This window comes from Notamacropus eugenii, chromosome 1, assembly GCF_028372415.1.
Source record: "Notamacropus eugenii isolate mMacEug1 chromosome 1, mMacEug1.pri_v2, whole genome shotgun sequence".
Lineage (NCBI taxonomy): Eukaryota > Metazoa > Chordata > Mammalia > Diprotodontia > Macropodidae > Notamacropus > Notamacropus eugenii.
This window is the reverse complement of record NC_092872.1, coordinates 123,665,747-123,726,694: the sequence shown is the minus strand read 5'-3', so window position 1 is coordinate 123,726,694 and position 60,948 is coordinate 123,665,747. Positions and strand designations below refer to the sequence as shown.

Here is a 60,948-nt window from a genome sequence, read left to right as displayed (position 1 = left end):
TTTTAAGCTTGGTTGAGAGTTCACATCCACTGAAACTTATTCTAATGAATACCCAAGTCCTTTGAATTTCTTCCTCAAAAGATTAAGCCATATTTATTATTTAATAATATGTGTAAAGGATTTTGAAAATTCCAAAGTTACATATAAATATAACTTAATTCAGCCCGAGTGGGGTAAGAAAGGGACAGTATGAGAGTTACTTGTTATAATTAATTGTATAAAATTACACTGTAGAGGTGAAAATGGTTAATTTATTTAAAATAGAAAAACAGGGTGTAAATAAAATAACACTAAAGCAGGTTTCAATGCCCATGAGTCAACCAGGTTAGGGCACCAGAACTTCCCTCACATCCCCCTCACAATCTACCCTATCCCTTTTAACTTTCCCCCTACTCTCATCACCAACCCAGCCGCCTATAGCCCCGCCCCTCCCACTCCCCCACCCCAGGGACTGAAAGTTTTTTGAGTCTAGCTGAGATCTAGGCCCCAGCTCTAGGGGAGGTCATGGTGGGGTCAATAACTCACCCATCTGATGAACACCAAGGGTGTCTCCTGTTGAAGTCTGGCGCATCTCAGATACACTGAGAGGGTAGAGGCGACTGTCACAACCACTCCAACCTGGGATGACTAAGGTCTTCCTGGACAAAAGGAAAGCTGTCCCAAGCAGGGTTGGGAAACATCCAGAAACCAAATCAGTCCTGCTGCTTGACTGCTAAACTCCTGGTCCCAACAGGAGGGGAGGGGGACTCTCAAAGGCTACAAAACACCTCCCCTTGCTGGGAGATGCCTGGCCATGCCTTCTTCTTCCCTTGCAGATGGTGTGGTTGTCCTCCTCCTCCTCTTCCTTCTCATCCTCTCTTCCTGCTTTTACTCCTCGCCGTCCTCCCCCTCATCTTTGTCTCATCGCCATATTCCTCTTCCTCTGCTCCCTTTTCTCCAACACTTTTGCATCCTTGCCTCCTCTCTCTCCAGTTCCTACTATCTCCTTCCTTTTCATTATCTTTTGCCTTCTTTTCCTTATCTTTTTCTTCTTTCTTGACCTTTTTGTGCCTCTTCCTTTTTTCTTTTCTGTTTTCTCTTCCTCATCAGTCTTTCCTTATAGCACGGATCCTAGCACAGGTAAACAAGAACTTAGTGTTTCATCCATCTCTCTATTGAGATGTTTCCATTCCCCATCAATAACACTCAACTGCCCCCACCTAGCCACATGGATAAAAAATGCTTCTCTGAATAGCCCTGTGCTGCTGAATGGATGATAACGGCTATGAACAAAGTTCAGAGTAAGTGATATATGCCCCCAATCCCCAGTGTAAGAGATTAGCCTCTAACCAACAGCCTCTGGTCACTTGTGAACCTGTTCACAAAATGTCAAAACACAATTGGAGGGAGGGGGTCAGAGTAATCCAAACTGGAACACTCAGGGCTCTACATTAAGAAACTCACCTGCGCAGGACATTGGGCAGCAGGACCCCTATTCATATACTCTGAGGCTAATTAGCAAACAACTAATTCTTTGTTCTCTACTTTCTTCCAAGACTTTGAAACCTAGAGATAGGACTCAGCATAAGCAAAGTGATTAAGCCTGATGAAAGCCACACAACATGGACCCATTCTTCCTTCACCTGCCTAGTCTACAATTGGCTGCATCTGAGATCAGTTTTGATTTAGTAGGGATGGCCTTCAGGTACCAGTCTCTGTTGACAGCAGCAAAGGACTGGAGAGCACAGTGACTCAATGTTCACTCACCATTTTCCTATCAAAGACCACCGAAAGATTCCTGTAAACTCTAAAGGAAACTAGGACTTATCAAACCAGTCATTTAGTGGGAATTTCATCCTTTCTAAAAGAACCAGTGCAGGGCTTCATTAGACTGGTGGCTTCCCTAGTACACCCGCGTTTGCTCTCAAAGATGTTAATTTAGAACGCTTCACGAACAGGAAGCAAGGACAAAGTATTTCCTAATAATATTAATAAGACAAATAAGAAAAGAGTATTTTCTTTATGAAAATTCCTTTTTTTGTACAGAAAATAAGAAGTTACCATTAATAAAGGACTTAAAGGATTGTAGAGGTTATCTCATTTGATGTTCATAAGAGCCCTGGGAGGTAGGTGCAATTATTGTCCCAGTTTTACATACAAGGAAACTGAAGGTAAGTGATTTATCCATTGTAAACCAGCTAGCAAATGTCTGTGATAGGATCTGAACTCAGCAGCACAAGGGTCATAGACCACCATGCACACCTAGACCCTGGACAGATAGCCATTTCTATGGTGAACCCACAAGTTCTGCCCCAAATTGCTATAAGTAGCATTCTGTTTATTCACTTCAGACCAATGAGATGACAGTTGGTTCCTCCCAAAATCAAAAGATGCCCCTGTACTTAAAATCTTCAGGTTTGGGGGTGATAATGGGGAGGGAGAAAGAGCCTAGGTCATCTGCCCTCTCACCTCCAGTGCCACACTCACGATCCTCTCCTTGGTGTAATTCATCTCCAAGATGACCAAGGAGGAGTTTTACAAGGATGCTGGGGATTCTTGGAGGAGGAGGTTAAAGCAGGGGAAGACAATGGCATGGCCTTTGGCATCCCAGCAGAAGCCTCTTGGATTTTAGGACCTTATGGTCTATGGAAATCCTCCTCCTTTCTTGCTGAGGCCAGGAGAATAACACCCAGGCAGCGGAACTGACTCAGTTCCCAGAGGTCCCCAATTCCTGATGCCCATGGCTTGAGACGTGGTTGTCCCACCTTCCTTCTGTCCAAGAACACCGCGCCATCCTAGTTGGGAGTATTGGTGACACAAGCCCCAATCCCTTGGTGTATCTGAGGTGATCAATAAAGGTGAGCCAGAGAGCAAGGTGAGCCCCTTTCAGTGGTCAGCAGAGGAGCAAGTTATTAACCTTTCATGTTCCCCTGAGGCTGAGGCCTGGGACAGGGCTAGACTCATAATCGTCAGTACCTAAAGACTGAGAGAAGGTTTGATGTTTTCCCTTGGGACATGGGCATTGAAAGGATTTGGTGTTAATGTGTTTTCCTTAATTTAACTTATTACCCAGCTCTTTCAATTCCAAGGTTATTTTTACAACTATATATACATACATATATCTGTATATATACATATATACGGATATATGTATATATACATATACATGTCTATATCTAACCTGTATCTTTATCTCTATCTATCTCTATATCAGTGTATCTATATTCATATACTTATCTTTATCGGTTTCTGCATCCTTGTATAATCTGCTTATGTTTCTATTTCTATATCTATCCAATCTGTGTCTGTAGCTATATCTATCTCTATCTACCTACCTACCTACCTATCTACCTATCTATATTCATGTCCAGATCTATATCTGAACTGTATCTGTATGTATCTTCACTTCTATATCAGTATATCTATATTCATATATGTATATATATAGATATCTGTGTCCCTATCTATATCCCTGTCTAATATGTATATGGTCCTATTTCCACATATATATCCAATCTGTATCTGTACCTGTACCTGTATTTATCTATATCTATATTCATGTCCATATCTATATCTCATCTGTATCTATGTCCATATTGGTATATATGGTACACATTTCTGTATGTGTATCTATATCCATGTCCTTATATTCCCATCCTTATGCATATGTAATCAGTATCTGAAATCTATATCTATATTTATGTTCATGTCTGTATCCAATCTGTATCTATATCTGTATGTACCTATATCAACACATAAACATATAGACATACACAAAAATGCATGTCTGTTGCATATATGTGTTCATACGTATTTTCTCTGCATGGAATTCAATTTTCAACCCCAATTCAAGGATAAGACAAGAGATGCCGAAGTAATGACAAACGTTTCCGTACATAATGTGTTATTCTTCAATTAAATATTGGATCAAAATGTCCCCTTCCCCTCACCCTGTAGGCCCACCTAGTCTTTTTAAAAGCAGTAGTGAAAATAATATGTTATATCCTATTTCTTTTCTCTCATTCACATAAATTTTCAGTGCCTCAACTCAGCTCACTCTGTTGGTGTGTGTGTGTGTGTGTGTGTGTGTGGAGGGGTTCTGGCAGGAGAGATAATCAGCAATGATCTCCTCTATTTCCTAAGAAAACTCCTAAAATCACATGGGAGGAGAATGTTTTCATTTAAAAATCTGAGTTCTCTTTTCAGTAAGAACCAAGAAGGGATATTTATTAAAACACATAATTTTATCCCACAAATTTGTATAAAGCAGTCTTTGTGCTCCTGTGTATGCATCTTATTTAAAGAGATTTCCTCATTAATGACTTTTTTTTTTCATTTCCCATATTTATTGATGAATAAAAGAGTGAAATACTTCTCCACACCCATTTCTGGTAAAAGGAAGGGAAATCAACAACCAAAATCACTGTGCTTCTTGAATTTGCTTTGTAAAAGATAGCTTTCCTTCTTTTCTGTTCAAACTACCTTTCTATGAAATGAGGGCAACTAGGTGGCAGCTGGTCTGGAGTCAAGACTGTCTAAGTACAAACCTGTCCTCAGGTCCTTTACTGCTGTGTCCTGGGCAAGACACAGTAAAATGAAAATAAAACTACCCATCTACTACAGTTGTGAGGATCAAAGGAAATATTAGTAAAGAGATTAACACAGTGTCTAGCACATAGTAGTGCTTAATCCAAAGTGTGGGGAAATAAAATTGGTGATTTCTCATACACATAAACACAAACATATTTAGTAGACGTAATTAGAGGTAGATGTGTATTCCTCCTTCATTGCCAAAGAAGACCATGCCATCAGAGAAATAATGACATGACTTGCATTTGACTTTGTTTTGAGTGACAGAGCACTGTGCATGTCAACAGCCTCACTTTTCCTCTAGAGCCATCTGAATCCAGTCATCAGATATTCATCAGGATAACTGGAGATGACCCAGGATGAGGCAATTGGCGTTAAGTAACTTGCCCAAGGTAACACAGCTATTGAGTGTCAAGTGTCTGAAGTGAGATTTCAACTCAGGTCCTCCTCATGCCTGCACTGGTACTCTATACACTGCACCATCTAGCTGCCCCAATTAGAGGTAGATAAATTCATTGTCAAGTACTGAATCAAAGAATTTCGTGTGTGTGTATGTGTGTGTGTGTGTGTGTGTGTGTGTGTATGTGTGTGTGTGTGTACGCATACACAGGTATCAAATGTCTTATTATTTGTATTATTTTAGTCAGAAAAATCTCATATTAGAATAAGTTATATGCATATGAATACAGAAAAATAAAGATATGTTACTCATTATTTCAGTATTTAGTATTTGAGTTCTCAGAGTTATGAGGCTGTATTTTGTTTGAGTCTGGATTTCCTTCATGGCAGTTAATTAGGGAACTCTCAGAGACAAAACTTCTACCATTCAGTGGATCAGCAATTGTCTTCCAAATTATGATCATAGAATATTGCCCAGAGGATTCAAAGGTGAAGTTAAATGACTAGTGTGTTTTACTGCCAGAATCTGAACGTAGACTTTCTTGCTGCAGAGATCAGTCTGTTATACTACTGCCCCTGAAACTTACTGAGGGAATGCAAAATTGTAACATGAATATTATTCATGAATTGACCATTAATTATAAAATTAAATGCCACCATTCCCACTTAAGATTAACACTTTTACAAGGCCTTTTATTTTGTTTTTGTCTGACCTGGTGACCCTGGACAAATAATTTTTCCTTTGTTACTTTAAGTTTAAAATGGGGATGATAATAGCAGCTACTTCCCACAGCTGTGAGAATCAAAGGAAGTAATTGTAAACTGCTCCTGAAGTGCTTAGCATTGTACCTGGCACATAGCTAATTGCTACATAAATGTGAGTTATTATTATCATCATCAGTGTTGTCATTACTTCTACATACAGGAAAAGAACCAAGCCCCATCATTAGACTCTTCCAAGCCTCAGGGATTTTCCTGTGTGTCATTAACACTTATAGCACTAGGCATCAGTAGCGGGTCTAATGCCAGACACACCCTCAGACCTAGAGCCACATTCCCTGAACTCAAAACACTTTGAGAGCCCCGTTCCTATCTGTGGGAGACCAAGGGCTAATCCTCACATTTCATCCCACTAAAGTTTGCTTGAAATGTGTCTCATTTGTGTATGGTTTGTTTTGCCATTTCTTTGCAGTCCCATCTGACTTACCAAAAGAGGCATCTAATTAGCATTTGCTGCTAATAAGTTGGGAAGACTACCTGAATGCCAATTGAATTGTTTTTCTATTTTAAGCAAACTAGTGCTTTTCACCATTACCATGTGATGGCATTCACTGATAATAAAATGGCAACTATTTGGAGCAACAGATTTATCTCCTACACAGTCACTCATCCTTGACTACCAATTCCTGAAGCAGCCTTTTCACATCTAACAGTCAGAACCACCTTCTCCCTCATACACTAAAGCACGATGAACTAAGCACATATTACTGAGTATTCTCAAAAAAAAAAACAAAAACAAAAACAAAAAAATAAAACAACCCTCACATTGTCCATCTAACTCTTGAAAGGATTCCAAGAACACAATTTTGGAATGCTCCTTTTTCAGGAATTATACAAGATCAAAACCTAGTCACCTGAGCATTTACAAAAACCTCCCATGTTTCTCCACCTCAGTTCTCTCCCAATGTGGTTTTACTTCAATGACATATCCTAACAGGCTCAAAGGTTCCTTGGGTAAAGAAGGTTGACCCTGAACCTCAGCAACACGTCCCTTAATGAACTTCTCAAAATATTGTGTTGACAGGTTCATTGTCATGAGCACTTAGTGTCAAGGGAGAATCAGAGAATTTCAGAGTTGAAAGGAAACAAAGTGACCACTTAATTCAAACTGCATACTTGAAAAAGGAGAATCACTGCAATTTCACTGTCAACCTCTGCTTCAAGACCTCCAATAAGAACTTGCATTAGTCACAATGACAGCCACTCCACTTTTGGATAGCTCTAAGTGCTGGAGCATTTTTCTTTAGAACAAATTCAAATTTAGGTTTAATGAATACACTGTTTGGAGGTCTGCTCTTGGGAGTCAAACAGAATACATCAAATTTCTCTTCCATATTTTAGGCCTTTCAAGTACTTAAAGAGAGTTATTCTGTTATTCCTTGGTGTTCTCTTCACAGGAGAAACAATTCAACCAATTGTTTAACCAGTCTCAAGGAGGCATGTGCTCCAAGCTATTTATTATGGAAATTGCCCCTGTTGGATACTGTCCTGCCCATCCATGTTCATCTGAAAATGTGGGGTTCAGAAAGGAAAACTAAACTATACTTGGTCCTTGAACAGAGGACCATCACATCCTTATTACAGAAGCTGTACCTCTCTTTACATTACAAGTTCACTAAAACCCTCAGATCTTTTTCCAGGCAAACTGCTAATTATGTAGTACCTCAGAACTTTATTTCTCAAACACAAAGCTAAGCCTGACCATACTGAAATTAATCCTGTAAGACTCAGCACAATATTCAAAGCCAATCAAGATCTTTTCCATTCCTGTTTTTTCCTTTTTAAAAACAAATCAGGACAGTATCTTTTCTTCTCAAGGACTTTTCTATGCTAAACAGTCTTACAACTATCACCGTCAGTGGTTCAGCAGTCTCACCTAGCAATTCTATCAGTTCCCAGGGATGTAATTTTCTTAGGCTACATGATTTGAATTCATCAAGCATCTCTTTGATCTCCTTAATTTGCCAATGAAATGAATTTCTAAGCATTTATGAATATATTATATATTTTCTAATTTCTATCAATTTGCTAATTAACCATTTTCATTCTGTCCTTCTTCAAAGGTTTCTCAAGCAGACAAAAAAGTAAGGTAGTAATAATTACGCAGCTCTGTCTTTTTTCTGCCTTTGGTTAATTTTGTCCCATCTACCCTGGGTAATGGGCAACAATACTTAGTTTATCTTCATCTGAGACTCTTTCTTCTGGCTCTGACCATTTCTCTGCACCTGATGAGGGGTTCTCTTGTTTTCAGGCCTCTCTTGGTCCACTCTCCATCCCTGCTTTGATTCTGTTCACAAGGAATTCTGCTATATCCTCAACAGACAATATGTGGTTCCAGGGCTTTGTGGGGATGTGCCTGTGATCCTGGGCAATATTATAAACTCTCAAGCTGCACATATTTCCAATGTCTTGGTCTTGGATGGCTTCCTATAGGTCTGTTATCATGTGTGGTCCTGTCACTCCAGGATTTCTTGACACAAATCCATCATGGGTGAAGACCTCAACAAGGATTTGTTGTTTACGACAAGTTTGCCGTTTAGGTGCAATCCCTTCCCATACCTCTTCTTCCCATTCATGCTGTGTCTCTATGAGAGAGTATGCTCTGGTTTTATGGGACACTGTTGTTTCTTTCTATCAGAGCTTCTCTGAGCCATAATTATCGAATAGGCTTTTTCTTTCTTTTATTTTTTTTCCTTTTTTGGAACACCATTCACCAAACTTTATCAGTCACACAGCTGATATCCCACTTCTACATCCACGCATTTGTCAACTTTTGGCAAAATCAGATCCTAGTCCTTCCAGGTCACTAGCAAGAAAGACAAAAGTGAATTTTGCACCAAGTAATTGATAACTGGTTTGAGTCTTGATCTCCAGATGCCAGGCAGAACATTTCTGGGGAGATCATCTTTATTCCATAACTGAAGGGTTATTTCCTTAGGACACTGACTCCCTGATGAGCCCCCCAGGCAGGATAGTAAATGTGAATGTGCTATCTAAAGACAGAAGTGAGTTTAAGTCCCTCATGTGACTCTATTCACCAGTCAGTGCCTGTAGAGCCTCCACTAGTGGGGACGTAGCCCTGGTCATTCCAGATTCCATTCTGTGTCATTACTACACAAGGTCACCTGTCTGAAAAGCAAGGCGGCCACACACTCGAGAGCCAGCAGCGGCACCACCATGCATTCGGGACTCTGAGGAGAAAAAGGGATGAGCAGCTGCTTCAAGGGGACTCAGAGAAGACTCAAAGAGGGTGTGGTGGGGACAAGGGGGCAGAGAAAGAGGCCTGGGAGGAAGGGCGTGAGAAGGAGAAGTAAAGAGAAAGGGACCCCTGCATGTTTGGTAGTATAGGTCTGTAATGTACAGGTCATGTGCCTTCCCTGGGGACACAGCTATTTCAAGGGAAAGAAATTAAATCACATGGTAAGAAAAGTCATAATAGACCCCCACCCCAATAAAACCAAGGCATATTTTCTAATACATATACACAGCTTGATTGGGAAGAGGAGGGATACATAAGGATCCGACCTGAAGTGCAATCTGCCAGGGAAAGTGTGAGGCTGGGTTCCCTGTGGAGTGGCAGCTCACAATTATGATGTTCTGGAATAACTGATGTCTTCTCATTGGGCCTGTTTTCTGCTTGGTATGGGGTCTGTTGGATACATTGTTGCACAGGGTCTCCATTGGTCTTATGCTGGGTGCTAGTCCCATGCTCTCAGATGGGTATTGATCTGATGGTTACATGCATATCCATATGTACATATACACACATATGTATGTATACACATATACATATACACACACCACACAGATACACACACATAAATACATATGTATGTATATGTATATATGTAATATTCCCTCCAATTATCCTAATACTAATAAAACTCTCAAGGGTTAGAAAATACCTTTCCTTGTAGGCATGACAACATTTCAACTTTAGTAAGTCCCCTGTGATTTCTCTTCCTTGTTTACCTTTTCATGCTTCTCTTGATTCTTGTATATGGAAGTCAAATTTTCTATTCAGTGCATTTAGGGATTGTAACCCTAAAATGTCTTTTCATTAAGAAGCCTTGAAAGACCTCTATTTCATTGAATGTACATTTTCCCCCCTGAATATTATACTCAGTTTTGCTGAGTAGGTGATTCTTGGTGTGAATCCCAGAGTTCCTTTGATCTCTGGATTACCTGTTCTAATATTGTTGGAAATACAATCAGGATAACACAGGATCTACTCACTTGTACATATAACATCTCTGCTTGACCTTGTGTTATTCTGATTGTATTTCCACAATATTTGAATTGCTTCTCTCTGGCTACTTGCAATATTTTTTCCTTGATCTGGCAACTCTGGAATTTGACTGTAAAATTCCTAAGAATTTCCTTTTGGGATCTCTTTCACAAGGTGGTTGGTAGATTCTTTAAATATCAGTTTTACCCTGTGGTTCTAGAATATCAGGGCAGTTGCCCTTGAAAATTTCTTGAAAGATGATGTCTATGCTATTTTGTTTTTGATAATGGTTTTCAGGTTGTCAACTAAATTTTAAATTTTCCCTTTTGGATCAGTTTTATAGGTTGCTTGTTTTTCCAGTGAGATATTACACATTGTTTTCTATTTTTTCATTCTTTTCCTTTTGTTTGATAATTTCTTGATTTTTCCTAAAGGTGTTAGCTTCCATCTGCTCCACTCTAATTTTTAAGGAATTATTATCATCAGGAAGCTTTTGGACTCCTTTTCCATTTGGTCAGTTATTGTTTTTCAGGCAGTCTTCTCCTCATTTGCTTTTTGAACCCCTTTTGCCATTTGGGTGTTTTAAGGTGTTATTTTCTTCAGTATTCTTTTGGGGCAGGGTCTCCTTCAGCAAGCTGCTGACTTATTTTACATGATTTTCTTGCATCATTCTCATTTCTTTTCCCAATTTTTCCTCTACTTCTCTTACTTGATTTTCAAGAATCTTTTTGAGGTCTTCCAGGGTTTGTGAGAAATTCATATTTTTCTTGCAGGCTTTGAATGTAAGAGTTTTGACTTTGTGCTCCTCTTCTGGATGTATGTTTCGATCTTCCTTGTTTGAAAAGTAAGATTCTGTGCTTTGTGATTTTATTACTACTTTACTCTGTGTATAACGTTTACTTTTTTCTTGCTTGTAGGTATATTGGTTTTACATGTTTATTCTTTTATTACTAGTACTAGTAGTGGCAGTAGTAGTAGTAACCTTACTACTACTACTACTACTCCTTCTCTTACTGTTACTCCTACTACTCCTACTCCTCCTCCTGCTCCTCCTCCTGCTAGTACTACTGCTACTGCAGCTAGCATTTATAGAAACCATTTAGATTTGTAAAAACTTTATACAGGTTAAATCATTTGATCTTTACAACATTTCTGGAAGGTGGGATATATTATTCAGGTTTTACAGATGAGGAAACTGCGATTAAGAAAGTTTAAGTAACTTGATCATGGTCACATTGCTAATCATTATCTGGAGCAGAATTTTTACTCATATCATAGTGACTCCAAATCTAGTACCCTATCCATGGCATCACCTCATTCCATCTTTTATAAGTTACTTTCCTTACAGATTTACTCCTTTAACAAGTCTTCCCTCCATGTTCTCTATTTCTTCTAGAGGTTGATTCACTTTACTTTTTCACCTCTTAAAAACTGACAGTCACACCTAACTGTTTTCTCTGAGATCTCTAAGCAGCAGATAGGCAGACTCATCCGAATTTTCTATTCCTTCTATCCTCACCAATGTGTTTCGTTTTCCTTTTATTATTTGCTATATCTTCTGCATTTCCTTGAGTTATCTTCCTCTCCTTTGAGAGTTTTTCCTTCAACTTTCTCAATCTGGAGGTCTCATTAAATGGAGTCCACCTCTTCTTCCATCAGCTCAAGTCAATGTTCAATTTTTCCTCTAATTCTCCTAAACTCTTCCTCCCCAAATTCAGTCTCTGGCCTTTTGCACTCTTCCATCTAAAGTCTTTTCTGTCTTCCTTTTCTTCATTTTATCTCTCTCATTTTCCACTCTTTTCTGACATGCTCCTTTGAAAGCTGGGTTCCTAGGGATTTTGTGGTCAACCTATTAGAGATTGTTGGGTGGAAAATTTGTTTGCAAACACCACTTGCTGCACCTGAGTAACTCTTGAGTCGTGCTGTCTAAAGAATGTTACTGCTCCTAAATCAAAAACTGTCAAGGTTAGGTTGATTCAATTAGCCCACCTCTTAGGTGATCTGAGATTTTTTCTTCTCTCAAATGGATGACATCGTATTTTCTTGCCATCTTATGATTGCAGTAAAGGGTAGAATAGTGGCCAAATATTCTCATTAGTAACAATTACTGTAGATGATGGAATGCATACTTTCCCAAATGTTTAAGAACTTTAACTGGCACTGTTTTTATTTACTCACATGCCTCATCTTGCATTTGGCATACTTCCCAAAATGTCTACAGCATGATTTGCTCATACATATCTTCCTGCTACACAAACCAGCTGTCCAAACCCAGTACTGGGCCTTTTCACAGGCATCAGGACCTATACTGCACAGGGAGCCCAATGTTTAAATGAAATGAACAATACTATCTGAGCAATTTGTCTTTTGAAAGCAGAGCAACTGGTATAATCAAAAAGAATATTAGTGTGGGAAAAAGTATTCAAAAGTTTTTGACTGGACTAGAGCTTTCCACACATGACCATCAATTGAAAAATAAAATCCCTGAGACAAAAGCACACCATGATGTGGTTCCTTAGCAGCTCACAATCTTTTAAGCTTGGTTGAGGGTTCACATCTACCAAAACTCATTCTAATGAATACCCAAGTCCTTTGAATGTCTTCCTCAAAAGATTAAGCCATATTTATTATTTAATGTGTAAAGGATTTTGAAAAATTGAAAGTTACATATAAAAGTAACTTCATTTAACCCAAGTGGGTTATGAGAGGGACAGTATGTGAGTAACTTTTTATATTCAATTGTATAAAATTACACTGTAGAGGTGAAAATGAATCATTTAATTAAAATAGAAAAAACAGGGTATAAATACAATAACAGCAAAACAGATTTCAATGCCCATGAGTCACCCAAGCTAGGGCACCAGAACTTCCCTCACATCTCCTTCACAATCTACCCTATCCCTCTTAACTTTCCCCCTACTCTCATCACCAACTCAGACCCCATAGCCCCTCCCCCCCACTCCCCGACCCCAGGTACTGAAAGGTGATTTTGAATCTAGCTGAGACCTAGTCCCCAGCTGTAGGGGAGGTCATGGTGGGGTCAATAACTCACCCATCTGGTGACCACCAAGGGTGTCCCACGCTGATGTCTGGCACACCTCAGATACACTGAGAGGGTAGAGGCGACTGTCACAGCCTCTCCCACCTGGGATGACTAAGGCCTTCCTGAACAAAAGGAAGGCTGTCCCAAGCCAGGTTGGGAAACCTCCAGAAACCAAATCAACCCTGCTGCTTGAGTGCTAAATTCCTGGTCCCAACGGGAGGGGAGGGGGACTCTCAAAGGCCAGAAAACCCCACTCCCTGCTGGGAAGTGACTGGCCATGCCTCGTTCTTCCCCTGTAGATCTGTAGATGTGTTGTTGTCCTCCTCCTCTTCCTCTTCCTCCTCCTCCCGTCTTCCTGCTTTTTCTCCTTTTCGTCCACCTCTCCCTCATCTTTCTCTCCTCACTATATTCCTGTTGCTCTGTCACCCCTTTCTTTTCCACTTTTGCATCCTTTCCTACTGTCTTTCCAGTTTGTGCTTTCTCCTTCCCTTTCTGTGTCTTTTGCCTTCCTTTCTTTATCTTTTTCTTCCTCCTTGACCTTTCTGTCACTCTTCCCTTTCCTTTTCTGCCTCCTCTTGTTTCCTTTTCTGCTGTCTCTTCCCCATCAGTCTTTAGTTATAGCATGGAGTCTAGCACAGGTAAAGAACTTTGTAAGTGTTTCATTCATCTCTCTATTGAGTTGTCCCCCTTCCCCATCAATGACCCTCAACTCCCCCCCAACCCTGGCCCCATCCATCATACCCACACTCATGAGTAGCACAGAGTTAAAAAATGCTTACCTGAATAGACTTATTTCCGTGCAGCTGAATGGATGATAATGGCAATGAACAAAGTTATGACTAAGTGATATATATCCCCTACCCCCAGTATAAGCCATTGGCCTCTAGCCAACAGCCTCTGCTCATTTGTGAACCTGTTCAAAAAATGTCAAAACAGAATTGGAGTGAAGGGACAGATTAATCCAGACTGGAACAGTAAGGGCTCTGTATTAAGAAGCTCACCCACACAGGACATTTACCAGCAGGACCCCCGTTCAGATACCATGAGGCTAATTAGAAAATGATTCTTTCTCCTCTACCTTATTTCAAGGTTTTGAACCCTAGACATAGGACACAGGTTAAGCAAAAGGCAGCTCAGTAATTAAAACCTGATGAAAGCCTCACAACATGGCCCCCTTCTTCCCTCATCTGCCTAGTCCACAGCTGCCTGCATCTGATATCAGCTGTTATTTAGTAGAGATCGCCTTCAGGTAGCAGTCTGTGCTGATAGCAGCAAAAGCCTGGTGAGAAGGGCGATTGGATGTTCAGTCACCATTTTCCTACCAAAGATCACTGAAAGATTCTTGTAAACTCTCAAGGAAACTAGGACTTGTCAAACCAGCCATTTAGTGGGAATTTCATCCTTTCTAAGGGAACCAACGTAGGATTTCTTTAAGTAGGTGGCTCCCCTGGTGCACTTGTGTTTGCTCACAAATATATTAATTTACAATTCTTCATGGACTGCAGGCAAGAACAAAGTATTTCTGAATTATGTTAAGAAGTCAAAAGAGCAAATAAGCACAGGGGGTATAATTTATGAAAAGTCATTTTATGTACAGAAAATAACAAACTACAACTTAAACAGGGCTTACAGTTTTGCGAAGCCCACTGTACATGTTAACTCATTTGATGTTCATAAGGAGCATGTGAGGTAGCTGCAATTATTGTTTCTATTTTACATACAAGCCAACTGAGGTTAAGTAATTTCTCCAGGGTAACCCAGTTAGTAAGTGTCTGAGGCAACATTTGAATTCAGGGCTTTCTGACTCTAGGCTCAGCACCCTTACCCACTGGGCCACCTAAACCACCATGCATTCATTTCCCAAAGAGCAGCTCTAGATTTTCACAATATCCTCAGATGTTATTTATCAGATTTCCTCCCTTTTTCTTCCCCTTCTTCCTGTCTCTGACCTAGCTTTATGACATCAAAATTTACTAGTTCTATGTCCCCCTAAGCTACAACGAGACAGCAGAGAAACTCAACTAAGCTACAAGTGTTAATATACTCAGCCCTTCCCCAGACATGCTTGTCTGCATGAAAGAAAATCCACTTACCTTAAGGAATAAATTGTAGACAGTTTTCACCTCCATGCAAAGAAAAAGCTTTCTATTAGTGAGAGCTGTCCAAAATGCAATGGGTTCCTCAGGTAATCATGGGTGATCTTCATCATTGTGGTGATCTTCAAAGTTTTGAGACAACCACTGATAAGGGGTATTGTTGAATAGTCTCTTTGCTGATGAATTATTTCAGCTGGTTGGGAGGAACTTTGGGCTTTTCTGCCAATATTGATTCTGTGACTCTGGAAAGATAAAAAAGTTTGAAATCTTTGAGCTGGCTGACAGGAGTATGAATTTTGAGTTGAGAAGTCTTTCAGCATCTCTTAAAAATCAGAGGATATTGGCAGCCATGTATTCTGCCATTGGTCAGTTCTTGGTTTTAAAGCTTTAGCAAAAGCTTATATTCTTTGTATGGTTAAATGTAACTGCTAGATAAAACTTACTCCTTAGGAAAATACATAAAAATTCATTTGTTAGACTATTAGCACTATAGCTCGCCATGTAACATTTCACTGTTGAAGTCAATATGAAAGAACTTACATGAATAAGTTATTTATTTGCCTGGATTTAAATTCTCCACCCGAATTCAAGCACAAGACAGATTCTGAAGTACTGAGACACTTTCCCTTCTTAATGTGTTACTTTACAATTAGATATTTGATCATAATGTCCCATTCCCCTCACATCATAGACCCAACTAGCCCTTTAAAAAGCAGCAGTGCAAAGCATAGGTCATATCCTGCTTTCCTTTCTCTCATTAACATAAATATTCAGTTGCTAAACGCAACTCACTCTGGGGGGGAGGGGCTTCTGGCAGCAGGGATAATCTCCAATGATTCCTTCTCTTTCCTAAAAAAAACTACTAGAAGGGCCTGGGGTGGTTGCATTCATTAAAAAATCTGAATTCACTTGCCAGTAAGATCCAACAGGGGATATTTACTAAAACAAATACTTTTATCATCCTAACTGTTGAAATGCAGTATTTCTGCTCCTGTGTATGCATCTTTAGTCAAAGAGGTTTCCTTATACAAGATCTTTTTTCCTTTTCCCACATTTATTGATGAATATAAGAGGGAAATACTTCTCTCCATCCATTTCTAGCAAAAGGGGGAGAAAAAACCATCAAAATCACTCTTCTCTTTTAGTTTGCTTTGTAAAAGAGATCTTTTCTTCTTTTCTGTTAAAACTACTTTTCTATTAAATGAAGGCAACTAGGTGGCTGCTGGTCTGGAGTCAAGACTATCTAAATTCAAACCTGGCCTCTGGGTGTGTCCTGGGTAAGACATAGTAAAATGAAAATAATAATATTTATCTAATACAGTTGTTGTGTGGATCAAAGGAAATCTTGATTAAGAGATTAGTATATTATCTAGTACATAGTGGTGCTTAATCCGAAGTGTGGGGAAATAAAATCGATGATTTCTCATACACACACACACACATATGTACTAGAATTAATTAGAGATAGATAAATACATTCCCAAGTACTGATCCAAAGAATTTCATATCTGTGTGTATTTATGCATACATATATTTAAATGCTTTTTACTCAGAAAAAAACCTTGTTTTAGAATAAGGAGTATGTATATGAACACAGAAAAATAAAGATATGTTACTTATTATTTGAGTATTTCTTATTTGAGTCCTCAAATTTATGAGGCTCCATTTTGTTTGAGTCTCCATTTGTTTCATGGTAGCTGATTAGGGAATGCACAGTAAGAAACCATCTGCCACTCCCAAGATCAGCAATTATCTTACCATTTATGGTCATAGAATATTGCCTAGAGTATTGAAAGGTGAAGGAAACTATCTAGTGCGTTTTACTGGCACATCTGAGCTCAGATTTTCTCGCTCCGGAGACTAGTCTGTTTTACTGCCTGACCTGGAAGTTACTGAGGGAAACCAAAATTGAAACATGAATATATACTCATGAGTACACAATTAGTTGCCACCATTCTTAATTAACACTAACATGTTTCAAAGGCCATCCTATTTTGCCTTTCTCTGGTCCTTTTCCTCCTAATTGTCAGTAGGTATTCCAGAAGAGAATGATATGAACACAAGTGAGTCTTGGGGAAAGTGATGAACCAATCATTTTTTTTTTTTGGTAACATTTTTTTGTTCATTCTCAGAATTAGTTCAGGATTGCAATTACTGCCAGCATTGGGTTAAATATAAAATAAAATAAATTTATTTCATACTATTTGTTTGCACTTTTTGGGACCGTAACAACAGAGTTGGAAGAGACCTTAAAATTTCATTTGGTCTCCCCATAAATTTAGTCATTTATTCCTCATTTTAAGGTGAGGAAATGGAAGGTTAAGGAGGTTAATTAAGGCCTAAAGTCACCTAAGTAGCAAATGTCAGTGGTCTGATTTGAACTGAGATGATCTGACTCCAGAACCAGTGTTCTAATATAATAATAATTTATAATAGACTGTCCCAATAAAACTTTTCCTACTATTTCAATGAAATGTACTGTCCTCCATTGTCTGTTGATTTGCTTTAAGTGGCCTTCTCTGAGGACCAATCGTGTTCAGATGGGAAGACCTCCTATATATATGTGTGCGTGTGTGTGTATTATACCTATCATATATATGTATCATATATATATATACATATATATATATCGTTCTAGTAACAAATATATTTCTTCATACAATGGTCTTTGTTAAATTAATTAGTAGTTTATATATCATTATCTTTGAATTTCTAAGTTTGATTCAGTCTCATATGAGCTGAAAGATAAAGTGCTGATCTGAAAAGTCCTCCTTTACCCTCCTTGGTCTGCGGGAAAATAAAAAAGTTTTCTGGGTCCATAGAATTAAACTTTAATTTGGCCTGATGACCCTGTTGAGCCTGGTAATGTCTTCTGGTCTACAGTTAATACTGAAAGTAGAGAAAGCTAATAGAAAGCTCATTGCTTAAATGAGGAAGGAATAATTATGTTGCAGAGACTAGGTGATGCAATGGATAGGGTACCAGAGAGACCCAAGTTCAAATCAGGTCCCAGAATCTTATGAGCTGTGTGACCCCGGACAAGTATTCTTTGCCTTAATTACCTTAAATGTAAAATGGGGATAACAAAAGCACCTATCCGCCCTAGTTGTGAGAATCAAATGATGTCATTGCAAAGTGCATGTGAAGTGCTTAGCATAGTGCCTGGCACATAGTTAATTGCTACATAAATGTGAGTTATTATTATCATCACTATTATAATTTTTGTTACATATAGGAAAAGAACTAAACTCCACCATTAGACTGTTACTAGATTCAGGGAGTTTTCTATGTGCTATTAGCACTTATAGCAATAGGGATCAGTAGTGTGTCTCAGACCTATAACCACAGACCTATAGCCACACACCCTGAACTGAAAGCACTTTGAGAGGCGCATTTCTATCTGTAGGAGACCATGGGTTAACGCTCAAATTAAACCCCACTAAAGTTTGCTTGTAATGTGTCCAAATTGCGTATGGTTGGTCATTTTTTGCAGTCCCCTCTGACTTATGAAAAGAAGCATCCATTTAGCATTTTCTGCTAATAAGTGGGGAAGAGTGACTGAATGCCAATTCAACTGTTTTTCTGTTTTAACTAAACTAATGTTTTTCACCATTAACAGGTGATGGCATTCATTGATAATGAAATGGCGAATCTTTTGAGCAATACATTTATCTCCTACACAGTCACTCATTTTTGACCACCGACACCTGAAGGAAATTTTTTCATGTAACACAAGGTAAGAAGCACTTTCTCCCTCATGCACAAAAGCACTGATGAAGTAAGCAGAGATTCATGAGTATTCTCCAAAAAACCCCTCACATTGTCCATATCAATCCTGCATATATTCCAAAATCACAATTTACTGAAGCTCCATGTTCACGAGTTATACAAGATCAGAAACTAGTCTCCTGAACATTTCAATTTCTATGCTAAGCTTCTCCACCTCAGTTCTTGGGCTGATGTGGTTTTATTTCAATGGCATATACTAAGAGACTCAAAGGTTCCTTGGGTAAGGCTGGTTGACCCCTGAAAATGACCATCACTTCCCTTAATGAACTTTTCAAAATATTGTGCTGGCAGGCTCATTGCCATGAGCAGCTGTCGTCCTATCACACCAGGATCGCTTAACGTAGCTCCATCACGGGCTGAAGACCTCAACAGTAGTCTCTGTTGTTCCCCACAATTTCGTCCTTTAGGTGGGATTCCTTCTCATACTTCTTCTTCCCACTCATTCTGTCTCGATGAGAGAATAGGCCCTGGTTTAAGGGGCACTGTTGTCTGTTTCTATCAGAGCTTTTCTGAGCTGAAGCTACACTTACAGAGTAGGTTTTTTCTTTCTTTCTTTCTTTCTTTCTTTTTCTTTTTTTTTTTTTTTTTACCATTTTCAAAACTTTGTCCATCACATAGTTGAAAAGCCAGTTCTCTAAACTGGCACATTTGTCAACGCTTGGCAAAATCAGATCCTCGTCCTTCCAGGTCACTAGCAAGAAAGACAAAAGTAAATCTTGCACCAAGTAAATGAGAGCTGGTTTGAATTCTTATCTCCAGATCACAGGCAGAACAGTTCTGCAGAGATTCCTCTGGGTTCCATAACTGAAGGGTTATGTGTTTAAGACACTGACTCCCTGAAGAGCACCCAGGCAGGATAGGGAATGTGAATGTGCTATCTAAAGACAGAATGGATCTTAGGTCCATCACATGACTCTCCTCACCAGCCAGTGGCTGTAGAGCCTTGACTGGAGGTGACCCAGCCCAGGTCACTACAGATTCCATCCTCTGTTGTCCCTGCACAAGGACACCTGTCTGAAAACCAAGGCTCCCGCACACTCGGGTGCCACCAGCAACACCGCTGTCCATTCGGACTCTGGTGAGAAAATGGGTGACTGAGTTCAAGGGCACTCAGAGGAAACTCAAAGAGGGGTGGTGGGGATAAGGCACCAGAGAGACTGAGGTGGGGGAGGACGGGCGGGGAGGGAGGAGTCAGGGAAAAAGGAGTTCTGTATGTTTGTTAGTGCAGGATTGTAATGTTTAAGTTCTGTGCCTTCCCTGAGGACAGAACTATTTTCAAGGGAAAGTCGTTAAATTAAATCACATGGTAAGAAAAATCATAATAGCCCCCCTCAATCAAAGCAGGGTACATTCTCATAAATGGACACTGCATGAGTGAGTAGAGGAGAGATGTGTAAGGATCCCACCTAAAGAGCAAACTTGTAGGAAACGTGTGGCTGGATACCATGTGGAAAGGCAGCTTACACTTGTAATGTTCTAGAATAACTCATGTCATCTCATTGGGCCTCTTTTCTGCTAGGTATTTGGTCTGTTGGATACATTGTTGTACACGTTCTCCCTTGGTCTTGTAGTGGCTGCCAGTCACATCTTCTCAGTCGGGTCTTGATCTGATGGCTATATATAATACATACATACATACATATATATATACATTTGTACATACATATATGTGTGTACATGTGTATACATATACATAAACACACCACAACACATACATATACACACATAAACACATTCACGTGTGTATGTATATATAAAGTATTCCCTCCAACTATCCTAATACAGAGAAAATTCTCAAGGGTTACAAATAACTTTCTGTGTAGGAATGTATCCAGTTCAATTTTCATAAGGCCGCTATGATATCTCTTTTCTGTTTCCCTTTTCATGCTTCTCTTGATGCTCCAAAGCAAGGTGAGCTCAGCATTCAAATGAAATTAACAATGCTATATCATTAGAATGTTGACACACAACAGAACTGGTTTAATCAAGAAGAATTTTAGTGTGGAAAAAATTATTCAAAACTTAATGACTATTTACTAGAGTTTTCACCACATGCCAATGAATTGAAAAATAAAATACTAGACATAAAATCTCACTATGAATTGGCCCCTTAGGAGCTCACAAGCTTTTAAACTTGGTTGAGGGTTCGATCACATGTACTGCAACTTATTCTAATGAACCCCCAAGCCCTTGGAATTTCTTTCTCAAGGGATTAAGCCATGTTTATCATAAAGAGCATACGTAAATGACTTTGAAAATCTTAAAGTTACATATAAATAAAACTTCATTCATTACATATAAATATAACTTCCCACCTCTAGTGCAAAAAGGGAGGGATAACATGTGAGTTATTTTTTATAATCAATTGCATAATATTACACTGTAGAAGTGAAAATGCATCATTTATTTAAAAGAGAAAAACAGGGTATAAATACCTTAACACCAAAAAGAAGTTTCAATGCCCATCTGTCAGCCAAGCTAGGGGACCAGAACTTCCCTCAAATTCCTGTCACTATCTCCCCTATCCCTTCTCCTTCCACCTCCCTGCCCCCTCACCCCACACACACACACCTCCAGGTACTGCTAGTTGTTTGTGAGTCTAGCTGAGACCTAGACCATAGCTCTAGGGGATTTCATGATGGAGTCAATAACTCACCCATATGATGACCACAAAGCTTGTCCCACGTTGATGTCTGGGTCACCTCAGCTACACTGAGAGACTAGAGGCAACTGCCATCACCACTACCACCTGGAATGACCAAGGTCTTCCTGAACTTGCTGTCCCCAGTCAACTGTGGAAAATTCCAGAAACCAAATCAGTCCTGCCGCTTGAGTGTTAAACTCCTGGTCCCAACAGGAGGGCAGGGGGATGCTCAAAGGCCACAAAATCCTTCCCCCTGCTAGCATTTTTCTTCCACTGTAGATGGTGTTGTTGTCCTCCTCCTTCTCCTCCTGTATTCCTCCTTTCCTCGTTGTCCTCCCCTCTTTCATCTTTCTCCTCCTTGTCATATTCCTCTTCCTCTTCTTCTCCCTTTTCTCCTCCATTTTTTCATTCTTTCCTCCTCTCTTTCCAGTTCTTCCTTTCTCCTTCCTTTTATCTTTTACCTCCTTTTCCTTCTTACCTTTTTCTTCTTTCTTGGCCTTTCTGTGCCACTTCCTTTCTTTCTTTTCTGTTTCTCTTCCCCATCAGGCTTTCTATTTTATTTCTCCACTTCCTCTTTTCCTTCTTGATTTTTCCCTCTCCTCTTCAATTGGCTTTTTCTGAATCATTTGCATAATGAATCTTCTTTTTTTCTCTTCTTCTTTTATTCTCCTTTTCTTCTTTTTTCTAATCCATTTCTTCCTCGTGGCGTCTTCAAAATCTGTTTTCTGTTCCCCATCAATATTTCGTTTTTCTTCTTCCTCCTTTTTTTCTAATTTATTTACGTCTAATTCCTCAGCATCTTATTTCTTCTACATTTTCTCCTCTTCTGCCCCCCACCCCCACCCAAAGAGCTGCTGAGAAGTCTGTGCTCTTCCTACTGAGGCAGACCCTTTCTGAGCTCTCAGTTCTGTTTTTATTCTGGTGGTATCCAGTGGCAACGCTTACACAATAACAGGAAAATTGACCAATCCCTGAATCCTTTGTATTGGAATCTTAGAACTAAGGGTAACCAACTGACTCAGGCCAACTGCCTCCAATTATAATTGAGGGCAAGGTATTTTCCTTTCACCAAATGGCAGCAACAGCCTCGTGTGTTTTTTTTTTTATTTTCCTGAGATCTTTTTCACTTCTGGCTCTAACTATGGGAGGGACTCCTCCATATCCTCTCCTTTTCCCCTGAAGCAAATTAGTTAAGTCCTCTCAGATTGATAGTTTTGTGATAATCAATGGTAAATTATGCCAACTCTTCTCTTTCTTCTTACCTAGCTCTGACCTCAGATCAACTGAGGATGGGAAAGACCTTAATTTAGAAAGACCAAGGTCATCCCCTGCCTCTTTAGTCATTCCTGCTCATCTTGACATTTTCCTTTGAGGACTAAAGGAAAGTGTGAGGGTGACAATTTTCCACAGCTCTACCTCACTTAAATACAATCCCAAGAAGAGGACAAGCAGACTTAGGCTACCCACCTCAGAGGTTTGTTGGCAGAAATCTTCTTTCCAAGCATTAAGGTCTACAGAAATTAGAGTTGCTTCCATCTACTTAGAGGTTTGCCCTATGGATATCTGAATCAGAGGGCTTATTTCCCACGAAGATACACACACACAGGCTCAAAGATAGACACACTGCAAGAACCTTTCATCCATCTGGGAACAGTGGTTAGATTTGAAAGGGGGAGTTATTTGGCTTCTGCTGACTCAGGGTACTGCGGAATAAGATGCCTATAGTTCCTTGGAGCCTCCTCCACATTATTAAAGTTTATATATAGCATGCAGCCTAGCACAAGCATACAGGAATTTAGTAAGTGTTGTATCCATATCTCTATTGAGATGGTCCCATTCCCCATCAATGATACTCAACTCCCCACCCCCCACCCTCATCCATCATACCCGCCTTCAAGTGTAGCACAGAGGGAAAAAGTGCTTATCTGAATAGTCTTATTCCAGTCCAGTTGAATGGATGATAATAGCTATGAATAAAGTTTGGACTAAGTGATACATACCCCCTACCCCCAGTATAAGTGATTAGCCTCTAGCCAACAACTTCTGTTTATTTGTAAACCTTTTCAGAAAATGTCAAAACAAAATTAAGGCTCTAAACTGAGAAGCTCACATGAACAGGATATTGGTCAGCAGGACCCCTATTCGGATACCCTGAGGCTCTTTAGAAAACAACTGATTAATTTTTCTCTACCTTCCTTCAAGATTTGAACCCTAGAGACAGGACTCAGGTTAAGCAAGAGAGCAGCTCAGAGATTAAAGCAGAATGAAAGCCACACAATATGACCCAATTCTTCCTTCACTTGCCTTGTCTACAACTGGCTGCACCTGATATCAATTGTTATTTAATAGGGATGGCCTTCAGGTACCAGTCTCTGTTGACAACAGTCAAGGACGGGAGAGCAGGGTGATTCATTGTTCAGTCCCCATTTTTCTATCAAAGACCCCATAAAGATTCCTTTAAACTCTCAGTGAAACTAAGACTTATCAAACCAGTCATTTAGTGGGAATTTTCTCCTTTCTAAAGGAACCAATGTAGGGTTTCTTTAAACAGGTGGCTTCCCTAGTGCATTCGTGTTTGCTCACAAACATATTAATTTTGAATTGTTCACGAATTGGAACCAAGGACAAGGTACATCTGAATGTACATTTGTCTTATTCACATGAGTGAATAAGACAAATAAATAAGAAAAGGGGATTAAACTTATGAAAACTCATTTTTTCCATAAAAAATAAAAAAGTTACCATTTAAGTAGAGCTTAAAGTTTTGCAAAGTGCATTGTACATATTATGGCATTTGATGTTCATTACAGCCCTGTGAGGTAAGTGCAATTATTGTCCCTATTTTACATACAAGGGAACTGAAGTTAAGTGATTAGTGCAGGATAACCCAACAAGTAAATGTCAGAGGTAGGATTTGAGCTCAGATCTTCCTGATTCTAGGCTCTGCACCCTTACTGACTAGGCCACCTAGCTTCCATGCCTTCATTTCCAAATGAGCAGCTCTGGATTTTCACAATATCCTCAGATGTTATTCATCCTCTTTGTTCCCTTTTTCTTCCCCTTTTGCCTGCTTCTGACCTAGCCTTATGGCATCAAAATTTACCAGATCTATGTCCCATGTCCCACAGCCTACCATGTACCCTTAGAGGACAAACAGAAAGCAGAGAAATTCAACTTAGCTCCAAGTGTTAACGTACTCACCCTTTCCCCAGACATGTTTGCATATAAACAGGGTCTTCAAGAAAGAAAATCCACTTACCTTAGGGAATAAATTGGAGAGAGTTTTCATCTTCACGCAAAGAAAACATTTTCTAATAATGAGGGTTGTCCAAAAGGCAGTGGGATTCCTCATGTCATCATGGATGATTTTCACCATAGTGATGATCTTCAAAAGTCTGAAATAACTATTAGTTGGGGGTATTGTTTAAGAGTGTGTTAGCTGCTGAGTTATATGAAGTAGTTGGGAGGAATTTTGGGTTTTCCTTCCAATATTGATTCTGTGACTCTGGAAACATAAAAAGCTATATTCTTTCTGTGGTTAAATGTCAGTTCTAGATAAAACTTACTACTTAGGAAAATACATAAAAATTCAATTCTTTGGGTATTAGCACAATAGCTAGCCCTGTGATATGTTGGAGTCAATATGAAAGGAAAACTTGCATGAATAGGTGTGTTTAGTTGCAAAGAGCCTCTCTGGAATCTCTTTCCACTTGGATGAAGAGGATGATTATGGAAGAGGGAGTCTTTTTAACAATGACATTCCTGTAAATGGTAATTTTTACAATGATGCTCGTGGAAGAAGGAGGGTTTTTTTCTTATATTTGCTTGTTTGTTTATTTTTTAGGAATGCTACCTGCTCAACTAAGATGAAATGTTTTAATTAAACATTTGAGGTCAGGGAAGGGAGAAAATGAGAGAAAGGGAGCCAGAAAAGCTTTGGAGATGGTACAGTAAATAGGTATTAGAACAAATACGAGCTTCTGGCCACCTTTTCACAGAATATTCTCTTCTCAGCCGCCTTCTTTGTGTTCCAGGGTACACTGGCAATGTTGGTTGCCTTCAGGAGCCTGGAGAGATCGCTGGCAGCCTTGCTGCCTGCAGCATCAGGGAAGGATGCAGGGATTGTACCCAGGGAGTTTTTTGTTTTGTGTGGTTTTCTTTTTTTACTTTTCGTTTTCAGTCTCGCTCTGGTCCCTCACAATCACCAAAGAGTGTGAGTAGCCTAGGGCAATCTGCTCTGTATAAATGCCATCCAGGATTTTCACTTCTTGGGCCATGATGGAAGACTTTTGCTTGCGATCACCGTAGCCCTATGCACAGGAAGGTTGGGTACGGGCCCCAGCTGATGGTGCTCTCATCTGCAGCAACGATAATACTGCTCTTCCCACAAGCTAAGCTTCGTTTTTTAAATTACTATTTTATTTGTTTTCCGTGTTCTACAATCCTTTCCATGTAGCTTACATTTTTTCCCTTCCCTCCCCATCCTTTCCCTTACCCCCTCTCTCCCTCAGATGGCATAGAATTTTATATAGGTTCTCCTCATACATTCCTGTTAAATACATTTTCACCTTAGTCATGTTGTATCAAAGAATTAAAATGAATGGGAGAAATCATAAAAGAAACCAAAATGTAATACAAAAGAAAATGATCTTCTACATTCTGTGAGCGAATTCCATAATCCTTTCTCTGGATGTGGAAGGTATTTTGCCTTAAGAGACCATTGGGAATTTTGTAAGTCCTTCCGTTGCAATGAAGTTCTAAGTCTTCCAGAAAAACTCCTCACACACTGTGGTTGTTCCTGTATACAAAGTTCTCTTGGTTCTGCTCCTTTTGCTCAACATCAGTTCATATAAGTCTTTCCAGGCCTCCGTGAAGTCTTCCTGCTCGTCATTTCTTATAGCACAATTGTATTCCATTACATTCATATACCACCATTTATTCAGCCATTCCCCAATTGTGGGTCATCTCCTTGATTTCTACTTTTTGGCCACCAAGAAGAGTGTTGCTATAAATATTTTTGTACCTGTGGGACCCTTCCCCATTTTCATGATTTTTATGGGGATATAGTCCTAGAAATGATATTGCTACATAAAAGGGTGTGCATATTATTGTAACCTTTTGGGCATAGTACCAAAGTGCTCTGAAAAATGTTTGGATGAGCTCACAGCTCCACCAAGAATGAATTAGTGTTCCAACTCTCCCACATCTTCTCCAATATTTATCATCTTCCTGTTTTTTCATGTTAGCCAATCTTATAGGTGTGATGTAATATCTCAGAGTTCTTTGGATTTGCCTCTCTCTAATCAATAGTGATGTAGAGCATTTTTTCATATGACTGTAGATAGTTGTAATTTCTTCCTTGGAAAGATGCCCATTCTTATCCTTTGGCCATTTATCAATTGGAAAATGACTGATATTTTTGTACATTTGAGTCAGTTCTCTATATATTTTAGAAATGAAGCCTTTATCACAGATGGTAGCTGCAAAAATTCTTTCCCAGTTTTCTGTCTCCTTTTAATTTTTGTTGCATTGGGTTTGGTTGTGCAAAAACTTCTCAGTTTAATGTAATGAATATCATCCATTTTGCACTTTACTATGCTTTCAGTATCTTGTTTAGTCAAAAATTCTTTTCTTCTCCCTAAATCTGATAAATACACTCTTCCTTGCTCCACTAATTTTTTGCAGTGTCAATCTTTATACCTAGATCATATACCCATTTGCACTTTATTCTTGTGTATGGTGGCAGGCATTGGTGTATGCACAGTTTCTGCCATGCTGTTATCCAGTTTTCCCAGCAATTTTTGTTGAACAGTGACTTCTTATCCCAGAAGCTGGGGTCCTTGGGTTTATCAAACATTAGATTGTTATATTCCTTGACAACTGTGTCTTGAGTACCTAACCTATTCTACTAGTCTACCTTTCTGTTTCTTATCCAGTAGCAAGTAGTTTTGGTAATTGGTGCTTTAAAACACAATTTCAGATCTTGTAGAGCTAGGCCACCTTCTTTAGTATTTCTTTTCATTAGATTCCTTGATATACCGGACCTTTTGTTCTTCCAGGTGAATTTTTAAATTATTATTTCTAGCTCTAGAAAATAATTATGTGATAGTTTGATTGGTATGGCATGGAATAACTAATTAATTGTTATTTTTGTTATATTAGGTAGGCCTGCCCACAAGCAACTAATGGTTTTCCACTTATTAGATCTGACTTTATTTGTGTAAAAAGCGTTTTGTAATTCTGCCCATATAGTCCCTGGATTTGTTTGGGCAGGTAGACTCCCAAATATTTTATATTGTCTACCATAGCTTTAAATGAGATTTCTCTTTCTACCTCTTGCTGTTGGGATTTGTTAGTAACATATAGAAATGCAGAAGATTTACGTGGGTTGACTTTGTAACCTGCAACTTTGTCAAAGTTGTTTATTATTTCGAGTAGTTTTTTACTAAAATTTCTGGAGTTCTCTAAGTATATCATCATATCATCTGCAAAGTGTGATAACTTAGGTTCTTCTTGGCGTATTCTAATTTCTTCCATTTCTTTTTCTTCTCTTATTGCTACAGCTAACTTTTCTGGTAACGTATTTTTTAATAGTGGTGATAATGGACATCCTTGTTTCTCCCTTGATCCTATTGGGAATGCATATACCTTACCTCTGTTGCATATAATGCTTGCTGAAGGTTTTACTTAGACACTGCTTATTATTTTAGGGAAAGTACCATTTCTTCCTATGCTCTCCAGTGTTATCAGTAGGAATGGGTGTTGTATTTTGTCCAAAGCTTTTTTTTTGCATCTATCGAAGTAATAAAATGGTTTCTGTTAGGTTATTTGTTGATATGGCCAATAATGCAGATGCTTTTCTTAATACTGATCCAGCCCCGAATTCCTGGTATTAAGGCTTCCTGATCATAATGCATTATTCTCACGATAAGTTGCTGTATTGTTTTTGCCAAAATCTTCTTTAAAATTTTTGCATCTATATTCATTAGAGAAATTGGTGTATAATTTTTATCTCTGTTTTGGCTCTTCCTGTTTAGGTATCAAAACCAAATTTATATCATAAAAAGAATTTGGGAGGACTCTTTCTTCCTCAATTTTCCCACATACTCTGTATATTTTTGGAATTATCTGTTTTCTAAATGTTTCATAGAATTCACTTGTAAATTCATCTGACCCTAAAGATTTTTCCCTAGGGAGTTCATTGATGGCTTGTTCAATTTTTTTTTTTCTGGGATAGAGTTATTTAAGTATTCATCTCTCTCCTCTGTTAATCTCTGCAATTTATATTTTTTTAAAATAATCATCTGTCTCATTTAGCCTGTCAAATTTATGGGCATACAGGAGGGCAAAATAATTTCTAATTATTGTTTTAATTTCCTCCCCATTGGAGATGAGGTCACCCTTTTTCATTTTTAATACTGGTTATTTGGGTTTCTTCTTTCTTTTTTCAAACCAAATTGACCAAAGGGTTATCAGTTTTATTGGTTTTTTTCATATGAACAACTCCAGCTGTGTGACTTTGGCAAATCACCTAACCTCTGTTTGTCTTAGTTTCCTCAAGTGGAAAATAGGGGTAATGTGAGTACTATGTTTGGTTATGAGGGTTTCTATAAGAATCAGATGAGAAAATAACATTCAAATACTTAGCACAGTACCTAATATATAGTAAGCACTACCTCAATGTTAGTTGTTATAATCATTGTCATTATTAGATGAATTGGAAAAAGGAAAGACTAGAAGGAGGAAGTCCAGTGTGGAAGTACAGCAATAGTCTGAATGGGACAGGATGAGCAGTATGAAAATGTTTTGCACAATGGCACATGTATGTCCTCAACCAAAGTGCTTGTGGAGAGGGGGGAGGGGGAGGAGAGAATTTGAAAATCAAAAGGAAAAAAATAAAAGAACGTTAAAAATGTTTTTACATATACTTTGAAAAGGTAAAATACTATTTGAATAACAAGCAAATGATAGTAATCTGAGGGGGGAGCAGTGCTTTTCTTAAGACGGCACCTTTTTTAAAAACAGCACTTTTTCCAGTGGGAAAAACATAAAATGCCAGTCTCTACTATGGGAGAACCATTTGGATAATAGCAATATGAAGAAAAAATAACTGGCTATCCTGGTAATAATAAAGGGGGAGAAAAACCTGAAAACTGAAGGTGAACATTCGTTTCCAAGAATGAAAAATGAATGTGTTACAATTAGATTAGAGACCACTGAAGACCAAATATTTTGTCCTGTTTTCTTTGAATCCCCTCTTAGTGCCCTGAATTGTTGACAGACATAATGAATGACTTAAGCAAATAGCAAGGAATGCTTGTTAAATGAATGAGTAAATTAAAGAATTGATATTTATTCCTTTGACCTTTGTTATGTGTAAATGCTTTTTCCACTAACACTCACATTCCTGACATATTCCAATGTAAGGAATGCATGAATTCTCTCCAGTTTAAGCTGGAAATCATTAAAAAGTCCATACACATACTCTTCTCTGCCTCTGTATTCCTCCCAACATCGTAATAACATCTCCATCCACATGGGTAGGCATTCTAGTACTGTCCAAATGAAATGCTGTCACATGTGATCTTTGTGGTGGCTTCACAAAGATTATAAGATCGTGAGTTCAGAGCTAGAATGGTTCCCATTACAGTCTCTTCATCCAGCACCCCCATTTTCCAGATGAGGAAATGGAGGCCCAAAGGAACTAAATAACTTGTCCCATGTTCAAACTGAGAGTAAAAGGAAAAGTTGAAATTCAAAAGTGGGGTCGTCTGATTCCTCTGGGGCCCTGAATCAATGCACATTCTCTGTACAAGGTATAGACATACTTCCCATCATTCCCTGTGCCATTTTAAACATTTCCAACAAATGAAGATGAGAAATGGATACCTTGTGAACATAGGGGAACAACTACAGTGTAATTCTAGGCACACAGGATACCAGTATGCTCAAGTTAATAGTTGAAAGTTTGTGTGAGATGTTACAGTAAGAAAAAGACCTGGTGATTCAATACTAATGTTGTTTTCTAAAATATCTCACAAAATCAGGACTTCATCCTGTTTGACTCAAATCACATAATAACAAAGGGCATAGAGAGGCAGAGTGTGGTTATAACCATTCAGTCACAAAAATCTCTTGTTTCTACTGGACACACCACCTGCTGAACACAGGCTGTCCCCCAAATGTCGTCTCTATTCTTTGTCATCTGGGCCTCTTGACTTCTGACTTCTTGTAAATCTGTCATTAAGTCCCAATTGCTACAGGAAGCCTCTCCTAGTACATACTAAAGGTTACTGACTTCCCTTGGAGATTATCGCCCATCAATCCACGGTTATTTTGTTTGTACATGTTTTTTTTTCCATGTTGGCTCTACTACTAGTCTATCAGTTCATTGATAAAGAGGACCAACTCTGGTCTTTCCTTCCCTGGGCTTAGCACAGTGCCTGGATAAATGCTTGTAGATAAAACAGTTTAGCAATAACATAAGTGAGTTATTGTACTTATGAAATGATAAAAAATAAAACCCACAAAGCACAGGATAGGTGATGGAATTATCATGAAGCTTCAGAGTATAAAACCAAGAACCAAATGTAATAAAATAGAATCTAGTTGGAATTACTGTAAAATTGGATAGTTTTGTTACCAAAACCCAACTGTACAGGTACAATGCTGGTTAACAAACTTTCAGGTAGAGAAGATGATAAGAGGATGCAAAGGAATTCTACAAGTATCATCATTGAACAAACTGACTTGGCTTAACCTGAAGAAGGCAAGAAGACTAATGAGCAATACAAAGACTGTGGGAGGCTATGTGAAGGATTCTTTCTGTGTAAGGGGATTTTGACTTATTTTCCTTGGCATCAGAGGGCAGAACTGAGAGAAACCATTAGAGATAAGAGAAAGGTAGGTTTTGTTTTTTTCTGTATGAAAAAGCTTTCTAAGAAAAGGCTCAATTTATGCAAGAGTAAAATGGCCTGCCTAGAGAAATAGGGAGCTTTCTCTCTCTGGAATTTTCAAGAAGAGGCTACATGATTCACTTTGAGGATTTTACAGATGGTTTGTACTGGATGCACTATTTTCCCACAGCACTGAAGTGTTACTGTGCTATGAAACCACTTGAAGGCAAACTTGAGAAAGGAAAAACCTTTACCTTTATCCATTTTTTGTCTCTTTGTAGCACTCTATAAATCTAATACTTTTCTGAAGTTTAGACAGAAGGGAAGTAAGTATCACATGTCACCAGAAAGAGTTCAGGTCTATGGTTTTTATTACTAGGCTTAAGTCGAGATTTTCTTTCCCTTCCCCTCTTCCCAATTATTTATTTCTCCTTACTAACACAGTGAGTAAACCACTTTTGTTTTGTTTGTTTCGTGGGGGTGGCTAGAGTGAAGAAAGAGAAAAGTGCTCCTATTCTGTAGTCATTTCTAGGAAGAATTACTTTACAAACTCCTGAAGGAGACTGGCACTGGAGCTTTCCTTAACAAGAAAACTGATTTATGTTGGAATCACAGGGTGAATAATTAGATATCAAGAAGAATTACATTCATAGTTCACTTCTCTGATTCCATGGAATTCCAGGAGCTTTCTCAAAGACATCCTTAATCATAATTGAAGTAAATTTTTTTACTAAGGTACTATACGCAACATGAAGAGAAAACGGGGAGTGTTTTAAAGATTAATTTTTATAATGAATTCCAAAAAATTTTCCTGGCCTCAGGAAGGATGTAGCCCTATCTCTCACACCAATCCACAAACACATGATACAAGATTGATATTGGAAGCACTGACCTTGAGAGGCATTCCCTGAAAGGTTGAAGAATCATCAGAGAAAGATCTAATGATGGTCAGTATAATCCCTTTGCTAAAGGGACATGTCTTTCAGGATGTTTCCATGGACGAATTTCAGGCATAATGTTGCTCTCAACAATAATCCTTTAAGGCTTTGTGAAGCATTGTTGTTATAGAAACCCAATTAGGTCAGGAGTGAAACCAGGGGTCATGCTCAATTAAAATCTCCTTCTAGTCGTTGAAAGAACAATGCAGGTCACTTTGGCCAGTATCTACATTTTATGGATAAGGAATCCAAGGTCCAAGAAGATCAATGTCTTCTCCAAGGCAACAAATCTAGTTCATTTCAGAATCAAGCTCAACACGAATGAACACACCTTCACTTAACTGTACTTACAAAGCAGCACACTTGAGGAAGAAAAATGCAAGAAAACAAAACAAAACAAAGTGCCTCTCATCACCAAAGGGTCAGGCTCATGATAAAGAAGGGTTGCTTAGTGGAACAATCTTCTTTGGGGTCACATTTTCCCCAAGGTCAAAGGTCCAAATGCTCAAAATACTATTTGCTGAGAAGATCCCATTGCATGTTAGTAAAGACATTTCCTCATATACTTACTTGACTTTAGCCACTACGAACAAATCATTAAACAGAAAGAGATATCGTTCTTGATACTTCAGGCCTCTTCTCACTTCAACAGGATCAACAATCAGCAGTGTCCTTCTGGGGTCCATGCTAGAAGGAAGAAGTACACATGGGTCCAAGTTGGTTGATGGACTCTCCCTGTAAAAGAAGCAACAATATTGTAATATTTAGCAAAATGGTCCAAAGTGGAATGGAACTTGATAGCACAAACCAAGCCAAATCTAGCAGTCAAAATTACCTGAGTATCCTCAGTACTGGAAACACTGAAAGAGATCCTAAGGTTGTCAAAGAAATAGAGGCTGGCTCCTGCCCCACAAATTCCACCCAGGTAACCATTTCTTCTAAAGGCAGAATTTCAGCTGAGTAAGCTTCTATCTCTTCTTACTCGGACCTCTTTTTCCTTTACATATGACTTATACCTTTTACATGATGTTCTTTTTCTTGACAGTACAAATTTGAGTGAATGATTCTGATGAAAATGGCAGGTGGATTATAGGGAACTGGATTTGCTGGATGGCAGAACCAAAATGCTGTGAGAAAGGTCGTGGTCAATGGCTTCTATCATGGAGGCCACTTGAAGAAATGGACCTTGAGCTAGTGCATATGGAACAGCATCATGGTGAATAAGATTCCTGGATTCTATTGATCATCAATCACTCAACATTTATTGTTATTATTTATAGACAATGTGCCCCATGTGAATTGCTGGGGCTGCAAAATGAGAAAAGGACAATCTAAGGAACAAGTTTACTGTGAAATATAAGAAGCTTACATGCTAATGAACAAAGTGACACAACACCGTAAATTTATCACTCCAGTGTGGTCATCATTTTGCAGTCCTTGTTACATTACATGCTATAATGGAACGTTACCAATCCCCCCTACTTGTGAAATGACTGACAGTCTGATTCAATTCAACTCAATTCAATTCAATAAGTTTTTGCTACGGACCTCTATGTGTAAGATGTTAGACGAGTTGTTTAGAAAATGAAGACAAACAGGACACCGTCATTGCCCTCCAAGGGCTTTCAGTGGTAAGCAATGTTTTTCTGAATGTTGGAAAGGGAATACAAAGTAATTTGTCTTTCATATACATGTAAACTAAAATATGCACATACTAAGTTAAAGTCATTTTGTTCAACAGAATCAAAACCCTCTGCTGGAGTAGATATTCACATCTCACAACCTGTAAGCATTAAGTCTTAAATGCAGAAATCAGCAATACTTGAGCTCACCACTGAGTATGAACTGATCATACCATACAAGCTGTAAGATGGGCTATCTGGTTCAATGACTCCATTTTACAGGCTAGGAAACTGAGTCCCAGAGAACTGAAGTGATTTGTCCAAGGTGGCATAGAGAGTGAGCAACAGAGGCAGGAGATCAATGTACTCACAGCCCTCCTAAGTAATGCAGCCATCAATGCAAATCTTAATCTTTCTACTCCTTAGGAGATGCTTTAATGTATTGCTGCTCCCTCAAACAATCAATGAATCAATACTACCCAGCTCTATCTATGGAGTTATGAGCTTCCAGGAATTTAGTTAGGTTGGCCTTTGATATGGAGAGTGCCCTCAGTACCATCACCAAGCCTGAATGACTTGTGTTCTGTGGGTATAGCTTTCAAAATCCTAATGTCAACACCATGATCCATAGAGACCTCCAATGGAGGTAAAGATCACAAACATGACAGCTATATAGAACACTGCTTAGGTGAATCATGGTATGTCATTGTTATTATCCTCAGCATCCATGGAGACTTGTAAGAAGGAGCAGGTGCTCTTGTTTTCCTTTTAGGAATGAGGCATATGAAGCTCAGAAAATTTGCATTCCATTGGTAAAGCCTCAGAAGGCAACCACTGTATTGGTCACCCTCTGCATGTCCTCTTCCCAATACACCTGGACTATTCTAACAGGTTACTGATTCCTATTCCTGCCTCAAATCTTTCTCCACTCCAGTCCTTCCTTCACTCAGGAGCCAGAGATTTCTTAAGTAAAGTGCAGTTCTGGCCATGTTATACCTTCTACCTGCTTAAATAGATCAAATAGAAAATACCTTTTCTTGACCTTTTAAGCTTTTGGAAAAGCTAGCAATTATTTAGAGTTTGAAAAATCCATTAAAAATCATTTCATTATGCTCTGCTATGAACCGTGGTGAGATAGGTACTATTATTTTCCTCATTGCACAGATCAGAACACATAAGTCAAAAGTTAAGTCACACAGCCAGTAAGAGTCCTAACCAGGAACTGAACCTTTGTGTTGTTGACTCCAGGTTCAGATCTCCATCCACTGTACCCCTTAACTAACTTTTCATAACCTGACTCCTTTCTACTTTGTCACTCTTCTATTTACTGGCTGTCTAATGCCTGGAACACTCTCCCCTTCTCATCATTATCATGTTTCTTGGACAAAAGTCTAATTCTTTCTTCTTCAGGACTTTCCCTGTCCCATTCCCTTCCCTACTACGCCACCACACTCTCTCCTTGCTCTTTACCATATATAGTTTAGATGCATTTTGTGTGAAAACAATCATGTATGTATTACTAAGTATCCAAAATCCAATCATAAAAGGGGATAGGAATAATGGTTAAGAGAAAACAATCTAATCTCATACACAAACATTTTAGAAGATGCTCTGCTGCAGGATTAGTAGTAAGCATATCCTTGCCAAGAACCCAAAACTAACGTGGAAATTCTGGCTTCTCTTGAGTCAGGAGGCAGGCAACGTAATCTATCTAATCAGCTGCAAGAAATCTCAAATGCTATCAACAGCTGAAACAGTATCCGCTTGGCAGTACTTGGCACAGCTATAATTCATGACTCACTTCCTAAAACAGCATCCCCCAAAGACAGCCCAAACGTTAACTATATTACAGTGATTCAAGTAAAAGTGGGCAAGATAGAATTAGACAATAGTTGCTATGAAAAATATCTAGAAATTTCCCTGTACTGGAAAATCAGTGAGTCCACCAACTCATGACTGAGAGTTAGTGTGTCTCTTAATCTTTCCTAGAAGAGGCTTGGCATTTCAGAACAGAGAGCCCATGTGTACACTGTGTTAACTTTTCTTTCGGGGATTACATTTCTAAAAGGGTGACTGGAATGACGAGTAGATTCCAAAACATGACATGTGACCTTCTCTAGAAGTGAGATCTTTTCTATGAAAAATGGATTTAGGGGTACTTGTCATATGAGAAAAAAACTGGAAGGAATATCCTGAGAAAGAAGGATTCGATGTGTTCTAATTGACTGCATGGAACTGAAATAAGGAAGACCCATCATCCTGAGTTCAAATCTGGCCATAGACCCTTACAGCTTTGGGAACCTGGGCAAGTCATTCTCTCCTATTTGCCATCGTTTCCTCATGTGTCAAGTTAACTGGAAAGGAAAATGACAAACCCCACCAGAACTCTGCAAGAAAATCACAGAAATTATAACAGAGTTAGACATGGCTGAAAAAGAAAGCTTAAGAGCCACAACAGCATGTGCACATGCACTGTCTTAGATGCTTACCATACCATCACAAAAACCCATACTGGGAACCCTCAGTGTTGTGTGTTATTGATTTCAATTCAATTTTGGAAAATTTAAGTTAATCAAGGTACACTTCCAAAAACTCATCACTACAAATTCATTGTTTTATTCCTCAATTTTGATTTAAAGAAAAACAATAATTCCCATTCAAAAGATCCATCGACACCTAGGATAAAGGACCCCAACTCAAAGTAATGGGGTCCCTCGAAGGGACCCCAAAATGGTCCTGTGGCTTTATTGAAATTGCAAGACAAACACTGATATATATATATATATATATATATATATATATATATATATATATATATATATATATATATATATATATATATATATATACATGTATATATATATATACATATATATATATATATGTATATATATATATACATATATATATATATATATATATATATATATATGTATATATATGTGGACACCAATTCTACCAAGTTCCTCGAAATGAACCAAAAATTCACCTGGATTGCAACAAATCAGGAGGAAATGTGGAAAACAGTAGAATAAAATATTTACTGTAAGAAATATCTCAACAGTTCTCTAAGCCTGAAGTTCAGTGAGTATATAATATCCAGGGAAACAAACAGTTAGTATGTTTACCGTTGCTAAGTGAGGCCCTGCCTTCTGGAATAGCCACCACATGGATAATCTGTGCTAGGTTTTCTTTTGAGCAGCGTCTTTCTAGAAGGGGGACCAGGATGGTGAGCAGAAGAGAAAACATGTAATATGACCTTCCCTGGAAGGAAGATCCTTTCTGTGAAATAGAGACCTAGGAGTACATGATATCTAAAGGAATATAATGAGGAAGAAGAATTTGTTTTGTTCTCCTTGACGGAAGGACATTTCATACACTTCAAGGCTCGGAGTCGGGAAGAACTATTTTCCTCAGAATCTTACTGGATAGACCCTGGGCAAGTCACTTCACTCCAATGGCTTCAGTTTCCTCCTCTGTCAAATGAACTGCTGAATAAATTGACAATTCCTTCCAGTATCACCACCATGGAATCCCCAGAAATGGTGAGAGAGTAAGAAATGACAGAAAAAACTTAACATCCACTAGGACCTGTGCACTTGCAAAGAACTAAATGCAGGGATACCAGTCCCAAATCAAATTTGAGTACTCTCAAGACATAACTTTTATTGATTTCATTTCCTTTGTGGACATTAAACTCTCAACAGTATCTCTGTTATTAAACAGAAATGAGGTAAAATTTAAAGAAAACTCACCATTCCAAATTCGTTGTTTTGTTCCTGAGTTTTGACTTGAAGAAATGACAGCATTCCATACTCACGAAATCAAGTAGGACAGAAGGGAGAAGTGTCCCCCCCTCAAAGTAATAGAGAAATTATTCGAAAATTGTCCTGTGGCTTTTTTGAAATGCCGGGACAAACACCTATACCGATATCCACAATAATTCCACAAATGTCCCACTCATTGAACGAAACAGTCGAGTGGATTTCAATGATTCAGGGGAAAATGAGGAAAATAGGGTTATGCAATATTTACTGTGAAAATTTTTCAGAAGTTCTGTTAACGAGAAGCACAGTGAGTCCGAACCGAAACGGCTGACAAACTGTCTGAGTGTTGACAGTTGCTAGGTGACCCCTAGCATTCTAGAATAGTCCCCACCCTCCCCCATGGGTACTCTGGGCTAGGTTTTCTTCTGGGCAGCATATTTCTGGAAGGTTGAACAGGATGGTGAGGGCATGAGAAATCATGTAATATGACCTTCACTGAAAGGGAGATCCTTTGTGTGAAAGGGAAATTTATGATATCTGAAGGAACATAATGAAGAAGGATTTGGTTTGTCCTGAACTGAATGACACTGTGCATCCAACACTGGGCTTCGAGTCAGGAAGACCCATCTTCCTGAGCTAAAATCTGGCCTCAGAATCTTACTTGAGAGTCCCTGGGCAAGTCACTTCATTCTATTTGCCTCAGTTTCCTCTTCTGTCCAAGGAGCAGCTGAATGAAGTGCCAACCCCCGCCAGCATCCCTGCCATGAAATTCCCACACATGATGACAGAGTTACAAATGGCAGAAAAAGAAACATAACATCCACAGCAACCTGGGCACTTGCATTGAATGAAATGCAGGGATACCAAACCAAAAATCAAGCTTTAGCATTCTCAAGAACTGCCTTTATGCATTTATTATTCATTATTTATTCATTTATTTATTTTATTCATTAACCTTTCTGTACATCAAACTCTCAGGAGTATCCCCGGCACTGAACTTAACTGAGGCAAAATTTAAATAAATCTCACCATTCCAAATTCGTTGTTTTGTTCTTTAGTTTTGACTTGAAGGAAAGACAACTGTCCATATTCAAAAGATCAAGTAGAACCACAGGGGGAAGTATCCCCACTCAAAGTAAAATGGAAAGGACCTCAAAATGGTCCTGGGGCTTTTTTTAAAAGCCACGACAAACACTGACCCCCAAGTCGGTCTAAATGAACTCAAAACTCACCTGGATTTCAATGATTCAGGAAGAAATGAAGAACATAGTATAACACAGTATTGACAATGAGCAATATCTCCAAAGTTCTCTGAGCTCAATGAGTAGATACCATCTTGACAAAAAACCAGTTTGTGTGTTGACCTTTGCTAGGTGAGGCCCTCATTCTAGAATAGGCAGCCCCTGAGTACTCTCTGCTGAGTTTTCTTCTGAAAGGGTGAGTAGGATGGCGAGGGGATGAGAAATCATGCCATATGAATTTCATTGGAAGGAAGATCTATTCCTTTATATGGAGACTTAGGGATAGATGCTATCTCAAGGTTCATCCTGAGGAAGAAGGATTTCTTGTGATGTTCTTTACTGCATTGCACTGGGCCTATATTACTGGCCCTGGAGTCAGGAACACCCTCCATTCAAACTTCAAATATTGCCTCAGTCTCTTATTGGCTGTAAGGACCTGAGCAAATCAATTCTCTCTATTTGCCTCAGTTTTCTTACCTGTAAAATGAGCAGGAGAACATAAAGATAAACATCTCCAGTATCCCTTCCAATAAAGCCACAGATAGGATGATATAGGCAGACATGGCTGAAAAGAAATTAACAACCACAAAAACATGTGCACTTGCATTGCATTAAGGGCAGGGATACCACGCTAAAAAATCAAGATTGAGAACACTCAAGAACTGCATTTTATTGATTTCAATTAGCTTTCTGAACTTTAAACTATCAAAAACATCCCAATTACTAAATGTAACTAGGACAAACTTTAAAAACCTAAAATTTCCGAATTGGTTATTTTATTCCTGAATTTTGACTTGAAGTGAAAAAAAAAAAAAAACCTGTTCTGCAAAGATCAAGTGGAAGCAGATGAGGAAGATTCTCCACTCAAAGTAAAACTGAAAGAACCGAGAACATACCTGTGATTTTATTTAAATGCCACGACAAACACTGACACTTCTATCCAAATAATTCCCTAACAGAGTTTCCATGTGAACCCAAAATCACCTGTGTTTTATTGATTCAGGAGGAAATGACGGAAATAGGATTACACAATATATACTATGAAAAATATCGCAAAAGTTCTCTGAGCTAGAAGCTCACCGAGTCCATATCAGTATGTCAGAAAAACATTTTATGTGTTTACATTTGCTAAGTGAGGCCCTGCATTAATGGAATAGGCACCACAGGAGTTCTTTGTCGTAGGTTTTCTTCTGGTCAGCATATTTCTAGAAGGTTGACCAGGATGGAGAGTGGAGGTTAAACCCTCCCATATGATGTTCACTGGAGGAAAACTTTTTTCTTGGAAATAGAGACTTAGGGTGACATAATATCTCAAAGATTATCCTGAAAAAGAAGGATTTCTGGTGTTCCTTTTAGCTGCATGACACTGTGCATCCAGTGCTGCATCTAGTTTCAGGAAGACCTATCTTCTAGCATTCCGATCTGGGCTCAAATTCTTACTAGAAGTGAGAACCTGAGCAAGGCATTTCGCTGTCTTTGGCCCAGTTTCGTCATATATTTAATGGTCTGAAGAATAATATGAAAAACCCCTCCAGAATTACTGCTTTGAAATCCCCAGACATGGTAAGAGAGTTTCAAATGGCAGAAAAAAATTTAACATCCACAACCTTACAGGCTTTCATTGAATTAAATGCAGGGAGACAAGCCCAAAAATCAAGATTGAAAGACCTTGAGAGTTTCCTCTTCTGTCAAATGAGTCAAAACCATCTAGTACCTCTGACAAGAAAGCTCCAGACATCGTGACAGAATTAGACAGGACTAAAAAAATATTCTTCACAAGCATATTCACATCTGCACATGCACTGTCTTATATTCTGGGGATAGCATTCCAAAAAGGTCCTGTGGATGTTTTGAATTGCCACCGCAAACACCTATACTGATATTGACAATAATTCATTAAAGGTCCCCCTAAGGGAAACTTAAAGTCACCTATTTTCTTGGGGACACCTGGTAAGTTATTTCACCCTATTCGTCAGTTTCCTTATCAGTGAAATGACTTAGAAGCGTAAATGGCAAAGTAGCCCATTATCTTTGCCAAGAGATCTCCAAATAGTTCACCAAGAATCTGCTACAATTCAAATTACTCAGCTTAAACAAGTGTCCCTTCTTTGGACAAGACAGAACATCATGAGGAGCAAAGACGAAAGTAGAAGGGAAGTCAATTGAAATGCTATGTTTTCCAAAATTTGCTTACAGATTTCTTTTTTTCTGTGAAGGATTTGCTTTTCTGGGGTTGGGATTCTGTTTTCTGGCATTTGAATAAATGTTTTGGTATTGTCTTCCATGTGGACAGTCTCTTTATCATATTTTGTGCTTCAGAACTGTGCTAGTATATTCACAACTGCTGTTGGTGCTGTGAATATTGCATTGGTACTATCAGTGGGAACCAAAGTTAGGAGAGAATGTATTTACGGTAAGTGAACCTTCTGAAAATTCCAATCAAGCAATTAAAAATGCATGTGACCTGTTAACTAGGGAATGCCTATTCAAACGTGAGAATATGTCCTTAATGGATTATTACTGTTCTGTAGGGCAGCTAGGTGATGCAGTGGATAGAGCAGCACTGCAGGAGTCAGGAGGACCTGAGTTCAAATCTCACCTCAGATACTTGACACTCACTAGCTGTGTGACCTTGGGCAAGTCACTTATCCCCAATTGCCTCATCCTGGCTCATCTACAGTCATCCTGATGAATATTTGGTCACTGAATTCCGATGGCTATGGAGGTGAAGTGAAGCTGGTGACCTGCACAGCCCTCCCTCACTCAAAACAACGTCAAGTGCAAGTCATGTTATTATTTCCGATGGTATTTAGTGTCTTCTTTGCCAAGGAAGGATGAACACACAGACACACACCGATCTATAACAAAAGATTGGTGTTATGCATACAGAGAAGTATGGAAAGATCTATGGGAAGTGTGAAAGAATTTATATAGAGGTACATTTATTTACCTATATATGTGTGTGTGTATACATATATATACATATATGTATATGTTTTATATGTATCATCTATGTGTATGATAAATGCAATATAAATGAAAACAATGACCAAAATAAATCAAAAGTGAATGCTACAACATCAAGCATGCCTTGAAAGAAGATATATAAAAAGATACCCCCACCCACTCCTTTGCAAAATAGTGGTGGAAGGCCAGAAGTATGTCGTATTGCACAAATTGTGAGAATTTTTTGATGCATTGATCAACTTTGCTGATTTTTTCCTCCTTTTTTTGGTCTTTTATAGTATTGCTTGTGTAGGTGGATTTCCTCTCTATTGAAATGTGGTATAGGAGTACTAGGGGAAGGTGTGGGGATTTAAAAAAAAATCACATCATATCTGGAGGTGCTCATTTGAATTCTGAATGCCTATTTGTCATGCATTTTGTGGACTGAATATGTTTTCCCTACTGTTTCCGTGAAATGGCCTCAAAGGCCCCTTACAGCCCTGAGCATTGGAAATTTTTTTTCCTGATCAACATTTCAAAAAGATTTTCATCCAAATATGAAGGAAGGTGCTTGTTTCTAGTGTATGCTAAACCAAAGCAATCAAAATCCCCCAACAAAACCCAACTGATGAATGAAAATAAGGAATCCATGGGAGGGGAAGTTGTGTGTGTGTGTGTGTTTGTGTGTGTGTGTGTGTGTGTGTGTGTGTGTGTGTGTGTAGGAATCTGTTGACACTTTAGAAAAAAAAATCACCCATAAAATATTTCTTCTGTCCTTTTCAAAAATAGAGGAAGTGCATCATTTTACTACATACTCAAGTTTTGTTCATACAAGATCTATCCTAACATAGCCAAATTCTTCCAATGGCAATTTACAGCTTGTAAAACCTTCCTCCCTAGGCTGAATTATTCTGATTTCCATTTAAAGCTTTAAGGAGATATGTGGTCGTGAAGGTCATGCCAAATACTCTCATTGAAATTCTTTCTCTCTGGCCCCAAAGCTCCCTCCCTTTCCAGCATCACTAATTGTAAATGACAGTGAAAGAAACTCAAGACATTCTTAAGTATTGTAGGGAATTTTGGCCCATTCCAAAATCCATTTCTTTGAAATACTTATTTCAGTATGTCACACACAAACACACATGCAGAATCATGTTTGAAGAAGATTCTGAGCTACTTGAGGAATGTTTCCCAGCTTGACAATTTCTAAACTGACCCAGATGTATTCAATTGCTTAGCCCCTCACACCTTTGAGGAGAAATGCTCCATTGATCAGCTCTGAACTTATGAATCTGGCAAGTTGAAGGATACAGTCAGAGGACAAAGTGGAAATTCTGTCCTGTACTTCACCATAAATGCTTTCAGCCTTTGTTGTGCCTTTTGTGACATGATTCATTCAGTTGTAAGTGCTCCTTTTCCCTCTGGGATTGGGCAGAACAAAGTATTCATGAAAGTTTACTTTCCTGTAGGGCTCTTTATGCATAACTGAAGCATTCTTGAAGTCAAGTGCTTATTGGGGGGAAAATGATGTTACCGTTCCTATTTAACAAATTCTTCTGGGAAAACTGAATAGTAGTCTGGTAGAAATTAGGTTTATGCCATCTTCTCACAACATACACCAACATAAACTCCAAATAATGCAAGTGAAGTAGAAAAGGACACATCATAAATAAATGAGAAGAGGAAGGAAGAAATTATTTTTTTATCTATAGACAGGGCAAGAGTGCTTTACCAAACAAATGTTAGAGAAGATCATGTAGGAAAAAATGAACAATTTTTAAAATGTGAACTTAAAAAGTTTTTGCCAAAAAATAAATTGAATTTCGCAAAAATAATGTAAGGGAAACAAGTACTTGGTCAGCAATCTACACAATAAGTTCTTTCTAGGAACAACCTACCTTACTTCCAAGATAAACAAAGACCGAATTCAAATAGGTAAGTGTAAGTCATTCTCCAGGAAACAAATGGTCAAAGATATGAACAAGCAGCTTTCAAAGCAAGAAATCCAAGGTATCAACAGTCATTATTATGATTTATGAAATTTATGAATTTCAATTTACTTTAAATCACTGATTATTAGAGAAAAACCAATTAAAGCAACTTCACATCTATCAGACTGATAAAAATGATAAAAGATGAAAATTCCAAATGTTAGAGGAGTTGTGAGGTAATAGAAAGATTAACGTGCTATTGTTAAACGACTGTATTGGCCCAGTCATTCTGGACAGAAATTTGAAACTATCACCAGGATATCACCAAAGTATGTATATATTTGTGTGTGTGTGTGTATGTATATAATGTGTGTGTATAATGTATAAAATATTTCTCATATATCAATACAATATAAAGTTAAACAGAATATTAATCAGATATATATGTATAATTATAATACTATACATATACATGCACACATACATATATATGTATATACATATAGGTATATGCACAAATATGCATACGTGTGCCAAAGAATTTGAACATGAAGGGATGTCTTCCTAACAAGGAATATTTAAGGAAATGGTTATATGATAATGTAAGGAAATATTTTGGTTTTATAAAAATAATGATGTGGAAAACTTCAGAAGACCTTTCTAACCCAATACAAAGAAAAGTGAAGATAACAATGTGTACAATACTAACAGAGTAGGGAAAATCAAATTTGAAAGACTTAAAAACTCTAATCAACTAAATTAGAAAATATGAGCCCAAAGGAAGGAAGATGAAAGATACTACTCACACCTGACAGAAAGAAAATGAATTTAAAATACAGAAAGATACATATATTTCTGGATATGACTAGTATGGGAATTTGTTTTCCTGAACTACAGAAATATATATGACTGGGTTTTTTCTGTTGTTGTTGTCGTTGTTGTTTTTGTTGGTGTTAAACGTGGAACTGGACAGCGGGGAAAATAGATTAACAAAAAAACTTTTGACTTGAAAATAACATACTAAAAAAATGCAGAAAAATGTTTTCTTCCACTATAAATATTTGTTATAAGCTTGTTGTTTGGTTTGGGTTTCTTTCATAATGAGGGATGAGGAGAGGAGAAAAGATGAATTATATAAATTTTAGAAACCTAGTTTAATCAAATTTAAAATAAATGTTTGAACATAATAAGAGCACATCACAAGGTCTAACTAGAATATTTCAAGAAATCGATCACTCACAACTGAGAAAAGGAAAAAACGGCTTCATAGAAGAAGTACACTTGGTTTGGAAAAGAATGATTTCTATAGAAAAAGCTTTTGGGGAGAATATTCCAGTTTGGAGGCACTCTTAAGAGACATGAAAAGGCAAAGATAAGATAGGCAAGTCTAGCATTCCACTGTAGGTGGACTAGGGAAATATGAGACACTATTTTAAAAAATACCCTGGTTGATTTTAGCCTGGTCCAGCCCGCGTTTTATAGATGAGGAAACAGAAATCTTCCATATTTCAAGAAATCACTGAAGCTCTTACAGCTAGTTTGCAGCACAGTAGGAATGGCAGATGTTCTGAAAACCTTTCCAGTACACTTTGATCCTGAACTAAAATTTCTGAAAATAATGCTTTAGACATGTAGGTGGTGCAATATTTAGAGCTGGAATCAGGAACACCTGAATTCAGGTCCTACCTCAGACACATCTGCAGAAAGGGTAGAAGGATAGCCCCTGTTTCGTAAGGAACAAATGGGTCCCAATTTTATTTTATTTTTTTCAGTTCAAAGGATCATCCCTTGACTCACTTCTTAAATAGACCTAATCACTGAATGGGCTCTAACTCATTCAAAGTGAGAACTTGGAAAGATCATAGCTTTAAAAGGCCAAGTATCCAACAGTATCAGGGCTATCTCCAGTTGTCCTGATCTCTATCAGGCCACTGGACTCAGATGACTCTGCAAGGAGAAAGTGAGACTTGTAACTGTGTAGAGCCCACCCTCCCTCAATCCAATTCAATTGCAAGTCACCTCATCATCTTCCTGATGCCATGGTGCTCTTCAAGAATGAAGGAAAACCACAACCTGTGAGCAGTCTAAGCTATCCAGTGGAGATCCAGTTGACTAGTTCCAGTTGGGCAACTCAGCTCATCCTCCTCTCCTCTCTTTCTGTACGTTGGGTATCATGCTCTTACCTGAGGTTCTTCTGCCAAAAGCAAGGCAGATTTTGATAGCTGAAACCTTAGGGGCTATTGGATATGTCAAGTACTTTGAAAATGAAAGTGCTATATAAATGTTTCCTATTATTGTGATAATGGTGAAGACTCTTGTCATTTTGCACTTAGACACTTCTGAGGCCATTACTCCTGTATTCGGGCACATGCTCAGACACCAGTCTAGACATGGTTGAAAAAGATACTCCTGAAGGCAGCATAAGATTCCATTGGGGGATGGAATTATTAAATAGGGATTAATTACTGCCCACTGGGGCCTGAAAACATTCTTGGATAGGATTGTCAAATGCTGAGCTGCTACTTGATTTTTTTTAATGTTATAGTGATTTGGGCTTGGGGAAGTATCTTTGCTGAGTCAGTATCACTGAAAGTGGCACAGGACAAATAAGTCTTCACTATGAGAGGACTTGAATGCTACAACTCCTCAGGGTTAGTGCTTTTCTTGAAATTATTGTAATGTGCAAATAATAGAATGTCTGAGTAATAGAACATTTACAGAATATTGAATTTTACATAATCTCATACCAGAATTTCAATGATGACCCCTTTGTAGATTCAACATACATTTATTAAGAATCTAGCACCATAGGATTTTAGCTATAGATTTAAGATGGAGCTTAAAAATCAACTAGTCCCATTCCCTCCTCTTTCAGATACAGAAACTGAATCCCACAAAGGTTATATGATATCATACAGTGAAAGAGTTGAACGTTGAACTCAGATATTCTCATTCCAGAGACAGGAGATGGCCCAGTGGATAGAGTAAAGGTCCTGGAGTGAGGAAGACTCATCTTCCTGAGTTCAAATGTGGCCCCAGACACTTCTTAGCTGTGTGACCATGGACAAGTGACTGACCCATGTTTGCTTCAGTTCCTCATCTATAAAATGAGGGGCAGGAGGAAATGGCAAATCACTCAGTATCTTTGCCATGAAATCCCCGAATGGGGTCACGAAGAATTGGATATGATTGAAAAACAACAAGTTAACACAACTGACCCTCCAGCAAAGGCCAGGCTATTCAGAATGGGGGGACTGGTTCGTGGAGAAGGAAGAAAGGCCTTAGAGGATTAAGTACTTTCCTGCAATACATCTGCTACTTGGCAAGGATTTTCATTATTTTGAACACAACCAGGGTGCTGTTAAAAAAAAAAACAAAAAAAACAAAAAAACAAGACTATCTTGTGCATACTCAATTATTATGGCCAATAATCAATCCTTTCTTGCTATGCCTATAAATGATGCATTTGCCTGTCTTTCCTCCTGAGCCCATCAAAGCAAAAGCAATGCTTCTTATGAGTCTTGGATTTAAACCATGGTTAACAGGAAGAACGAATTTTCTTAAATTAATGTTCTAGATTGATACATTGTTACCATATCATCATCATGATTATTAGGAATACATATTTGCTTAACCTGACAAATCATGATTACTTTTATCCTACTTCGGACACAGACAGAAAAACATGTTCTTGGTGTCCTAGATATTGACCCATTCAGTGGTACCTGTCTTTGGAAATCCATTGAGAGCAAGTGAAATCCGTTTCTAAAGTCCTTGTAACTTCATTGAAGGTAGTCCAATATTTAATGGCTCTTTGTATCTGATTCTTCCAGGCACTTTTTTAAAAATTATTTTGATTTCCTCTCCCTTTCTGACCTACCCTTTCAAAGAGATTATTTTAGAGGAACAGTTTCTTAGGATTTGAGAATGTAGCTAACAGCCATGATTCCCCACTGATTTACTCAAAACTAATTGTAAAATTTAGTATTAAGATTTTGAGAGAAAAGTTTTCTCTGTTTAGTTCTCTAGAGCTGGCCAGTCATCTGAGGGCTAGACCTAAAATAAAAATAAAATAAAAAGCTAATGGGGGCCTTTACCACTACTCAAAAGTAGTAATAAAGTAGCTTGCAAGCATGATCCAATTAAGAGGAATGGATTTTGATTGAATCTGAAGACATATCCTATCTTCTGCTAAACCCACTGGCAGTGTACCAGAGCCAATGATGCCTGGAGGCTCCTGCAAATGGGTGGGATGACTCCTGGGGGTAGGATGCTGTTCCTAATTTTAAGAAAACTGAATAAGGAAACTACAAGCTGTTTGAGAAAGGTTCTTGGGAATAGGTTTAGCTCCACATTCTAAAAGAGTCCACCAGAAGAATGTAGGACCCATACAAACGGTAAAATTGCACAGTACAGTAAAATGTAGTGTGCCACTACTACCCAGGATCAGGAGCTGAAAGGTAAAAGACACTGTGCATAGCTATGGAGCAATTTGGCCTGAGTGAAGGACTATGGGGGATAACGGCTTGAACCAAGGATTGGCTCTTCAGCAGCTAAAGGACTGAACAGAAGCTGCAAAAGCCAGGTCACAGAAAGAGAAAACTAGGGCAGTGTGTATGTGTGTGTGTGTGCGTGTGTGTGCGCGTGTGTGTGCGCGCGTGTGTATATGTGTGTGCATAGGCTTTGGGGAGAAGGCTGGAATGGGAGAGAGAACACCAATGTGCGTGATGGCAAGAGGGCGTGAAAGGTTGGTGGAGCCAGGCGCCCGTGGAAAAAGTGGCTACTGGGTCGCTGCAGGAGAACCTGCGCGCAGCAGGTAGAGGGGCAGTCCATGGAGATGGGAGTGCTCCGCGCAGCTGGGGACAGAACCCGCGGAGACTCGGGTCTGTGGGCACAGGTGTCAGTCCAGCTGGTGGAGCTCCCGCCTAGGAAGGGCGGGGTGCTCCGGAACCACGCTGAGCCGCTCTCAGCGTGCCTGTCCCGGGGGCTCTCCCAACTTCCGCGAAGGATCCTCTAACCCTCCCCACAGGTGCGCCCCAAAGCTGTAGGGGCTTGTGGGGAGCCGAGACTGCGGAGCTGCCACACCGGGACCGGAATGTCTCTCACGCAGCTGAGAACTGGAGCGGTTTTCTTGGTGGCTGAGTGGGGAACTGGGGCTCCTCAAGGGGAGGCGGGAGCCCGTGATGGAGAAGCCAGGTGCGGAAAGGGGACTGGATGAAGTTTTGCGCAGTCCAGTTCTGCTCTGGTCCCATCTGGAATGAAGCCAGATGCAGGGAATGATTTCTCTCCAGGTCCCGGAGAAGTGAGTGCTTCAGGTAAACAGAACAGCTGCTGACTACCTCCTCCCTCCACCCCTTGACTCCTCCTTCCTCTCCCAGACCTGACCTTTCCTCACTGCCTGCCACCTTTGCACAACACCCCCCTCCCACCAAACTACCTTTCTCCAAGTTTCCCCAACAACCCCTAAGAAGCATCCCTCCACCACTCCCTGCCCAACCTCCTTTCCGAACCCTATCTTCACCTCTGCTTGCAGCTGTTTCCTTTCCCCCGGCCCCAAGGCTATTAATCACTCTCATCCCTTGAGGTATTTTGAAATGTAGTTCAAGCGGCTTATTTTCATTCGCTTTTTTGTCGGTTTTTTGGGGGGCGGGGCTTGGAATTATAACGCTTTGAGAAATGAGCTAGCGAATGGGCTCGGAGCTACATAGATATCTCCTTTACAAAGATATGTATCTTTGGTTTGTTTGGCTGAATGTTGATTTGGTCTAAACACTCTCCTGACTCTCCCATCGACCATTCTGTAAAATGCTGAGGAATTTCTATGACATTTGTGTAGAAGGAATACCTGGCAGCAAAGAGAAAACAAGTGAGTTGAAATTTCTGCAAAGTTTTTGTGGCATTTTGTAATGAAAAGGAAAGTTCCTTTGGAATCTTATGTAGAGGAACTTAATTTCATCGTTATTGTCATCTATTCTTGGTGACGTGCATTTTCCTTAATTAACATTGCTTTAAAAAGGAGAATACTTATTTTTCCTCTTAAGTAATCACGTTTTCATTTTGACTCATCGTATAGGAAGGTAAAAAAGGCAGATATAAAGATTTATTGATGAGTAAGTTTATCCTTAAAGGTCAATTACTTTGTGGTATACTTGTGGGTAAAGTTTTTGAATGAGATGTGAAATAAGTGTTCATAATGAAATACCCTGTGCTGTACATGCAGACCATAATAAGGATGCTATATAGGTAAAGAATATTAGTATTCATTTTTAATGAAGAAAACAAACTACTTGGGAGTTTATTTGCCAACAAACGCAGGGACCATATGAACAAAAGTACAAGACGGTTTTTACACAAATAAACTCAGATCTAAGTAAGTGGAAAAACATCAGTTGCTCGTGGGTAGGCCAAGGGAATATAGTAAAAATGACTATATTAATTTACTTATTTAGTGCCACAGAAATTAAACTATCAGAGAAGTATTTTTACAGCTGTCTAACATAATATCCCAATTCATCTGGAACAACAAAAGGTCCAGAAAATCAAGGGGACTAATGAAAAGAAATGTGAGGGAAGGTGGCCTAGCACTACCAGATCTGAAATTGCATCATAAAGCAGCAATTATCAAAACCACTTGTTACTGGGTAGGAAACAGAAGGGAAGACAAGTGGAATACGCTAGAGACTGAAGACACAGTAGACAATGAATATAGCAGTGTACTGTTTGATAAACTCAAGGACCCCCCGCTTCCAGGATAAGAACTCACTGTTCTACAAAAATTTCTGGGAAAACTGGATAAAAGTGTGGCAGAAACTAGGCATGGACCAAAGACTGAAATCGTACAAAAAAATAAAATCCTAACGGGTACACGATCTAAGTATAAACATTGATACCATGGACAAATTCGTGGAGCATGGAATAATGTATTTATCAGATTTATGGAGAAGGGAAGAATGTGTGACTAAAGAAGAGATAGACAGCACTATGAAGTGTCAGATGGATAAAGCTGCTTACATTAAACTGAAAAGTTTTTCCACAGCCAAACCCAATGCAAACAAGATAGGCAGGGAAACTGGAAAGTATATTTGCAGCTAGTGTGTGATAAAGACCTCATTTCTAAAATATATAGGGAACTGAGTCAAATGCACAAAGATACAAGTCATTTCCCAATTCATAAATGATGAAAGGTTATGAACAGGCAGTTTTCAGAGGAAGACTTCAAAGCTTTCTATACTCATAAGAAAAAATGCTCTAAATCACTTTTGATTAGGGAGATGCAAATCAAAACAACTCTGAGGAACCACATCACCCCTATCAGATTGGCAAACATGACAGAACAGGAAGATGATAAATATTGGTGGGGATGTGAGAGAGGTAGAACATTAATACTTTGCTGGTGGTGCTGTGAGCTGATCCAACCATTCTGGAGAGCAATTTGGAACTACACCCAAAGGGCTACAAAAATATGCATACCCTTTGATCCAGCAATATCGCTTCTAGGACTGTATCCCCAAGAGATCAAAAAAATGGGAAAGGGTCCCACACATACCAAAGTATTTATAGCAGCACCCTTTTTGGTGGCCAAAAACTGGAAAACAGGGGGATGCCCATCAGCTGAGGAATGGCTGAAAAGTTATGGTACAAGAATGTAATGGAATACTACTGCGCTATAAGAAATGATGAACAGGAACATTTCAGAGAAGTCTGGAAAGACTTGTATGATCTGATGTTCAGCGAAAGGAGAAGAACCAGGAGAACTTTCTGCACAGCAACGACCACTGTGTGCGAGAGGTTTTTTCTGGTGTACTTGGAACTTCACAGCAATGCAAGAACTTAAAAAAAAATCCCAACTGTCTTCTAAGGCAAAATGCCTTCCACATCCAAAGAAAGATCTATGGAATTCAATCGCACAATGTAGCAGATCATTTTTACGTGTGTGCGTGCGTGCGTGCGTGCGTGCGTGTGTGTGTATTGCGTGTTGGTTTGTTACATGATTTCCCCTATTCATTTTAATTGTACACAGTATAACTATACAGAAAGTGTAGGAAAATAGGAATGCATATGTACAACCTCTTTAGGATTGTATGCAATCTTGTGGAGGAGGAAAGGAGGTAAGGGGGAGGGAGGGAAAAATAATAATCTAACTTGTATTGTAGTGATTATAGAACACTGAAAATAAATAAAATTCATTTTAAAAAAGAAAAAAAAACTTTTTCAGTGGAGGGGAAAAGGGGGGAGGTGAGAGTCAAAAAGTCAAGCTTACTCTTATCACATTTCAGGACCAGCACACTATCCACTGTGCTTCCTAGTTGTCTTTTAACACATACCCCTAATTTAATCAACAAATTCCAGAGACCAAAATTGTCAGAAGCAAAGCTCCCATTTTCACCTTTTTTCGTGGTAACTTGTTGCTCAGTGTTAAATATTGAATATTCCTCTTGTATTTCAACATGGAATGAGTATACTTTTGCATGAGGTGCTAAGTGCATCGGTGGACAGAGTCCGGGGCCTGAAATCAGAAAGACTCATCTTTGTCACTTCAAATTAGGCCTCACACACTTACCTGTGTGACAATGGGCAAGTGGAAGCCCAGTAGCGTCAGTTCCTCATCTGAAAATGAGCTGCAGAAGGACAAAGTAAAGCAATCTAGTATCTTTGCCAAGAAAATCCCAAGTGGGGCCAAGAAGACACCATACACTAACAAACCACCACCACCACTACCAAAACGCACGTTTGTATGTATATCAAAGAGAACATTTAAAAAGTGGAATAACAGCTACTTGGGATAATTGTTGCATTCTTGGTCATCTTTCCTTACTTCACACTCCTATCAGAGTAGATGTTTTACATATATTTATGAAATTGATTCTTATTCCATGGAGGAATTGAAAACTGAATTACAAATTGATCCCATGGGAAGATTTTAGAATTCAAACCATTATTACATTAGAGACTTTTATGTAACTGGCATTACTCATATGAGTTCATGATAAAATTTATTGGTAGGCACAGGCAAGCATGGTGGTGAAGGGTTATAAAATGCTGTCCGTGCATCAGTGGAAGGAAAATCCAGATATGGAACCTTCATCACTTAATCATCAGATTGGCAAATCATGAGCAATCTGTGGCCTTAGAGAATTGTCTGGATTTTTATTGTCATGTTTAATGCTTTGTGTGTACACATTTGAATCCCTGGATTAACAGATGACAGAAGGATATGGTGGAGAAACTCCATTGTGAACGCAGAGGAAGAGAGGAAAACCTCTTTTCAGCAAAAAAGGCAACCTTCGATTTTTGCCCATCACTTTCTGAGAATACGTCTTGTAACCTTCACCATGATAATCTGAATGGGGTCATTTCAGAAAGTGTACAAAATTCTAATGAAAATAATGTGTAGAAAATTATCTCTTGAAAATAATCTTTCCATGTAACCTCAAAAACAAGTCTCAGCAACTACCATTAAAATCTTAATGGGTACTGCTACAAAGATTGCAGAAGTATTCTTCATCAGCACCATTCCTTGTATTGAAAAGCCGGCTCTACTGGACATCTACTTCTGTACTGACCACTTCTAATCATTTTAGTATTTTCAGTTACTCCATGGAACTTAATCTTATTATTTGGTATTGTTTTAACAATTTTTCCATTTATAAAAATTCGGTGAAAGAAAGTCATTTCAGTGACAGAGTGAAATGAGAGAGAGAATAGTATAAAAGGTGGGAGGACAAGACACAAAATAGTACAGTTAAAAATAGTAACTTTAAAAAAGTGAAGCATGTTTCTCTGATAAAGGCCTCCTTTCTATAACATAGAGAACTGTATTAAATTTATTAAAATAAGAAGCAGTACTCAATTGAGAAGTGACAAAAGATACAAAAGTTTTCAGATAAAGGAATCAAAAGTATCAATACCCATACCATTGTATATACATATATATGTATACATACATAAATGATATATATATATGTGTGTGTGTGTATATATATATATGCATCTAAGTATGTATTTTATTCTTACTCACTGTGAGCAGTCTGAGCTGCTTAAGTTAACCTGGAGTACATTGGCTTAGATTCCTTCCCTTCCCTTCCCTTCTCTATATTCATATTTCTCCTTATTGTAGAGTACTCTTAGGCATATAAAATTTTTCTTAGGTGTTTGTGTTGTTTTCACATGAGCCATTAAATAAAAGAAGGTCTATCAGAATTCTGAGGACTGATCCAGGTCCCAATCTTATCTCTGCCACTTCTCACTATGAATGTAACCTCTGTAAAGTCTTTTCACCTCTCTAGGTCTCACTTTTCTAATCAGGACTAAAGACAGAGTAGGACTAGATATTACCCAAGGTCCTTTTCTGACTTGAAGGTGACATTTCCCAATCTTTTCAACTTCTAAGAGAATGTGCAGGGAGTTCTTGTGGTTATGTGCAGGAGAAGCAATAGCAATTCATGTGGAAAATGGGCCTACAGCTAAAACTGAGTAAATATTTAAGAATTTCCTTTGGAATGGAAGATAAATTTTCTATCGCTGAAGTAAAAATATTTACCATTCACAGATACGTACACATACTGCATGGCACATATACACATTCACAAACACACCCACTAAATACACACACACACACATATATACATATATACACACATACATTTATATATATACACACACATACGCACAAACACACACACATATATATGCACACATTCACTCACATGCCCATACAAACATAAACACATTCATAAAAACACACGTATTCATAAAACATATACAGTTACATGCAGACCTTCACACGAATATCCACATACACAAACCTACTTGCATACAAATGCATATACACAAATACACAAAAAAACACACAAAGTTACTGTACAGACTTCTAGATCTCATGTTCCTTATGTAAAGCTAGCAGAGTTCTCCCATGGAATGTCTACACATACTATGATTATATTATACATGAAACATCAAACACAAAAAGTTCGTGAAAGAAAATAAACCTTATCCTCACCTTGAATTTCAGATCTTTCCCCTGGCTATGTGGAAAACAGAAAAAAGGACAAAAAGAACAGCCAGTTCTACTAGATGCTGAGAGGTATTTTCATATTAATTCTTTATGAATGTCATTGTTTTTCATCTTTGCATTCATAGTCATTGAAGTTTCTCATGGGTTTGGCTTATGGAAAACTTCCATCCATAACCCACATCCAATCGAGTAGTGGAACAAATTTATAGGTAAAATTGACAGACAAATAGGAGTAGCAGGAGGCTACCAGTTTTCAAATACAAGACCTTTTTCCCATATAAAGAAACACCTAAGCTCACATACATACACACATTTGACTTCACTCAGCTTTTCTGTTTCTACACCGCCACATATATACACATTGTCTGACAAATGTGTCTCACTCTGTTCTCACAACTTCATCTGCTGAGATGCACTTAAAGTTCTGAATTTTCTGTTATGTGCTACCTTTAATTATCCTTGCATCATGACAGGAAACAGTTAATTTTTCTCCTTTATTATTCCTTAGGAGCAAGTATGAATTCAGACTATATGTTTTTAGAGGCATGACATCTACAAGGTGTACTATTTTTTCAGGTCTTACTACTAGAAAGTCGTGGAAAACCCAGAAATAAAATGGTAGGAAAGTAAAATTTATCCTCATGATTTTCTAAGGAACATTTAAGCCTATGGGTTTTCCCATTCGAAGTAGTTAGTAACGAGCAGTCAATAAAGATTTAGTAAGCAATTCCTATGGGCCAAACTCAGTGCTCAGGGCGGGGCATACCAAAGACAGTTCTGCCCTCAAGGAGCTCATCGTTTTATTAAGACTACAAGGTGCAAATAGGAGGGAAAAACAAGTTTGTATAAAAGGAAGGCAACAGGCAGTGAAGAGTATTTTAGGGATTGCTTGGAAAGTCCTGAGCAGGAGAGCAGGAATTTGCCAGAATGACTGTGAACCAGTCACCAAACTTACTGAGTATAACAAGAAAGCACCTTGTCTATCAGCGTATAATCACTACCAGCATTTTGATGCGTTGGCAGATACACACTGAGTGAAGCTAAAAGCCAGGCAGCTTACTGAATCACAGTGGTAGATAAGAGAACCTGGAAATGGGGAACAAGTAGTTTTGCATCTCCCCCACAAGGCAGGGTGGGAAGGGGTGTAATAAAAGCAGAGTCAGTGCTAGAAAGGGTGGCCAGAGAAGCTGTATCATCAGCAAGTACGATGGGAGAACCAGAGGATCAAAGGAGTGGGAAGAGAAAGGATCTAACTTGAAATCACCTTTGCTATCTGTGGAACAGATCCTCCAAAGAGCACAAAGGAAAGGATGATTCCCTTCAGACTGGACCAGGGGTCTGGGGGTAGGGAAGGGAGTGCCAGGCTGAGGCAGATGGGAATGAGGGAGGCCTGGCAGGGTGACAGAGAACACGCTTTCACTACTGACAGCTGTGAGAGTTCAGGATGTCTCTCACACGGATAACGTGACCAGGGGGCCTTAGTTATTCATTAAATAAAGAATGCCAGCACACTTTTCAGTGTCCCGAGGTTTATGATGCCAGGAGAGTCCCTGGAGCCTTTCCCCGATCACGGGAGGGAGCAAGGTATTGTAGCACAAGGGGTGATACTGTCCTTGCTCCAGGTGAGGAGACCAGACTGGCACCTCGGAGGAATGACACGATCTCCCTTCTGCCCAGGGTCAGACCATCCTGAGGGAGCAGTGCTTCATAAAGGAGGCTGGAGTCCAAGCTAGCTCAAGCACCACTAATGAGGAGGTTATGAAGATCTAAATTTGCAGCCAGCAGACTGCGGAGTGACCCCACACAAACCTGCAAGGATTAGCAAAGAGGCAGGTAACAGCAGGGTAACCAGGAGAAGAAGCCACTGAACGATGATGGTGGATGGCATGAGGCTAAAGCGGACTTCCCCTTCCCTCTCTGCCCTCAGCTTGGAAAGTGAGAACTGAAGATCTTCCGTGACTTTGGAAATAACCAAAGGAAGCGTTCTGAACTGCGCTAAGGCCCCAAATCCAAAGCCTCGTTCCTGACTCTCTCCGGTCTTCAGGCCCATCCCCCTCCAAGTTGTCCTCACGTGACCCAACAAGCCCCCACCCCCAGGTGACCCCACTCGGGGCTGGCCCCCACCACGTGACGGCCCACGCTACCCCATCCCCCAAACCTGTCCCCATCCGCACCTGGGCTGGGCTTGGGCCGCCATCGCTTCCGAACCCAAGTGCTCCAGGTTCGGGGGCACTGATGGGGGCCCCCCCGCACACGCGGCTCCCGCGGCCGCCTGGACGCCCCTTCTCCCTGAGGCCGATGAGGAGAACGTGGGGCTGCCCCTCGGGCTGCGGAGCCAGAGGAACCTGCTGTGGCTCCAGGGCAGAGCCCAGAGTGCTAGGACCCGCTGGCCTGTCCCCCTGACCCCTGGCCCCGGGCCTTGTTGTTCTGGACCAATTGTGTGTGGCACAGTGAGGGGCCGTTGGGGCCCAGGGGCTCGTGGGAGGTGAGGGATCTCTAGTGCGTTATTATCACGTGTCTTTAAGGGGCGGGACGTCCGCAGCCTAGGACCAATCAGCTGGACTGCTTTCTGGTAGGTGGGGCCGAATGAAGGATTTGGAGGAGCACCTCCCCCACCTGCTGCTTCCTCCTCCCCCCCAGCACTTGGAGCCCAACGTGCGGGCCTTGTTCACGTGACTTGAGACACGTGAGGCCTTCCACTTGGTGCTGAAGGCCGAGGGCAGCATGCGCAGGCACGGGAAGCTGGGCTCACCTGAGACCCCTCCTCTCCTGCATCCCTTTTCCTGGGGGTCTTTGCTCAGGCACAGGCGCATCAGAAATCAAGGACACCCCCCCCACCCTCGTTTCCCCCCTGGCCCCCACCCAACCTTCCCAGGCTCTTCTCCAGGCACCGCAGGTTCTCCTCAGTCACACCTGGACCCCCAGAGACTCGGACCCGGGTCGGTTCTGTCTGTGACTGGAGCCCCTTGAAGCCCCTCCCCCACCCTGCCCTCAGTAGGGTTGTGATCTCTGCCAAGGACACCCCTCACCTTCCCCTCACGGGGTGGTAACAAACTGCCCCAGGGGGGCCTTTCTGTCGGGGGTATCAGGGCTCTCTGTGTTCTGAGAGGGCGCTGAGTACATTTTCGTGTTCATGTTCTTGAGAGACGCCATGATGTTTCAGGTGCACACACACACACACACACATGCGCATACACACACAAACGCACACACACACACATACACATACACACACGAACACACAAACACGCATATACATGCACATACACACACAAACACGCACACACACGCACACACATGAACACACACATATACACAGACACACACATACATGCTCACACACATACATGCTCACATACATACACACGCACAGATACACACATGCACACAGATATACTCACATACACAAGCACACACATACACACATGCACACACATACACACATACACACAGTTACACACACATACAGACACACACACATACATGCACACACACATACATGCACTCACATACACGTACACACATACATGCACAGAGAAACACAAACACATGCACATGCACACACACATACACGCACACAGAAATACACACATACACACACACACGTACACACATACATGCACAGAGAAACACAAACACATGCACATGTACACACACATACACGCACACAGAAATACACACATACACACACACGTACACACATACATGCACACAGAAACACACACATACACACATATACACATACACTCACATACACATACACACATACACATATACATACACACATACACACATCAAATACACACACATACACGCACACACACGTACCCACATATACACACACACGCACACACATACACACATACATACACAGAAACATACACACGCATACACATACATACACACAGATGTACACACATGCACACACATACACACATACACATACAGACAGACAAACACATACAGGCATACACACTTACACATATGCACACACGCATAAACACATACGCACAGATATACACATACATACACATACACACATACACAAAAGATGCACACGCACACTCATATGCACATACACATGCACTTACACACACACAAACACATACACACACAAACACACTTACAAACATCCACACATCCACACACAAACATACACACATCCATGCACACACATACACATGCATACACATACACACATACGCACATACACACATATACACACATACAGAAACATGCACACATACACACATACACACATGCACATGCGCACACATACACATCACACACGTGCACACGTGCATGCACACACATAAACACACATTTCAATCAGGGGTCAGCAGCAAATACGTTTTCACACCTTTTACACCACTGATGGGGTGCTTCTGCTTGCACCCAAACTCCCAGATCCCTTTTCTCCCCAGCTTCCAAACACTGTCCCTGACAGTTTTCTCCCCAGTTAAGTACACTGTGCATGGCAATGACTCCTGAGCAAGCCCCACTGAAACAAAAGATCTTACCCTGAGTTTGCAGTTCTCGGGGACAAGCACTCCCTCACAGCTCTGAACACGATTTGGGCTGTTGTGATCGTTGAGCTGGAAGGGGACTTGAGAGCAGGAGTTAGATAGGGGCTGGAGGTGGGACAGAGGATGGGAATGGAAAGAGAAGGAGGGAGAATGGAAGCTTATGGAAACTTATGAGACGTCACGAATCAATCAGAAAGGGAAATGTGAGATACCTCATGGGGAAAACAGCTGACCTGGAAAGTAGATCCAGGAGAGATATTTAAGAATTACTGGAATGAGTGAAAAGTATCATGTAAAGAAAGTGCCTATACATAATTTTTCATGCAATTATGAAGAAAAACTGCCCTTGATATCCTAGAACTGAATGGTAAAACAGTAACAATGAGTCTACCAATCCCCTCCTGAAAGAGATCCCCAAAAGAAAACTCCCAGGAATATTACAATCAATGTCCATAACTCTACAATCAAGAAGAAAATACTGATAGCAACCAGAAAGAAACTGTTGAAAATATTATGGAACCACAATCAGAATTACACGGGATTTGTCAGCTCCTACATTAAAAGCAAGAGGCCTTGGAATATGATATGCCAGAAGCCAAGGGATCTTGGTGTCCAAATATACATTAAATTACCTTCCAAGCAAAACTGAGCACAATACTTCAGGGAGAAAATTGGTCAATGAATGATATAGAGGACTCTTATGGATTTGTGATGAGAAGATCAGAGCTAAACAGAAAATTCAATTTTCAAATATAAGAATGAAAAGAAGGCAAAAAGATAAGCAGAAAGAGAAAAAATAAGGTACTCAATAAAACAAAGTTCAAATCTTTACAACCCTAAATGACAAGGCCATGCTTGTAATTCTTTAAAACTGTATCACTTTTTTGCCCTAGTGGGCAATTAGAAGAAGTATACTTAGGGGGTGAGGATATAAGTTGATATGATGTGACAACGTTAAAAAATAGTAAGGGGTGAGAAAGAGGATTGACCAGGAATAAAAAGGAAGAGGAAGGTAGAATGGGGTAAATTATCTCAAATGAAGAAGTAGGAAAAATCTATTACAACAGTGGGGAGAAAGTGAAAGGGGTGAGCATCACTTAAAATTTAGTATCATTGAATTTTTCTCAGAAGGAATAACAGATCCATTCAGTTGGCTAAAGAAATCTATCTTACCCTAGAGGGACCTGGGCAAAGAGGAGGGAGAAGAAAAAGGTAAGGAGGTAAAAAAAAGGAGGGCAGACTGAGAGAGGTAAGGGTCAGAAGCAAAACATTGGGATGGGGGCAAGGAGAAAGTGAGAGAAGTAAAAAGAGGGACAAATGGAAAGAGGGAAATACATAGGAATCCTACCTGTGAATATGAGTGAGATGAACTCACCTATAAAATAGAAGAAAATAGCAGAGCAATTGAAAGACTACAATCCTACAACATGTTGTTTATGGGAAACACAGTCAAAAAACAAAGACAGAAAGTAAATAGAAGGGGATAGAACCGAATGTATTAGGTTTCAGCTGAAATTTT

The 60,948-nt window shown here is 39.4% G+C and overlaps 1 long non-coding RNA gene across 2 annotated transcripts; it reads right to left on the bottom strand.

Moving 5' to 3' along the window:
* Positions 1-342: 342 nt before the first annotated feature.
* LOC140506085 (uncharacterized) lies at positions 343-38,097 on the bottom strand. Of its 2 annotated transcripts, none has more exons than XR_011967766.1 (4): positions 37,760-38,097; positions 32,953-33,117; positions 15,113-15,357; positions 343-1,110 (listed from the first exon to the last, which is right to left on the bottom strand). It is a non-coding gene; the product is annotated as an uncharacterized lncRNA (long non-coding RNA). The 2 variants fall into 2 exon arrangements; XR_011967767.1 differs by lacking the exon at positions 343-1,110 and adding an exon at positions 3,920-13,648.
* Positions 38,098-60,948: the final 22,851 nt, after the last annotated feature.